The following is a 72,089-nucleotide window of genomic DNA, read 5'->3' as shown; positions in this document are numbered from 1 at the left end:
TTGGTAGTTACGGAGATTACCTGCCTCAAACTTACAAACCCACAAACGCTTACTTTCTCTTTATAATAATAGTATAGATATATAAATTTCTTGGTTGTTACCTATGGAATCTTAAACGAAATCGAAAAAATACAGTGTACAGTGTACACATTCAAACAAAAGTCATATTTTCTTTCAGTCCACATTTGTCTCGCACAAAACAAAAAACAGTGGTAGAGGGCAATATAAATAAAATATCCTAACAAAACATGTCTGCCGCAGGAAAAATCATAAATATTTTACGTAAACTTCCCTCTCAGGAGACAGTTTCGGAACATTCAGGTCATTAGAAAAGTTTTAGTGGCTATTACGGCCTGCTTTATAGGTATAACCCGTATAACTGGCGCGTTGTGGTGATTTAGGTAGCCACTCCATTGCTGCGTACTAGAACTGAAAATTGCACTAAATAATAAGGATTTATGACCAACGTCGTGGCTACTGGTGTACACTAGCGTTAAGTTTCAGGCTCCTAGCATTTCCACTGCAGTGAGGTTAATTAAAAAAATTGTTTATGAAAAATATAATAACTTCGAGAAAACCAGCGATGGAAACCAATTAAATAAAATAACAGACAACGCATATAAGATCTATTAACCATTGTGTTCCCGTGTCTTTTTTATGTTTTATTGATCAGTGCTATTGATAGGTATTTGAAAATCATAACAACATTTTTCAAAACGCTCATGCGCGTGATATTGCTAGTATTTCGGTATGTTTTTAGAAAAATCGACTAAATTACCTTCTCTTAGTAATAAAGATTTTTGTGAAGAAATTACTAAATTTTATTACTTACTAGATGTTGCTCAGGGCTTCGCTCCCGTGAGAATTTTAAGATAAAATATAGCCTATAGCAGTCTTGGATAATTTACCTTTCTAATAGTGAAAGAATTTTTGTAATCGTTTCGGTAGTTTCGGAGATTACCCGACTCAAACTTACAAACTTATATAGTAAAAATATATACTAATCTACACCAGATTAATGCAGTCAATATTGAAAGTAAATATTTCTCTCTCATTTTCACATGTTACATTTGGAGATGTGACGCCCCAAAGCCCAATGTTCGCGTGAAAAAAATATCTATTAAATTACGAAGATTTGCCCGCCCAATTAAGATAAACCCTCTTTGAGAATGCTATTGTTTCTTATCACCATTAATACTGTGTCTCTTAGTCGCCCAATACGACATCCATGAGAGGATGTCGCTGTGGTGTGTGGTCCACTCCATAGTGGACCACACACCACAGCGGTACCACACATGACTATAAGTACATGTCTATTTATTTATTTATTCAAGAACTTTATTGCACAAAATTACAGAAATAAATGTACAAAAGGTGTACTTAACCAACCATTAGACCATTAGACCAATAGATATAGCGAGGTGGTCACATAAAGTGCAACTAAACAAAGAAAAAAAAAATTGTTATACGTGATTTATACACAGCCTGTAAAGTGTAGATGCGGAATTATGGCTTTATCGGTATAACCCGGTATCCCGGATTTACGTGGGAACGAATGCCATGGGATTTTGCAGTTGTATCCTTTTCTTATTCGGCAATAAAATGGGAAAAGTTATTTTTGTGGCTTACCAGGAGCAAGGATACAAATTGTAATGTTACACACCGTCCGACAAATTGATACTGAATTGGGTAATTTTTTTATGTAACCTATATGTTAATTACTAGCTGCGCCCCGGGGCTTCGCTCCCGTGGGAATTCCGTGATAAAAAGTAACCTATGTGTTATACCAAATTTCATAACAATCGATCCAGTAGATTTTGCCTGAAAGAGTAATAAACATAAACACATCCTCACAAACTTTCGCATTACTGTGTCGCTCTGCTATAATTTATTGTTACTATTAATAAAACATGCAAAGCGAACGGGAAAAAGCTAGTCACGGAAAAACATGATAGAAATAAATAAATACATTTCGAAATACCAATATTCCTTATTTAAATGCTCATTCAAATTTTATTCAGTTTTTATTTTATTTGGAAATCCCAATATTCCTTATTTAAATACTCATTAAAATTTTATTCAGTTTTTATTTTTTATTGGAAATCTGAATATTCCTTATTTAAATACTCATTCAAATAGGGAACTCTCAAACAGCGCACAGAGGCGCCCTCTAGCCATCATATATCTGGCCTCCCAGACGATATCTGAGAGGTTGTTTGCAGTATATTCAGAGCATTAACCGCTTCCGGCGGAAATCGGAGATTTACATCGTTAATTTGACTTTTAAATTTCGAAACTTGAAACCGGATTGTAATTCCGGTTGAGTTATGGTAACTGAACTAGGCTTGTGAGATACTGCTCGCACTGGGTAAATATTGATATTGAATATTTAAAAAGTTATGTTTAAGGAAAAACACATAACTTTAAGGGTGAGTTGCACCGTCAAACTTGACATTATCCGCTGACGTTTAGACAAGATAGCGTACTGCGCACGTTAAAGTTAACGTCAACGTTGACGGGGCAATCAGACAGATCAGACATGTCTAAATGATGGTGGCGCTCAGGTTAAATTTTACGACAAAATCGACTCACTCTAAAAATATTTTCGTAACGATAAAATTTTCGATGACGAACTATAAAAGTTAGATTTTTCTTGCGACTAAGGAACACATAGCCTTAATAACTGATAGGTAACAATAGCATTTCCAATGAGGGTAGACGTTAGGCAATCATAGCCAAATCTTCAAAATTTTGTGCGTTACAACACCTTGGGCTTTCGGGCGTCACAGCTCCAAATCTAACCGGGAACACGCAAATATGAGAGCGAGAGAGAGACAGGCCGGACGCGAATGAGACAATTAAACCAAGGCATTTCGCTGTTTTATAACCAAAGAGGTTTAATATATTTAACGTTGTTTAAAACGGGTATAAATTCGTAATCCAGCAACACATTGGCTGGAGGCACCGCGAAGCCCTATTTTGCAATTACCCCCATTTAACGGCACATTTGCGAGGGTTCGAGCCAAAACGCATTTTTTCCCCGAATCGCACCCACTCGCAACTTGTAACTCATAAATTATGCTGTTTTTAAATAATCAAGGCGAGTTTCCTCTGTTGTCCGTGCAGTAAACCGTTGAGGAGTTCTCTAGAGGAGAGACGTTCCTGGGTCCAGCTTATGATAACTTCTCATAAATATTGCCATCTAAACTAATCGTGTATACTAAATTTCAGCTCAGAGGCAAGGATTTTACTACTGCGCCACCGAGGTCTTCAGTAGAAAATAAGAACCTCAAAGAAGCTCAAGTAAATAAAGAGACGACCCAGGATCGAGCTACCTGGGGACGCATGATACGGAGGTCCGCTCCCAAATAAAATAGGAAAGGGCCAGGCAAAGAATAAAGATGAAGAAATGTAAACTCGACTGTTAGTGTTTACATACAATACATATATATTAGTTATGAGATAAAAGAAAGTGAGTGGGTGCTAAATATTTTTTTCCAAACCCCAGCCAACGTATGTAAATTACAATGAATGTTTTTCGGTATTAACTGATTTGCTGGATTTATACCACGTTGCGACAGGGGAAGGCGTTGCAATTTTTTTAAAGTAAAACAAATTGATTTGTGTCCGCGGTTCGGTGCGTTTTTGAGAATTTTACAATACACAACTGTATTGTAAAATTCTCAATCTTATAATATAATATTATAGAGTGATTTCTTATACATTGGCAATATTTTATCTACATGCTCAGTCCATGGACTGAGTCCATGTACGGAAGCAACCTTGAAATTGATCGCGAAAAAAAATCAGCTGATCCGTACATTTTCCACAAGTTAGGTATTTAATTTTGTATAGAACAGCTGATTTTTTTCGCGATTTCGGAGTTATTCCCGTACTAAAAGTTGTTCAGAATCATGGACTGAGCATGTAGACAAAATATTATCAATGTATAAAACATGATTATGTGTCTGCTTTGTTGAAATGAAACTACAGGCTTAGGCTCTTGAAATTCAAATTTTAATGGATTTACAATTCAAATACAATATTCACCATTTTGGTACCCCCTGAAATGACTTCGTCGTTATTGTATTTTGTATCAAGAGTACCAATTATTGTTGAGTATTGTGATTTAATTAAATTGGATTTCGATTGTTCTTGGGTTTCAGTAGTAAGCCTTGAACATCGTATTTTTGAAAGGGAACCATTTTGATTGTATTGAGTAATTAACTATTTATATATTTTTTGCATTTAGTAATGGTAGATGGAATTGTACAACCAATATAATTTACTAGCTTTTGTCCGCGGCTTCGCCCGCATTAATTTTCCGGGATGAAAGGTACCTACTCTATGTCCTTCTCCATACTTCAAACTACCCATATGCAAAATTTCAAGAAGATTGGTTGAGTAATTGAGCGTGAATAGGTAACAAACAAATAAATAAATTTATTTTCGCATTTATTATATTAGTTTGGATTAGGATTTCTTCAAAGTCGAGCCATATTCATCCTTATCCTTACATATACATTAAAGTCCTCTACCGCGTGTCTGTCTATTCGCGATAAACTCAAAAACGACTGCACAGATTCTCGTGTGGTATTCACCAATAGATAGTGTGATTCCAGAGGAAGATTTAGGTATATACTTTATTATGTTTTTAAACGAGCGAAGCCGGGACGGGTAGGTAGTATTAAGTATTCTTAATTCTCGAGTCACATTTCTTCTCCGCTCTAGTGAAGCAACCCAAAAGACGTAAAATATATTCTACTTGCAAAATCAATTCAGTTCCAATAGCAAACAAATGTTCCTTCATACAGAATTCTAATCGAACGCTGCACAATCTCATATTTCCCACGCAAACGGCAATGGGAAACATTCCGGCCGAAACTGGATTTTACTGGAAATTTCCAGTTTTCGCCCGATAAATCTAAGTAAGACTGAAAGGAAAATGTCCAATTTCGGTCTAAAGCTATGCATATCTGTGTGCAAACTGTATCTAAAGTGCACAATAAACATCGGGAGCTACAATATAGCAATGGATTGCAACTGGTATCGGAACTCGCGCAGACTTTGATTGTAAAACGGGTAATGTATAAACAATTGAAGATTCGGCTATCACAATGCTGGTCTATTGTCCTTTGAATATGTAATAATGGGAATCTATGTGTATTGGCAATGTTCATGAAACGTTGGTGGCCGAGTGGACTAGTGATCCGACTTGAATCCGAAAGGATAGAAATTCAAATCTCACGCAGCTTTATATTAATCTTTATAGGTATTTTAATCTTTAGATCCATGAAACTCATAATTACTAGTTGTTCGCCGCAAAATTAGACATCGCGAACACAATATCTTTTTTTACAAAATTGTGAATATTTCAAAAACTACTGAACGTATTTTGTTGCCTCACGAACTGAAAATTTCTATTGACATATTCTATAAACCTTTTAAATTTCATCAAAATTAGACCAACGGTTCGAAAGGTATCACGTTGCAAACATATATATGTAGAATTTTTGCACCAAATCGATTAGCAATGCAAAACCAAATCGAAAAGCATTTAACAATGTGTTAATATATTTAATTTAAACATTAATGTAGCTGTCATATTCATACAATATGCATCAAAGCTAGCTAAGATTGTTTCAAAAGCAAACGATACATCAAAGTTTACATACATTTTCAACCATCAATGCAGGAATAAAATATGTAGCTTCCTCACAATCTTGACAAGAGCCGTTTACAAATGCCTTCGGGACAAACTCTCGCGCACTTGTGTACGCCTGATAGTTCTGGATCTAGCACTAACATATGTATGTGCTATATCTAATGTAATTTTGGTCGCACGGTAAATTTAATTTGTTTCTTTTTGAAGTGAAAACTTCTTTAGCGGCGTTGTGCACTTTTTGTTAAAATGTTAAATCGACCTCGCTCGCTTCGCTCGCTCGGCCACTTTATCATTTCTTTATTAACTTTTTTGCCCACTGCTGGTCACAGGTCCTTCTAGATCTGCTTCCTATTTAAAGCTACATGAAACATTTATTCCTGATTTAAAAAAAGAACCAGCGCACTATGACGTACATTATAGAGTGATCCGTGCCAGATTTATATTAGCAATTTCAATGCTTTAAAAACCATTGTGGTTTTAAAAAGTTTTTCAACATTAGCAAATCAGATTTTTCAATTTGAAAAGCGAACTCGCAAAATTGATTCCGATGTCGTCGACCCCGCGACCTAACTCAACTGTGACATGTTCGTGTTATTATGTAAGAATCCTGTGTACTTTTGTTACCCGGCTTAAAAGTTGGTATTGAAAAATTTTATTTATTCACGTTATTGGATCACTGTCAGGGTATAATGGGAAAGTCTGTGCTGTGGCTTCGTTCAGTTACAAGTTTAGGAATTTTCGTTTTGTTTTCTTTGTTTGCTTTTTATTTATTACTAGCAGCCCGTCCTGACTTCGCTCGAGTCAAACCATAACATCTAAATCTTCCTCAGGAACCATACTATCTTTTAAAAAAACCCATATCAAAATCCGTTGCGTAGTTTTAAAGATCTAAGCATACATAGGGACAGACAGCGAGAGGTGACTTTGTTTTATACTATGTAGTGATTCTACGAACGATTTTTACGAGAACGATTATTGCATTGAAAATGGTTAAATTATAAGTGGATCAATGATTTTTTTTTTAAAACTATATCGGAGCTGAGATATTATAGGTATTTAAATTTATTAGACTTATAGACTTCAACAAAATTTTCCAAAATTAAATCATAAATAATGAATAGGTATGTCAACTCCGGTGATATTTTGAATAATGTTTATCTCAACAATATGTATTTGAGTGTTACAAAATAGAATTAACATTTTGGTCACTAAAAATAATTACCCCAGAACATACAAATGTATGAATACAAACAAAATTACCCAAAACCCCATTACCAACCAAACAATTCTATCTGAAAAAGAGTTCCTGAATGACATAATGAACTTTAACTGGGTTTAATCGCAACCACGGGCACCTGTGAACGCTAAATCTCTTCATTCGTGCACACATTACAAGTTTAATAGCTGGCTGGCCACGCGAACCGTGTTTTGTTTTTACACGACTTGTGGTACAAGTGATAAGCGGTCGCGTGTTGCTTACCCCGCGTCCTCTATTGGACATAGAGAGTGAGGCGACGCAAAGCGAATATATCAAATGAAAACGTATATGGTTATGTCCTGAGTAGACTATCTTCCATTTCTTCCAGTTGTATTCTTCATGGCTGAGGGTCGTGGTCATTAAATGGAATGTAAAGCATACACTGAACAGTGAAGTAAAATTGTTTTAAGCATTGAACCTCCACCGCTACATATAGACTACTAGCTGCGCCCCGGGGCTTTGCTCCCGTGGGAATTTCGGGATAAAAACTACTATATTTGTTAATCCAGGTCATGTTCTAGCCGTGTACCCATATTTCATAGCGATTGTTCCAGTAGATTTTGCGTGAAAGAGTAACAAACATTGATAATATTAGTAGGATGTCGAACACTGCAATGTACATTCATACATTTGAGATTAAAAAGCGAACCTTGGGCTCGAATGCTGATGAGTGGCTGAAGAAGTAACCGGGAAAAGTGTCGAGAGATGAATTTACCTCAGGAAAACAGAAATTAGGAAGCAAATAAATTTATCCATACAGGCCAAAGTAGGAGGGCTTTAAAGGAGTATTACTTAACTCAATTTAGAAATAAACCTATTTCAATAAACATCCTAAAAACATGAAAACAACATTATTTATTGATGTAAATACTGATACGGTGCGTATAAAAAATATCGTATTTTTTTCTTACTTCACAACCTAGGTTTGGTTTTTTGCCGAGTAATACGATATTAAAAATGTCCCGACCAGAACATTGCCACGTCGCTTAGGGAAACACCGCAAAAAAACAAGAATTATAGTTTTTCATCACAACTCTCACGCTTTTCTTCGAGCTACTTTTTCACTATTAATAATTTTACAACAATTCAATCAAAATACCTTTTTGTAAATGCCACTGATTAATATTGGATCTTGTATGAAAGTGATGATGAAGTCACTTTTGTTCGCAATCAAAACCAAACCTTAAAAAGTAATGACAACAACATAAAAAAGTCATGTAATTAACAAAGGTGACAAACAATATTGAACAACATAAGTTAAAGTACAATTGTTTGTATCTAGAATTTCCGTGTGAGAATTAGACAAAATTACTCACAAAAACCGAAAAATAAATCCAAATTTCAAAGCATTTAACAATGTGTTAATATATTTAACTTAAACATTAATGTAGCTGTCATATTCATACAATATGCATCAAAGCTAGCTAAGATTGTTTCAAAAGCAAACAACACATTAAAGTTTACATACATTTTCAACCATCAATGCAGGAATAAAATATGTAGCTTCCTCACAATCTTGACAAGAGCCGTTTACAAATGCCTTCGGGACAAACTCTCGCGCACTTGTGTACGCCTAATGTAATTTTGGTCGCACGGTAAATTTAATTTGTTTCTTTTTGAAGTGAAAACTTCTTTAGCGGCGTTGTGCACATTTTGTGATGGGTAAAAAATGTTAAATTCGCGTCAGGGCACGTGTCAAAAATGCACAACGTTAATATTCAAGTTTTCACTTCTGCCGGAGTGACTCACTCCTGGAGTGCAACCCGTTTTTATATCTTATTTTATTAAATTGAGTATTAGTCTTATTTAATTTATCTCTTGACATCGACAATATTCAACTGAGTCTGATCAAAACAGGCAAAACAGGGCGTATTTTCTTTCTCATTTCTACTATGAACGACGACTGGAAAAATGCTCAAAACTTTTTTATTTTCTTACCCCCTTATTAATAAAAACGATATTCTCTGATTAGCCGCGGAATAGCTATTCTTAGTATTGTCTCGTTCTTTCAATGTCTAATACTGTAAAGAGTGAGAGGGACAAAGCAAAGACTAACTCCAAGCCTAATCAGAGAATTAAATGTTTATTAATAAAGCACCTCGTAAATTGTATACCTCGATGTAATAAAATCATTGCACATAATTTGAATTAAACCTGATACCATTGTAAGAAAAATTCTCAAAATGTTTATAAAAAAAACATTATGAACTTGTTTTGATATTTACTTTGCTATATCAATTACCCTCTCACTGCTTACAGCTTGGTATTAAATAAAATTGCTCAAATAGGAAAAACCCTCATAAACACCACAGTTTAGTGGGAAAACGCTGCAATAATAAAACGTGGCGGGGCGGGAACCGAACCCGCGCCCGGGGCAGCAGTAAACAACTTCGCTAATGGCCACTTAAACTTTTCAGAATCGCCACACTTTGAGCAAAGCCGACTTTTGGAAAAAAATGTCTTTAGTGCCAATGATATACAGAGATGAAGATGTGTTACGAGCAATTTTTATTGAAAAATACGAATAGGATATAAATAATACAGATGACAACACTAACTTACATAAAAATATGAAATATGACTATGTCCTGCAGTGGAATTGTGGCTAATATGATGATAATGATGACAACTTTAAAAACTCTAAAAAATGTATGTAGCTGCACTTGTATTTTATACAGTGTAAGACTGAGAGAGTTGTTTGAATGATTGAAACTATCTTATTAATATTAAAACGTAAATTTAATTGCAAACAGACCCAGCCGGTCCCTATGTTTTGAAAAATTAATTGATTTTCGTATTTATACGTAAACAAAACGAGTCTTAGTATTATCTATATACTATTATCATAAAGAGGTAAGCGTTTGTGAGTTTGTATGTTTGAGGCGGGTGATCTCCGAAACTATCGAAACGATTCCAAAAATTCTTTCACCATTAGAAAGATACATTATCCAAGATTTGTATAGGCTATATTTTATAGCAAAATTCCCACGGGAGCTTAACCACGGGCAACATCTAGTTATAAAAGTGTTACCTAGCACATCTTTACTAAATTGTAATCAAAGACCACGTGTTTTGAGGTGTAGAAAATTCTCCGGCCTCAAGCCACTTTTAATTAAGTTATGTCCTTAATGAACGCAAACTGTTTAATATTGCAGAGTTTCACTTCTTTCCAAGTTTTTGTTGCCTTTTAGAGTCTAGTTACTTATAAAAAGGAACGTCTAGTAAATAAACCGTCAGTAAAAACAAGATGACTGTCTGAAAAAAAAAAAAAACTTTTGATTCTGAAATTAGTACTTCATAGGCACTGTTTTACGTCAAATTTTGAATTATATAAAAGTTCCCAAAGCTACAAACATACAAAAATTTCGGAACGGCTGCAGTTGATAAGAAATATCGAATGAAACTCCATTTAAGTGTCTATCATAGAAGGACTTGTAATTTTTTGTAATCGAGCGCTAAGAAAAAGAAATAATATTAAATGTGACGAGGCAAATGAAATTCTACCCCCTGACAGCACCAATATAGTCTCTAGCATCGGTTAATATTATTTTTGGGTTTCGAATGAACCTATATTGAAAAATCTACAAGCATTTTTAACCCTTCATGGTAGAACATCTAGTACAAAATAAAATATAATTTACTTTGCAACGCTTTCATCGCCTCGACCGCCGAACTGTTTACTGTAGCGAAGTAACTATCATGCAATTTAGCGAGGCGTTCACCTGCACTGTGTCAACTAAGGCACTGCAAGCTCGTATTCTGGACAAAATTGTCCTAGGCGAGCGATAAAACTCTGTGTGAAGCGATACATCCTTACCATATTATAAAATAAAATCATGTTCCGCATCTGTATGTCTGTTTGCGATAAACACAAAAACCACTGCACGGATTTTCATGCGGTTTTCACCAATAGATAGTGTGATTTCTGAGGAAGGTTTAGCTGTATAATTTATTGTGTTTTTACCCGAGCGAAGTCGTGACGAGCCGCTAGTCGTATCAATAACTTAAGCTACAGCTTAAATTATGATTCTGTGTAAAAGGATCCTTTTCGATAATTACGTAGCTGTGAAACAGTGAAGGAAATGTATTTTTTCGAAGGTGATTACGAAAATCATTTGTGAATTAGGACAAAAATCATTTTGATGTGTTTATTTTTTATTAGTTATGGAACAGTGAATGAAATTTCGTTTTTTGTATCTTGTTATGAATGATAGTAATGAAAATGGACCAAAGGCATTGCACACGTCTGAATGACGTCAGTTTGGTCCGCTACAATATAGAAGAAGAATGAAAAATAGTACAGACCAATGTTTCCCGATTAAAATGGCCCAAAAATCTGACTCTTGTGTTAGCAAATAACACATTTGAAAAGAAAGTAAGAAACACTCTGCCCTGCTTCTGTCTGCTTTGGTCTCGATGGATGTGAAGACGTGTGTTCCTGAGCATACCTCAACATAATGTACTGTTCAAAATCAAAATGACTTTTCAAAATGACTTCGGCCAATGATTAAACAAGGTCCTATTGATCAAACAAATAATGATACATTGTATTCCAATGTCTGTGCTTAAACAATATCGTAACAAAATAATGACACTGAGTTTCAGTGGCACATCAAGCAAACATAATTTCAAAGCGCGCCTTTATAAATCGCTATTGAATAATTGAAGTGGTATTCCCAGAATATTCGCCCGTCATCGAAGTCATACCTCCGTCGTGTAAATTCACCCCTACCTTAATAGAAACAAGTCTGCAAACTTCAAAACGTCGGACGGACGTCATTTCGAGCGCTTTAACAATTTATACAGTGCACCGTACAACCGGTGTGCATTGATCTAAAATGCAATGGAGATGACATCTACTTCCAAGGTGATAACTAAAATATTATTAGGTATTTTCCTATGCTTATTGAGCAAGATAATTTTATTTGTGACTAGCTGTTGCCCCCGGGTTCGCCCGCGTAAATTTTTCACGGGAATAGTTATTTTTTCCGAGACTCAAACTACATATATGCAAAATTTCAAGAAGATTGATTGAGTACATAGACCGTGAAGAGGTGGTAACAAACAAACAAACTTACTTTCGCATTTATAATATTAGTAAGGATTTGATACAATACGGATAACGTCTACACTTTCGCATTAGGTATTGTTATTAGTATATAATAAAGAATTTTGTATAAGACACTCTGACTGGAGACTGACTGGAGGTATTCCTCGAAGCGCCACAGTTTTGAAGCGCTCCTAATGAAGCGCTCCTTTTCAAAACTGTGGCGCTTCGAGGAATACCTCAAAATTTGAACAAGACACAAACTTTTTTTGTCAGAGAGTTTTTTCATTTGACGCATTACGAAAATAGCATGTGGTAAACTGTTGAAGATTTCCCTTATTAGGAACCGATCGTAGGACTCCATCATCATCGCCTACGTATTACAGTAATGCTTTGCCACCATTGTACGTATTAAGTTATCCAAAATATGAGTTTGATGTGCACACAAATGGACTAATAACTAATTACCAAAAAAATCATTAACTTCTTGTTGTCTATTGACTAAGTTATCCTTTATTCAAGGATTTGTGACAGCACACTTAGCTCCGATTTTGTTATTGTGCACAATTTTGAGAGCACTTAAAAGAAATTAGGAAACTGCCTGTTAAACCGATACCGTCTGAAAAGTTATCTTTTTATTGAATTTTATACTTATTGTGCTAAATGGCTGGGGTGAAAGTTTTTAAACTAATTTTCGCCTTTACCTGAGACCAAATAAAAACATTTTCATTCATTCGTTTCAATAGGTACTTAATGCAAAAAAAAATATACTCTCTTTTAAAAAAATAAGTTTGTTTCCACTTGTGTAAATACAATTTAATAAATCATTAAGTCCTCAATGCATCATCGCTAATGGAAAAGCTCACACGTAAATCAAAATTACATTCATTTTTTAAAACCTGACATACAGACCCGAACGCAACCAGTAACAGAGAGAGAGACTACGACTACTACTAGATTGTCAAATTTCATCAAAATCGGTCTAGTGGATTTTAGTAACAAACATTCTCACATAATTTTGCTTGGAATAATATTAGAAGGATTTTTCAAACTCATATTCGACACACATACGGGCATTAAAAAGGGTACCCTTTTTATAAATATATGAGGTTTCACTAATCGGTGTCAATTATAAAGCCCATATCGGATTTTGCTTCGGAAATCTGACGCGTCGTAATTTCCGCAACATATGTCATAAACAACATATGTTTAAAATCACTACATGGCATTTTACTATGTGCTCGCACATGTTGATTAAGTTACATATTGTGAAATACTTCAAATAATTAGTAACAAAATCCAATTTATTGTTCGGCCACGCGAACGAAGTCGCAGGCATAAGCTAGTAAAAAAAAAAGTAACAAATAAAAATAAAAACTAAAATTTTGTACCCGGCTCAAAAGTGCCCATTATGCTTACAGCATTCCCTCTCTGAATAGCTATGGACAACCTTTGAACCAGGTACTGCCCACAACCTTTGAACCAGGTACTGCCCACAACCTTTGAACCAGGTGCTGCCCAGAGCGGTAGTCATAACCCCTGCGACGTCCCATCTCACTCACAAATTCCCTGGCTCCTTGGCACCAAGGACCAGCCGTCTCGACCGCCTCCGAAGCAAACAAATAATTATTGGTCATATATAAAATAATTAGTTGAAAAGTGATCTTTACTTAAACTTTGCTGAAAACTTTTCATGCTGGTACAGACAATAGCACATCAACTTGCCCCGCATGAAACTCTATGGCGCGGTAATAGCGGCGAGTTTGCAATGAATTTGGGTAGGTTGATGTGCTGTACGTACAGATATAAATAAATGAATAAAAATATTTATTTATATTAAAACATAGAACTTTTTTCAACAATTCTCGTGAGTGATGCGCGATCCAATCCGCGAAACAGAATCTCGGGTTTTTATTTTGCTATATTTTGTCTATTATTGAAAGCCATAGGAATTTTATATATAATCATAACAAACTTCATCAAAATTAGTCTAAAGATTTTGCATTGAAAGCCTAACAGACAGGTAGAAAGACGGGCAAATAGACTAAAAGATAGACAGATGTTTGAATAAAATTGCTATATATATATATTTGCCTTCGATCCTTGAACAATCTGAGCTCCTTGAATAATATACGAGTATATAACCAAGCATATATCTTGAATGTGCGTAAGGTCTGAAGGCTTGAATAATCTATAATTTATGAAACGTATAATGACAAGCACATCATCCTCACACAACAGCGTCTACAAAAGATCGTTCAACATCATCTATAGCCATTTAAACGTATCCACTGCTGGGGCACTGGCCTTACGGATGGATAAGGATTGGCAGGTTTTAATGATTGCAAATACAACAAGAACCAACGGCTTTACGTGCCATCGGAAGTACGGAAAGAATCGATGCTTAATTAAATTTGAAACCATAAAAATCACGAACTCAATATTCGTAGGTACACTTGCGTGCCATAAAACTGTTAAAACCTTTTATGTAAAGAAAACAAAGTATACAGTTCGCATGACTCTGAGCAATATTTAAAGGTTTTACATAATGATATTTACTCGTTAGTTCAAGGTAATGAAAATATATGTTTATAGCAAGATAGGACTAGGAAGATAGGGCAGGCAGTCTTGGAACTATATTTGCATTACACAGAAATAAGTATATTTTCTCATGAATATAAGTGCAAGTTATTGCTTGCTCGGTTTTGCATATGGTTTTTCCTATATTTTTATGGAAGTTTTTAAGACTTGGTATGTATTTTTATACGGTACGCAGCACGACTAGGTTCGTTGTCAAACCGTTTGCACGACATCAACCCATCATTATATCCTATCACTGCGCAAACGTATTCATAATCTCATTTTGTAAGATTCACTTTAGCACAATGTAACAATACTTTACTGCACAAATTAATTTCATAGTAGTATAGAATATATTAAATATTATCTTTAAATTATTTAAATTTTCGCAATAAGCGACCTTATCGCTAGTAAATCATTTGTTCCAGTCAACCTTTTGAATAGTAGGTTCAATCTGAAGATATTATCAAAATCTAAATTATTGAATCTGAATCTAAATAACTGAAAAATATAAAGAAATTATGTGAATAAAAGTTAGTGGTGTAATGAAAGTAAAATAAATCAACGATTTTCTCAAGGAATTCTATGCTCATTTTCTTGCGTCTATGCAGACCAGTGCCTAATGTGGAGAGGAACGACCGCAGCTATCCGGCGTCCTGGCTGAGTAACAAATGCTGACGAACTGAACTGACTGAAATGATGACAGCGCAAAGTGACCGTAACAAATGTAAATATTTACGTGTGGCCAGTGTTGTTACAAGCTTTCAATTAACTTGCCCTGTTAGTACCTGGTTGTCAACTTTAAATTAACTTGTTAGTACCTGGTTGTGCACGTGGATCGGCTCCCAACGAGGGAACTCTTCAATGGTTTACTGTACGGACTTGATTTTTTTTTGTCACGCGTTGACGCGACAAATACTAACTCTCTGATGACAAAAAAGGTTCGGGTCAAAAGTGAATTTGAAGAAAAAAATCTTTTTACAGTTTATTTGCAATTATCGCACTCGCATTGCGTCGTATTGTAGCGTAGTGATGCCGCAGCGCAGCTAGGACGCCTGGTTGTACGTATAATAATACAACATACCTTTTAACTGTAATGCCGTATTCAGTTCAATTACCGAGACGCCTGAAAGCTCTGCTTGTATTAATACAATGCTTTTGGTCAAAGTGTAGTTCTTATTTTCTAAACAATAAGGTTCAATATGCAATAATCTTTTGCAGGTGAAAGATATCCTCGTTACCTATAATATTGATTTTTTATTCGTTTAATGGAGTGAAGTGACCCGCTAGGTTTTTGGACCTTTTTTCATTCTACGATCCAGTTTTTGCCGGAATATGGAGATTGCATTCTGGAAAACTTTTCTGTGATTTATTTTTTGTTTTGCAATTCTTGGTTAGGTATTTCTAGACCGCGATGGATCTAGACGTAATACTGTATCTGTATATAAATTTGGTTTTATATACTATGTTTAAATTTATTTTTTGTTTTGCAATTCTTGGTTAGGTATGTCTAGCCCGCAATGGATCTAGACGTAATACTGTATCTGTATATAAATTTGGTTTTATATACTATGTTTAAATTTATTTTTTGTTTTGCAATTCTTGGTTAGGTATGTCTAGCCCGCAATGGATCTAGACGTAATACTGTATCTGTATATAAATTTTGATTTTATATACTATGTTTAAATGTTAAACAATGTTTCCATCCTAAAGGTAAATAATAAAACAATGGACAACACTCACACGCGCTCACTCATAACTACATCCTAAAGGTAAATAATACGGACAACACTTACACGCGCTCACTCATAACTATATCGTATTGATGGACAAACACAAAACCGAACTGGGAATCGAACCCTGAACCGCCAAGTGGCAGACGTGTGTTGTGAGCTCACAAAAAAATTACATAATAGTAAAATCAGAAAAATTATAAAAGTGAGAAGCGATAAAGAAAGACAAATATACGTACATACTGTTCATTACGCAGGAGTTAAAAACACATTTTGTGTGTAATATTTCGGTACAAGATAATATCTGTGTGTCACATATCAAATTGAGGATTGACATGACATGACATGACATGACCTACTTCAGATTTTCACCATGGCGCTTTTATAATGCATAAGTATTTATTTTTAACCCCCCGACGCAAAAAGAGTGGTGTTATAAGTTTAACCGCTAAGTGTGTCTATGTCTTTCTATCTCTATACGTTACGTTACGCACGACACCGTAGCTCATCAACGGGTGAACCGATTCGGATGCGTTTTTCTATATGACAGCTAGTTTTATCCCGAAATTCCGACGGGAGCGAAACCCCGGGGCGTAGTTACTATTGTTGTATGGAATGTGTTGTATTGTAAAATACCACACAGGTTTAAGTATTTTTATACTGAAATTTCAACATTTGCCTGTCTCATTATCAGATATTTTAATGTTTACTGTTACTGCAGATACGCTGGCCTTCCTCATGAATGAATAAAGAGTATGGGCCATGATCCATCACTAAGGCCCAATATTTATTAGTGAGAGTTTTAAGAACTTCAAATGTCGCGACGTGTTTTCTAAAGTACGTAGAAGCTCGAGATAATACATTTTTGGTCACCCATCCAACGACCGACAATTGAAAATGTGGCTTCTACCTATACGTCTATTATTTATTCTATATTCGATTGCAATATACCATTTCCATTAATCTTCTACAAATACTCATTATTCTGATAGACTCATCACCATACATTATACCTAATAGAATATGTATGTCTGTTTGAACGAGATGATCAACGTTATACCAGACGATACAGATCTAGCTCAGGGGTCATAATTACATTACAATGTAGTATAATAGTAGTATAGATATCTATCTATACTGCTATTATAAAGAGGTAAGCGTTTGTGAGTTTGTATGTTTGAGGCTTGATCTCCGAAACTACCGAACCGATTTAAAAAATTATTTCACTATTAGCAAGGTTCATTATCCAATATTGCTATAGACTATATTTTATCTCAAAATTCCCACGGGAGCGAAGCCCCGTGCAACATCTAGTAATATTAAACACGTGAAAGTGTGTCTGTTTGTCATATTTCACATAAAAACTGTAGGTTCCAGGTTCGATCCTCGGTCCGTTCAAGATGGAAAATGATCTATTTCAGATTGACCTGGGTCTTGGATGTCGTTGAGTTAGTATCTCATAACACAAGCCTCGAATTTACTTTGGGGCTAGCTGAATCTGTGTGATTTGTCCCAATTTATTTATTTATTTTATTTTCTATATAAACACTACCGTTCCATGTTTTGTGAAAGGTGGAAAATTGAACTGTGTTTTAAATGCTCAATCTGATGTAACGTTCCGGTCAATTGCATCTGATAGGAGCTCGATATCGATATCGATAATGGCTTAGTCACCGTGGGTGCAATATGCAGTTAAGGATATAAATGTTGGTCTGATTTTATTGAAGTTTTGAGAGTATATGTTGACATTTCTGGCGTGTTTAACCCAGGCTTTGCTCAGATTTGTAATCATTTTATGTGAATGTCCAAACAAGGTGTGTAATATTTTATAATGAAAGAAAAGTTTTGTCAGTTTTGGTTTTCCATTACTTTGAAGACGTGATAATTGATATCGTAATCCTAAACTATATTATGTTGCAATAATTTGGATAGTTGTCTATCCTCTTTACAGAGTATAAAATACTGGCACGTTACAGGAATAATAATTTATTTTTATACATATTTCCGAATTTTTAGACGAAAAATAAAATATCGCAAATGTGCATAGATCAACAAAAAAAAAAACAATATCTAGTTTCTTTTTTTGTTTAAAATAAAATATTATTCATAATGTAAACAGACTGTCGTTTGTTTTCAAATAACAAAAATAGAATACATTTGAATTGAGTTACTGGCATGAATAAGCAACGCCGACTCATCCCTGCTCCACAGTATTGACACTCGAAAGAGAAAAACAAAAAATCTGTCAACCCGTGCTCCTGTGATAACGTAAACATTCCTAAAACTGTTACATGTTCCGATTCTCTTTGTGCTGTAGTTTAAGGTAGAGGAATTATGTCAAATGAGTATTTTTGTGATAAATTAAGAATTTGATTTCTATAGCAAATGTTTAACTAAGAAATTAGCTCCTGGGATAAAATTAAACATTTTTTGGAATGAGTTTTTAGTATGATTCAAACTATCGCCGAAATTGTCTGTAAACCTAAAAGAGCACTATTTTTATGATCCCTTTGCACAGCACTTATGAATTGCTTCACGACAGTTTTTTATAAGATATTTTTAGCAAAAACAGAATTCAAGCATTTATCCTAATCCAATATTGCATTCATCCTACCAAAAATATTCTACATACGAGTACAATCCGAATATAGCGTTATGTTTTCCGCCGATCTGTACCAAGTCTGGAGAATGGAACAACGACTCGTGAAATCAACTGTACAGTGTACAGTCAGATGCATATCAAGCTTTGCGTGGATCTTCATGTAGCGAAAATAGCGGCGAAAATGCAATGGATTCAACTAGTCTGATATGCTGTCGACTATACCCGCCATTTATAGCGCTCCGATAAAATTCCACGGATTTCTACTTTTCATCACGTAACACTTGTTTTGTAAGTTCGATTGTGAGTGACATTATAAATCGGTTCCGGAATGCGTTTCGACTGCGCTTTTCTTCGGTTGAGTGTATTTTTGTGAATTTGTGCTGACAGGGCGGCAAAAATGAGAATTATTTAGGTTTTTTGGTGTTTTTTTTTTACACGCCAAAGCCTTTTTTCTACTTTGGTCTACTTAAAACCTTGAAATGTTTAAGATTCGGCTGTGATTTTACAACCGGCCGCCTGCCTGACGCCAACCCTCGTTGGGAATGCTATTGTTGACTATCAGCTGTCTAGGCTGATTTTGGCTGCTTTAGTCGTCTCGTACGGCATCCATGGGAGGATATGGAGTGGTCCTATCCTAGGGTGGAACCACATGCCACAATTATATCCTCTCCAACTGTCACTGGATAAGTCCGCCATTATTGTATATTTACCTTCTTGATGTATTCTTGATGTATACTTTGATTATTATGAATTATTATTATTATTCAAATCAACTTTACTCTAACCTGTGTTCTTTTTACGATAAAGTCGATAATATGTTGATGAACAAACAAACAAACTTTCTGTCCCCAAAAACCCCAAAAAAAAAGAATATTCAAAACTTTAAAAAAAGTTTGATTTGAAACGGCTTAACTTTTTAAACAGTCGGATATTTTACAATGCACATTTTAATGTTCCCTCCCTCTATTTCAAGTCCCATTATTGCATTTTGTGAGTTATTTTATAAACTTCCGCGTGTGATTATCTCCACAGTGTAATAAAACGGGAGTCCAACGCTAAATAATTAGGTGCACAAGGTGATTAAATGCCCCTTTATGTTCCCGGCTCGTAATAGACTTGTTTCATTCATTGTTTTGTTATGAGATATACTCGGGAAAGGAATATGCTATCATAAAAACAATGCTGTAAAAAACCCAAGTCTCGCAGCTCAGTTTTTCCACCGTAAAAAGTTGTGAGATCTATGTAATACCAAGTCGATTAATTTATTTAGTCCCTACTTAAGAGACCTTCTGTCTTAAGTTATTACGTAAGTTATTATCATATCAATATTAAAAATATTTTAGGTTTTGAATAAATAGATCGACTATTCGTGATTATCTCTTTCTAATTTGAGTGTTTTTCTGGTTGCTTCCTCAGCCCAGTTCCTGAGTGTGGTTTTCTACTTTTTCTTCTCCGTTTCGCATGGCCTCCGCCATCTTTAGTTGTTTTTTTACAGAAGTCAACCGATTGAGCTAAAATTTTGTACACACGTTTAGTTTAAATAACAATGTATTATTATGATAAGCATGACCTGATGGTGCACCCAGAAACGGCTCCATACGTGTGATCTTCTCAACGGTTTACTGCACTGAAATGATTTTTTTGTTACACATCGAAAAATATTGTGGAAATATAACTGGATGATTTTTTGAAATATATAAATAGGATTGTAGGTAAATGGAGTGTGCATTACAAAATGTTGTATAATCAGCCGCGCGTTAAGTTAACCTGTATGGATCTTTACATGGCGGCAATAACGACGAATTTAGAGTGTATTTAGGTAGACTGTCTCAACCGTTATTCCAATGTGGTAAAGTCGAAAATCGAATGTATTTTACATATATATATATATCAATGAACGTGACTATATATACCACAGAAACAGGTTTTTAAAAAGGTAGCGTAACTAAACGATCCCGAAATCCTACCCGAATTCATTGTCCAAAAAGTAGAACCAAGCCTTTATAGATTCACAAAACAAAAAGTTGCATAGAAAAAGTCATAGTTAGGCAAAGGCACTGACTGCTTTGTGCTCGGTACACTGGCGAGCATGGACAATTACACAGTAGAGAATAAAAAAATACATAGTACCTACTTATAAATGTTTATATATTTTTTTAACTCTATAGAGATATTTCTCTATAGAGTAAAAAAACAACTCTAATCAAATAAAATTGCTTTAGTTTTGTTATTCTTTACCATTGACGGAACGAATAAAATCTATTGCAGATATGTACAAATCAAACAAGAAAAAAGTGGATATGTAAATATTGGAGATTTTAATCATCATTAAATTTAATAACTAGATTCTTGTCGCAGCAAAAATTAATAATTTACATCAAACACAAACGCACATTAACTAACAACATCCCCAGCGTAAGAACGTAAAAACATGTTGTAAAATTGGCAAAATTATGACATGTGTTCTATGCACTGTTTATATATTTCAATAAATACAGTAGTAAACTTCTGTATATTATTAACATTAATAATTAAGTATAACATTCACAAAATTTCAGTTTCACAAAACATATTAAGGTTTCGTCGAACACGTAAAATTTTCTAAAATACATTTAACAAGGTAGGAACGAATAAATTATGGTAATTATGACACGACCCTTAGCTAAGTTCTAAATAGACAAGCTAAAGTTAGACAGCAGCTGTGCAAGAACCAAACTTAATTCGACTCTCGTTAACCTCCAAGTTCGGGAGATTACGAGCTATTTCGAGAACAGAAGTGTTTCCCTGACACTCTTATGTTAGCAGCTTAATAAAACGGGTAACTTGTTGAAAATATTGCAAAAAAAAATATTGTATTTATCTGTATTAAACCTCGAGTTGTTTTTTTTTTTTAAATGAAGTTTAAAATAATTTTGAAAAGATTGCACAGCAAGCCGAGGATCAATGAACTGTCGGCTTACGATAAGAGATGGTAACAACTGGTAAACAATAGATAGTGGTTGAAAACAGAAAGGGGAGGCTTTTGCCCAGCACTGCGACTTGATAGGTAGAGAAAAAAATGGTTGCCTGTAAAGTCGGTTTTACGGGCGAAGATTTTACGTGACAACGTCTTTTTACGCGCGCGGCAGACCGATCATAGTTGAGTGGGAGAGAGACGCAAGGCATTCGGCGGGCCTCTCTCTCGTTCGGTGACTCATCGTAACGTTACCGGGCGTTACACTTTTTCATAAGTGACTCCCAGCCGCAACCTAATTTAAGACGTTGTCACGTCAAAAAGAAATTGTTACCATCTACTGTTATAAAAGTTTTGAGACAAAACCTAGCTTCATAAATCTTAAAACTTTAATCATTAAATATTTAATTGAAACGCATTTAAGCCTATCGTCTTAAAAGTTGTTCAAAGTCACTTGGAAGGTAAATTGAGATTTACAAATTCTAATTTCAGTGATGTGATACAAACAGTATACACCTATAATAATAAAGACTCATTTATTTTATTATAATTAAAGAAGGCAGTATAATTTAATATAATATGTATTACTTAATTGTTGAAATGTCATTGTAACAAATAAAAAAGGTTGAAAAATAATGAGAAATTAATTTATAAAATAATAAAAAAAATGTACCAATAAAGCAATTTTTTATTACTGCATTATAAGATTGCGCACTACTTTATCTGGCTTCCAGTGTAAATATGACTATACTACAACCGCCTATAAGACGCATAGAAAGCGTAACAAAACGAGTTTCAATTAGTTCAAGTAAACGTGTACATGCTTGTTTTAGTTCGTTGATTACAAGGATAGTACGTCCATTTATCTAGTTGAAATTAATCCCAATTTTTATACCACCAAGCAGGCAACAGGCATACGGCCAACCTGATGGAATTTAATATTATGATATATCATAATATTGAAATAATATTTGCACAAAAAAGTAGATTAGTATTTTAATTTTAATTTCTGTATTTTAATTTTTATTTGTTTTTACATTTATTTATACATACTTTTTAAAGTATAAAATACATAGTGGATCTTGGGCTACGACGAGGAAGAGGAAGTTTTAAAAATAATATAAACAAGACAGTTTTTAAATATACCTAATTATTTGATATTATTCAGATTATTATTTCTTATCTATTACTAATATTACTCATCTGCCAGCGTGTGCAGGTCAATTGACCTGCACACGCTGGTATACGAGTATCAAAACAAAAACGAATGTCTCCTCTAGACCTCTACAGGTCAATGACTGTCCTTACAATAATAAATGTGAGGACACTCAATTAATATTTATGGATCTGTTTCCGTTCCAGTACTATTCGTGATTTAGTCACTGGACACATCGTGGTATATTATTAGTAGAATTATATCCATGGTTTCAACCAGGGCTTGATATACCGTTAAAAATGTCGTAACGTTACCGTTGTCAAATGTAGTTAACGTTACCGGCTAAGGTCGATATGCTAGGTAACGATACTTTTTTAAAAAAATACCGGTAAACTCAAATATTGTTACCAATGTTAATAAGTATGGGTCGCTCTCTACGCTTTGTGTTTCTTTTCGAAGATCTCGCTCTCAGAATAGTACACAGGCAGAGTATAGCGAATTATTACAAAGCAAAATCGGTTAATCGATGTAAAATGGTAAGTACATTTTGATTATGTATGTATATAAAATATATTAAACTTTCAATGTACTTGTATAGGTTTGTTGGGGTAGAATCTTGAACTCAATAAAACTAATACGAAATAAGTAACGATACTTTTAACGTTAATTGGTAATCTTATTGAATTTTAACGTTTTATTTAACATTTTTGTATTGTAGTATCCCCGTCTTACCGTTACCAGTTTTAACTTTATGGAAATAACATTAATTAACGATACTTTTAGTATGAATTTGGTAACGTTAACAAGCCCTGATTTCAACCAGCGAGCGCCAATCTTTTGGCAGTAAATGATCACAATGTGATAAAATAAAGTAAAGCCGTGCCGCATTTGTCATATTATGCCAAGAAATCCAATCTTACATGCGTACAATTTGTCTTATCATATAGATAATTTAAAATCCATCTAATTTAGTTTATAAAAGGAGCTCTGTCATCAAAGAGAACTTGAGTCTCATTATTTTAATACTTGGGGACTTTACACTAACATTAAATTAACGAAAAAATGCCTACAAATGCTTACCATTTTAAATTCTACAACTTTTTATTTATTTTCACATATCTGTAATCAAATCTTGCACGCGACTTTTCCCCTATGTCTGCCTGTCCTACAGAGTAACTAATTTCACATGTAACGCTTGTCTTATAGAGTAACTAATATTTACACAGCTTCAGTGTTAATGTCATACATATAACTTTTAAATACCTTGAAACCATAAATCCGTTGTAAATTGATCTTCAAACATTTGCCGCCGTATTGTCGGGTGTCCCGCGACCCTTACAAAAAAGCTGCGCGCTCACGATCCGAGACGAAACGGAAACGGGCGCCGGACATCCGACGGCCGGACCGTGTAAACGCATTCCTACGGACATTGTGCTTTTGTGATATGCTTGTTTTGACTTTGAAGTTATATTGAGCAGTGATTTTTAGGGTTCTGTAGGTGTTAATAGATTTTGGTGGCGTGTGGTATGTTTGATGTAAGAAAGATCATTCGTACATTCTGTGCTGTGGTACTAATACGAAATAAGTAACGATACTTTTAACGTTAATTCACATTCTGTGCTGTGGTAATAAAGTCGAATTTGCAATGAACTAAAAAAATTAAAATTCAGTTGACCGTACTCAACAAAAATAAACTCCAGGATGCATTCGTAAGCGTATTAATAATTTTGAAGTTGTTCTAACAAATTAATAATTATCTCAAGATCTTTAAAACAGAGTTCTACTCGAAAACGGAACGGAGGTGAAGTTTCCAGCGGTAGTTATAATTAATCGGCACCTTGCGAAATGATTTGTGCAACTTTCAACCAGAGTGTTTCGTTCTACATTAAGTAAAATGCTTCTATACTAATGGCTTAGAAGGAACTCTTGTAAGTTGTGATTTTGCCCATAAATATGTTGATTCTGTAAACACATGTAACTGGAATACAATCTAGTGCGTAACTTCACTTTATGCCTATACTTAAGACCTGTTTTGATTGTAATCTGTTTGTGTAACTAAATAAATAAATAAACTGAGCTGGATGGGTTAAAATCTCGTCTATTTGTGTTTTCATTGGACCTACGATCTGTAAATTGATGAAAAGTGACTTTGCCAAGTTTTTAAGTGAATGATATCAAATTACGCCATACAAAAAATGGTGTAGCTGAAAGAGAAGGCTCAATAGCATTAAAAAGACAAATAAAAATATTCTTTATTTCTGTAAGATATTTTCGATCACAATAATTTAGAGATATTTAGCTTTTTTTTTAATTTGGGCTAAAAATAAATGAAATTAGATTAAAGACGACATAGTTGTATGCGGCCAGAGATGTGGGTTAAACTGTCTACCTTCTGGATACAAGATGGCCGCAGAGGAAGAGGCAGACCCAGAACAATATGGCGGGATGACATCGACAAATTTCTACCTGGATGGTCAGAACTTATTATGGAGAGAGATGAGTGGAAAAATAAGGGGGCGGCCTTTGCCCAGCAGTGGGACACAACACCTACAGGCTAGATAAATTTAAAAAAAAAAGACGACCGTAATATATGTTTTATTAAAGATGGTGCATATTATGGCTAAAATGTAATTTTGTTTCGAGGGACGAAACCAGGTGACAAAGTGGAATAAACCTGCGAAACTTTATGAGGTAACTCTTACCGCTATAGTAATAGGTTCTCACGTTAATTAATTTATTGTTATTAATTTACCAATAAATGTAGGTTAGATTTGATTGTACATTGATTTCGGGGAATTATATTTTAGTTCTTTGTTACGCAATCGACTGTATAATAAGGGAATGAGATTTTTTTATATAGCTATTCAGGGCAGGCAACGCTCGTATGATACCCTTGGTATTGTAGGCGTTCATAGGCTGCGGTGACCACTTTCCATCAGGTGGCCTGTTTGCTTGATCAGTAGTATGAAAAAAAGGTAATAGGTATAAAAATAATTATTAGATCCGAAAGATCCCAGGTTTGTGTCACATGAATTTGTATATGTTATGGACCAAGTGATTAATAATAACATTATTAATAATGCCCGGGTATTTTGAATATGGCAAGCCATTTAAGACAAAGTGATAAATTGTCGATCGAGCTGAATTCTTTATCATATTGCCCTTGTAGGTAAAATATTACTTGAAGGTACTTATTTGTTAGGTATCGTATGTGCTTTAAAAAGTATCTCAGCACTTATATTCTAAAGTGATGACCAGAGAAAAGCAATTTACCATCAATTTGGCTACTATCATCAATTGACAGCAATAGTGACATTTTATTTAAATAAATATATTAATAAATATATTAGGACAAACCACACAGATTGAGCTAGCCCCAAGGTAAGTTCGAGACTTGTGTTATGGGATACTAACTCAACGATACTATATTTTATAACAAATACATATATAGATAAACATCCAAGACCCGGGCCAATCAGAAAAAGATCGTTTTCCATTATGACCCGACCGGGGATCGAACCCGGGACCTCTCGGTTCAGTGGCAAGAACTTTACCACTGCGCCACCGAGGTCGTCAAATATCATCATTTAATACATTGTTGACTAAACTAAATAAATAAATAAATAAATATATTAAGACAAATCACACAGATTGAGCTAGCCCCAAAGTAAGTTCGAGACTTGTGTTATGGGATACTAACTCAACGATACTATATTTTATAACATATACATATAATATATAGATAAACATCCAAGACCCGGGCCAATCAGAAAAAGATCATTTTCCATCATGACCCGACCGGGGATCGAACCCGGGACCTCTCGGTTCAGAGGCAAGCACTTTACCACTTCGCCACAGAGGCCGTTATAACTACTGTGTATATATACGAATATTTGCCACAAGATGGTGGTGGGTACTTGTAAAAATCATGTCAGAAGTCTTTAGTCATATAAAAAATCTGACACTAGTGATAATAATAAACACACTTATTATAAAAGAAGAATACTAAAATACTTATTAATCTGGAGTTTAGACAGTAAGATATTTAAGTAATATACAACATTTTAACTTACTTAAATACATAGTAAAGCTATATTACCCCAGCATAGACACGCATGCAGGGTAACGTTATATGCTGTTGACTGTACCGTCAGCTGCAAATGTCTATATATACTTTTAAATCTTATAATAATAAGGTTACAATTGTAAGGTTATAATTATAAGGTTATAATTCTAAGATTATAATTATAATTAACTAGCGGTCAGTCCCGGCTTCGCAAGTGTAAAACATAATAAATTATACACTAACCCTTCCTCTGGAATCACACTGTTATTTGGTTAAAACCACATGAAAATCCATTCATTCGTTTTTGAGTTTACCGCGATGCGGAAGACGCGGCAGTGGACTTTGTTTTATAATGTGTAAGGATAAGGTTACCTTATTCCTACGGAATAAGGTTTAAAAGTATTTATGACACTCTGCAGTCGTGTACACAATTGGAATACAACTTGGTGATAAAACGCTTGCATACACAAGTAGTAGGTATGCAAATCATGATGTTCAAATATGGGTAATTGACGCTCGGTGTTACCTCCGGAAGACAGGGCTAATTCCGGAGGACATACTGCAATGAAGAAATTTATTGTTTATTTATTTCTTTAACAGTTATATATAAAACACGACAAAAACAAGACAGTATATAGTAGAATATGTATATACTTATGTAGAGTGTATATATAATTTGAAATGTATATTTCAAATTAAATCTTCCAGCAGGCTTATTATTTTTGTTTTTGTAAATTATTTTTCCTATAACTTTGAAATTACAAAATATTTTTAAAAGTTATAGGAAAATTAATTTACGTCACGTCACGATAAAATTAATAAGTTTAGTATAATCTAAACTATTAATGATGTTTTGTTCTGTCTTTATTTAATTTAGGTACATGAAAATAAAACTAATATAACTAAATTAATACTAATTAAACATAACTTACTACTTTATTTATAAATCCTAAATAATAATACAAATAATGCGAAATTAAGTTTTTTTGTTGTCGCTCTATACACAAGATCTTCCCGAAAGTTAGTATATTTATTTATAGTAAGATTATAAGTTTATATAAGAGATAGGGTAGGTGGAAAATTAGCATGTGTGGCTAGGCTATATAGTACGCTCCTAGCATATAAAATCTAGATATACGAAACTTACTTGTACTTCAGATAATAAATGACTAGTGTACTTCTTATCATCTGAAGTAAATACCTATTGTGTTGTTATTAATACAATCAAACAGTTTTGCTAGAAGATCGTCATTACAATGTTGTGCAAGACAAACCAACTGTCCATTCAGTCTACTGTTTATTGAATTTAAGTAAATCGATTTTAAATGATATCACAGGTCGCTAGGAAAGTTGATATGAAATAAGATATATATGTCTCAATCATCAAATCTACTCTGGATTATGATAACCTTATCATGAACAAACATCACATTTTATAAATATAGTTTTTGAAAATACTATCACTACTAACGAACGTTCCGTGTGTATCGTTAACAATGAAGTATTAGAATAAATTACCACAATAACATCACAATACCGACTTGCTTCCGATATGGTCTAGTGGCCCGGACGCCAGTTGCTCGCCGGTTAGTTCCTTGCCCGGGTTCGAACCCCACACACGTTGTATAGTGACTGTGCAGTGAAGTGTCGTTTTGTGGATATGTGGTGGATTTTAAAACTGACCATTTTGATGCAATGTAAGTTGAAAATTGTATACCCTTGATCTATTTACGACTGTAACTGTACTAAAGTAGAGATTTACTTACCAATAGAAGTAGCTATTACAACTAAGACAAAAACTTAAATAAAAGAACAAAACTAAAGCAACAACTCACGAAGTTCCCAACGAGGCGCTTCTTATTACTAACTACTGAATAAATAATGGTAATAAAGTATCTCCAGAAGTATGGAAGTTTGCGCGCGGTTCTGCTAAGATTGGTCGGGGATTCAACTACAAAAAGGCAATAAACAAATATTACTGATCCTGTTTTTTCTGAAATGCAATATTTTTTTTCTGGGCGCTAAATTTAGGTTTAGCCGAAGATAAGCAGGCTGGTCCTAGATATACACCCATTAGAGACCGGATGTATCTAGGTCCAGCCGGAATGATAACGCGGCTAAACCTAATTCTAGCCAATGTGTAGGCTTCTAGTTGTAACCATCTGAGAGCGACTGCTCCCAGGTTTATCCGGAGATAGGCCATAACTGGGTAAGCATTTGCGACCGGCTATACCTAGGTCTATCCGATGATAAGCAGATGATCGCATCATCTGCGACCAATTGCACTTCGGTTTAACCGGAATGATAACGGCTAAACACGAGTCAAACCTAAAATAAGTAGTATACACCTATATGTACACATCTGAGACTCTAACGGGCTTAATCGAAGTCTAGCTAAAGATAAGCAAGATTCTCCTAAGTGATCCACCGTCTAGTCATCACATTTACCGGACAGACCAAGAGGTCTATCCGAAAATGCGGGCTACATCTAGATCTAGCCAGAAAGGTAGCGAATAAAATAAGTAGGATGAACCTATGTGTATGCAGGTCTAGCCGGCTAAATCTAGTTCTAACCGCACTTCGGGGTAACATAATAAACTATGAATTAAAGGAGACAATCTTCAGGGATACAGACCGAGCGGTGCGTTAATGCACAGTGAAGTTAAATAATAATTAAGTCTTTGTTCTCGTTACGCTCTGAATCATCTTATAGACGTGGTGCGGAGAATCTTTGTGTTACTGTACTCCACATGTGAGATATGGTCTCGACCCAATTTCGGTTGAAAAAGAGAGAAATACAAAATTTACTATAAAGTAGGGTCTTTCCCAAAAACTCCCTAGTGTATGAAGTTGTTTTGATATATCTTTTCCTTTCTCTCGACTAACCGATAATCATCATATCGAGTGTGTTATTGCTAACACTCGTGTCAGATTTTAGACAAGACACCTAAAGGCATGACTTTTACGACTACTTACCGCCATCTAGTGGCAAGTAGTCGCGTACATAGTGGTGAACTAAACTGTCAACCAATGTGCAGGTTTCCTCACGATGTTTTCCTTCATCGGACGCAAGTGGTGGTCTATGAAAACCACTATATAGGTAATGACTAACCGATTATCCGTTATTTCGTTCCTACTGTTTCTTCTCTACTTTTTATAGCAGTGGGCAAATAAGCATACGGGTTGCTATGGTAAGCGAATGACATTTCTTCTCAGCATTAGTTGTTCCGAAATGCTAGTAGTTTGTAGCTTTGGTAAATATAATTTAATTTAGAATATGAAGTGCCTCTGAAGGTCTAATTTCTGAATAAATGTTTTTGACTACCGAAGCCCATGGGTATATTTTTGCATTGTCTGTGGCATTCATACTTTTCAGATAATTAATACACATTATCCTTCATATTTATTACGATAATATTGTTATATAATTATCATTTAATGTTTAGCGAAAATTTAAAACATCGACATAAATTAATTAGGGTCTGATTATTCCAAGTTCAGAAATAATAAATAAATATATTAGAACAAATCACACAGATTAAGCAAGCCCCAAAGTAAGTTAGAGACTTGTGTTATGGGATACTAACTCAACGATGCCATATTTTAGTACAAATACAAATATAGATAAACATCCAAAACCCGGGGCAATCAGAAAAAGATTATTTTCCATCATGACCCGACCGGGAATCGAACCCGGGATCTCTCGGTTCAGAGGTAAGCGCTTTACCACTTGCGCTACCGAGGTCGTCAACCATATTCCTTTCTTTAATTTATACATTAGAAGCCAATTTATATTCTAACAACACTCCGATTCAATTCTTTCTCTCATTAAATAGTAATTTTGGGGAGGAATTACCTCTTTGAATTATTTAAACTCATGTTTCAAAGTGCATTTTTATAGGTTGAAAGTTACGGCCGCTGCATAAAGTATTACTGCATTTACAGGTCAGGAAGAAGAGAAAGACATTAAGAATATATTTTTTATTACCTAGGAAATAATTCAGCACAGTTTGCATAGCATTTTATTTCCCATTTAGAAGAGAAAAGTTTTAAGTATTTTTTTACGCCTTCCTTAATTTGAACGATGTTTCTCTTGAATTAGACTTATTGTGACAAAGTTATTAATTCAAAACGAATACGAACAAAAAACATATTTTAAGGGATATTTTGTATGAATATATAGCTAGTTGATAGCTAATATGTAGTTGGACCCTGGGCTCCGGCGCACAATGGCTGAGGAAGAAACCGGGATAACGCTCAGATGAGAGAGAGAGATATCGCTAGTTGAATAGCAAAAAAGGTCTGTCCGTTTGTTGGCCGTTAAATTATGTACAATAAAGATCATATTTTAGTTGATTTTATTTAACAAAAATAATATACTTAGCAATTTACATTTAAAAGTCATTTTGACTGCATGAGTAGTTCCGAGTACTGTGTCCAATACGGTTCAGTACGCACAGTTACGATGTCCGGTAAAAATTATGCATTTTATTTCACAATTCAAAAATATTATTACATTTTTTTTGTATACATTGTAAATACAATTTCCTTGTTGAAGATATTTTTATTCAAAAATCAATTCGGTCGAAATCTTATTACTTTGGAGTTGACACGATATTGTAATGTCGTCCACAAATAAAATTAAAATTAGAACATCGTTCATTTAACTACTTTCAAACTTTCACGTCGCATAATTATATATTAAACGACAACGGTATTAAACGCGCATATATGTTTTTTATTTCCAAGACGTTTCGGACCTTGTTACAAAGTGAAAAATAAAAAAAGGTATGTGGGCATTTAATACCTGTCGTTTCATATATAATTATTCATTTAGTTATTAAAGTTTTATAGCACGGCAAATATACAAAAGCCGAAGTTTTTCGTTTTTTGGCACTTTATACCAACACAAATACTCAAAACGCGAGCAATCTTCATTCCTTTATTGACCTTCTTACCGTGTGAGTTCCAGCATTACCATAACCCGCAAAGAAGCTCACAACTTCCAAGGAATAATTTGAAGTCACGAAGGAAAGTGCCTTGGTTAATGTTAATAAGCCACCACACTCCAGTGTCACTTTTCCTTCTGAATTTTTAAAGTCGCTGAGTTAAAACTTTGCCATACATTAGGGTGACCATGAATAAGAAAGTTCGCGGCGTCTTTAAAAATTAACGCCCGGAGAACCTAAAAACCTAACAGCTATTGACATCTCGTCGTGTCAAATAATGTTAAGACTTTAGAAGTTTCCTAAGGTTCGGAGTGGATGGACTTTTTTATGTATTTTTGTTCGAATTGAGCTCGGGAAGTCCTCGAGTTAGTGGTTACTGTGAGATGGTTTTTATTTTGTTTTTGTTAGCGTAATTATATTTGTTTTTGTTAGCGTAATTATGTTTTTTTACATGATTAAAATTAGGTATTGATTTTGACTACTTATTAAAGTAATTTCTGGCATTTATATTTCTTAATAAACGCAATAGTTAATTAGGAATTAATAGGAATAATAGTTAATAGGAAATTATTATCGAAATTTAGAATATGACGTGAAAAAGTGCCTGTGAAGGCCTAATTTCTGTATAAGTGATACGATTTTGATTATAAAAAATATTTCTTAAAAAATAACAGTGACAATGCTTGAAGAGGTAAAAAAGGGTGTGAAATAGTTTTTATTTATTAGCTTGGATATTGTTTTCTACAGAATTATAAAAATCCCATCTACAAGTTTTCATTTTTTATTTACTAGTAACGTAATTTACATCTTTCATATAAAAAGTAAAAGAAATATCATTCAAAACGGATATTTCAATTCAAATATATATCCACCCTACAGCATCACGCCAAACGAAGACGCGCCAAACTTGCCAAAAGTTGTCTCCTGATTTGAATTCCACGTGGCTCCAATATCACTTCTGTAATACATACTGGAATAAAAAAAACTTCGGTATGTCTTTGTTTTTAATACGCGGGGCCGATGTGTGAATGTTGGATGTGGTTATACATTTGAGAATTTTGTTCGAATGTCGTCATAAGCTTTTTAAATAATGAGTTCAAAAAAATCAGGATTCGAGCTGTAATTGAATTTCAATAACCACTGAGCTTTAAGAAATGCTATGTCGGATATAGGGCGTCGATTCATTTTCCGTTTGAGTCCAGAATTTTTTCATCTCATTATTTTTTAGATTTTTTTTAGATTAATAATGTAAAATTTGTAGTATCTTATTATTGCATTACGTACTTAGTGGACATAAATAAATAATATATTACAACATTACAAAAAAAAACTTCATAGCCAACCATAGGAATTTCAGTTGATATTTCAAAGAAGATTCAAAGCGACTACATTTCCATATTAATATGTTAACGATGCTTATAAATTTGTATCTCGATTTAATATTTGTAAATCTGCCAAGTCTTAAGGTTGTGGTCAGCTGTCTAGATTTTTTTTGGAGTAATTTTTTTCTTTATGCATTACGACAATAGGTTAGATGACAAATAATATTGATGACTGATCGATATTATTAGAAATACCAACGAAGATAACCACAGTGATAACGACAATGCTTTCTAAATCACACATCTTTGCATTCGGCCAAACGCTCCATACTAAATGACACTAAAACGTGACGTCACGTTAGAGTAGAAAACTATATTTGTTCGGCAGTTACCTTAAATATTGTTCTTTACGATGGTTGAAATTATTTCCATTAAATGTTTTGTTTATGGCGATGATTTCTTAATAAAAGTTTTTTACTATAGTTGAAATTATTTTTATATTAAAAAAAAGTATTTCCAACTTTAAATCTTGGTATATATATATTTTTTTCAACTGAATTGTTATAGTTTGTGAACTATCACAATAATCTTAGATATTGATATATAATATAGATATATTATCTAGAGAGATATTTCTGACCTTGTCATCTATCTTTGAGCCACGACACGTTACTTAGTAATTGTGTGTAAAAAGTTGGCTAAATGTTGACCATTATGGTCAACAGACTAGCGGAAAAACTGAAGTTTATCATTAGAGTTAATTAAGGAACTTCTAATGTCTAGCGGCGTCAGATCCCAGGGGAGACCCTCGTAATGTGAGAAAAAGTCTTTCACTAGATGTGCACTAATATGTGACTTGGCTCTGTGAAATGTTGTGTGCATTACAACGAAACTTGACAATTTCAATACATTTTTTTTACAGGTATTGAAATGTTTGTTTAGCTAAGAGAGACCCTCGTAGTGTGAGAAAAACTCTTTCACTAGATGTGCACTATTTGTGATTTGGCTCTGTGTAATGTTGTGTGCATTACAACGAAACTTGGCATTTTCGATACTATTTTTTTGACAGAGGTGTTGTTTGTGGAATGTTTGTTTATCTAAATAAAATAGCTAAACTATTTGCTAGATATTATTATTAATTGATTAGTTAAACTATAAATTTTGGTGTAAATAAAACTTTTGATACACGGCTTACATAACATAGCCATAAACATACGATGACCTTTCTAGCATCAGGCTGTTACCAAATTTAATAATATAGTTACGAACTAGTAAACTACGGTACCTTAGGGACATCTTTTAAGCAAAGGTACACAAGCACTTCTAAAAACAAATCGCGTCTTGTAGAGTGCATACAAAAACATCCTTAAAAGCAGCCTTTTTAGAAGTGTCATTGTATGTAGGATCTATTCATGTTATCGTATCTTACCACTTCGTATGTATCAATGTAAGTATTTTGTAATATAACACACACTACACAAACATATTTTAGAACAAATTTGTTCATAATGATAAAAATATTAATTGAATGTCCCATCTCCACATTACTACATGTTAAAGCACCGTAAACACACGTCTCGGGCGCGTGCCACAAAAAATGGCATGTGCTGTGCGCAAGAGAGCGAGATTCCTGCTTTTTTATGTGTGGCACCTTTTGTGCCCCTTTCTTGTCTTGGCTCGCGCTCAGCCGAGCGTGTGTGCTTGCTCGCGTGCTAAGAAGCATATTGTAGTTTTTTTTTTAGGTTCTTGGGTCAGTATCTCTGGTCATACATTTATTAGGAATACTCTGAAGTTAATATATAAATTCGTAATCGATAATCTAAACTTATGTTCACCATGTTAACCGAGGTAGGTTAAAATATTAGTAAGAATAAGAATAATATTTATTTGTGAGACATAGGTAGGTACATTAAAAATACAGTTGAAATAAATTAATAGGTAGTATCACTATGCTCTGTCATTAAAGACTTACAAATATTGTTATTTATCATTTAACGTGCATCAGTCAAATTTATTTTAAACATTTGTCATTTATAAAATCATAAATGGTGTAGTAACATTTTCGTACTAGGAGAGATGTCAATTTCTTGAAGGTTTTCAAATTTTAATTTTTAAAATCCCGCGGCAATTTATTTGCCATACAGATAAAACTATTTCTTTTCATTGCTACTCTACAAGTAGGTGCACAAAGTCTGTAGCCCCGTCTTTGGGTATTTTTCCTAGTATTTATAGATGCTATTGTCGGAAATAGGGACTCATTTGATTTTACAAAAATTTTAGTACACGTCATATCTTATTTGTAGCATGTTTAATATAAACGGAATTGAGATGTATAGATCCGATTCCGATTCATATTTCTATCTATTAGAAAAAATGATAGTATTTTTTTTTTAGGTAAATATATATAAAACAATATTTACATGTCTTTTGTGACAATCGACAACACAAGACTGTTGCTACGACGATGATACTAAAATGTTATGTTATTTTTTTTTTTTAGCCCTGAATATTTTTTAAGCATAGATTTACATAATCACCCTCATTTCCCGATGACAAGATGGTAAATAAACCCACTCTTTGTACACGGAATGACGAAAAATAATTTAAATTTTTTCGATAATGCCCTCGAATTTTCGATAAAAACCTTAATTAATTTAATTTCGGTAAGTCACTTCCGGGCGCGTGCCGCTTCGCTCTTTTTGTATTTTAATAAAGAAAAGAGATGACACGAAGCACGTGTGTATCTTTTTCTTGTAAGCACCTGGCGAGTGAGGGAGATAGCAAGACGATGCCAGGTGTGACGATGAGTCGTTCCAGTTACTTAGCTGGTGTACCGTTGATAATAGCTTGGCGCCTTGGCTTTTGTTTACCTTATGACAAAGTTTTGACGTATATGCACTTTTTATGTATATACATAGAGTGGGTTGCACCAGTCAACTTTGATGTTAACTTATAGCCTGCGCAGAAGAACGCAAAGTATGCCATTTTGTCTAAACGTCGGTGGCGCGCAGGTTGAAGTCGACGTTCAATTTTTACTTTTAAGTAAACTTTAATTATCTATACAATTAAAATAATATTCATTCTTTAAATTCAAAAGCAATTATGGCACAGAAAATATACAGAAAAAAAAGGCGTAATATGTTGATTTCGTTATGGAATTCCAATCCTTATCAAAACTAGGTCTCACCTGCTATGCTAGTCCCGCTTCAATGCGCACCCCAGTAATCGACCATCGACCATCGACCATATGGTATATGTTCAAATTCCCTAGTTCCTGTAGTTATTAGGAATAACATCCTGTTGCCAGCATGCTATTTGAAACCCGTGTGAAGAGGACTTAATTAGGTTAAATGATTTGATATTTTCGTGAACTTTACGTGACCTTCCGTTCGACGTTTCACTATCGAATATTTTCGCCGCAATGGAATACGAATGACAAATCAAATTGCGGTATGACCTCGGTTGACCTCGCCTCACAATGTCGTTATTTGGCTGCATCTTACTTCTAAAATAAATGAAAGATCAACTATTTTTTTATTTTATTTATTTATTCACCACCCTTACAGCTATTTTTACAGCATTAGCCTATAATAGCGTAACTAACTTAATTACATTAATTAAATAGGTACTTAAAAATCATTTGAGTCCTAAGTATAACTAATAACAAAAAGTGCAATTCTAGTGAATTCACCCAGTGAACAGGAAAATAAATCTATTCGGTCAGCTACTTGGTTAAGTGTGAGCAGTGCTTGTGCAAGCGGCCCCTTGTTGAACAAGTTAGTGCGCCCGCGCGGCACGGCCAGCAGACGCGGGCGACGGCGACGCCACACGTACCTGTTTGGGACAAAAAAGCAAACGCACTCTAAGACCTGGCTATTTGTTAGCCTACCTCTCAGCAGCTTAAAAATATAGGATACCAGGTGCAACTCTCTACGAACTCGCAACTCGTTATATCCTACCATACCCAGTATAAATAATGTAGGGTACATTAGCGGATAGAAGGGATACACCGCATATTTCTTGAAATATAGGTATCTAACAAATTTATTTTGAATGCGCTCCAGCATTAGGCTATATTTTGCTTCATGCGGTGCCCATATAACTGCATTGCATTCGAGGTTACTCCTGACCAACGCATTATACAAAGCGATGATTGCTTTTATGTTATTGAACCCGTAGGACCTACGAAGTATAAATCCAAGATTTCTGTAAGCTTTCTTACAGACGCTAACAATGTGATCCCGAAACTGTAAATCTGCCGTGAATTTAACTCCCAAATCTTTTACTTCTGTGACCCTCTTTAAACTCATGTCACCAATTTTATAGTCGTGATAAATTGGTTGACGAACTCGAGTAAAAGTGATGGTAACGCATTTGGATAAATTAAAGTTCAGCTTGTTGGCTTCGCTCCATGAAAGCACATTATCTATATCATCCTGGAAACGCTCACAATCGTTAACATCCGTGATGGATCGATACATTTTCAGATCGTCTGCGAAGAGCAGGCAAGACGAGTCCCCCAGCACTTCCGGCAGGTCGTTGACCATTATGATAAATTCCAAGGGCCCAAGATTGCTGCCTTGGCTTACTCCTGATCTGACATAATACGAGTCCGACCTGAATCCAGCGCACTCCACATATTGCTGCCTGTCGCTCAAATAACTGGCTAGAAATTTCAGCAGATGTGGAGTACAGCCGACACCAGCCAGCTTCTTTAGGAGAACGTCGTTATCAACCGTGTCGAACGCCTTCCGAAAATCAAAGTAAGCCACGTCCACCTGCCCCCCACCATCTACTACCAGCGTAAGTTGCCTCATGTAGCAAAGCAAGTTACTGGTAGTACTGCGACCCGGCCGGAAACCATGCTGTGCGTCCGTCAGCTGCGCCTTTACCTGATCATATATGGCTGTTTGCAATGCGCTATCAAATGCTTTAGCTGGTGTTGAAAGCACTGCTACTGGTCTGAACCCATCCACGCTATGAGCAGCACCACCTTTTGGTACTGGAACCACTCGAGTTGTCTTCCATATATCTGGAAATGCCTCTTCCGCCAAGCACAGGTTGTAAATGTGTAGCAATGGTTCAGCCAATACCATGCGACAATCGCGAAAGACAAAAGCTGGAATACCATCAGGGCCAGCAGAACGCTTTGGCTTCAGCTTTGTGAGGGCCAGGAGCACATCGCTCAGTTGAAGCTGGTCGATATGCACCCGCGCAGCTCCATTTCTAGCACCCGCTTCCATTATTGCTGCGTCCACGTCAAGCTTCGGCCTAGCAGCACTGTACACCGATTGGAAAAACTCAGCGAATTCCGCAGCACACTGATGTCCCTCTACTTCTACCCCGTCTTTGTAAATTTTGGACCCACTTGAATTTTTATTTAATGATTTTAAATATTTCCAAAAAGACTTTGGATCTTCTATTAGGTGGTTTTGGACGCGGTCCTGATGGTCTTTATGAGCTTTCCTTATCATTGTTTTTAGACGCGCCCTACACTTAGCAAAAGAGTCGTAATCCTCCCGCGATTTAGTTAGCTTATAACGCCTGTGATACTTAGATTTTAATTTTATTTCTCGTATAATTTCACTATCGTACCATTCAGGGTAATTTAACCTTGAAAAATAATGGTGTCTTTTTTTTAATGGGACGCATTCACTAAAAACCATATTCAAAATATTATAAAAGTACGACACACTCGCTTCCACGCTATCCAAATCCCAGAGAGGTGACCAGTCTATGCATGTTAACTTACCGTACAGCAGGGGATAATCAGCCTTGGCGAAATTCCACTGAGGGTTTTCTGCACTCACATTGGCATCATTCCTATCGCGGTCCCAGTGCAGTCGCTGGTCCGCCGCCGCCGTCGCGCAAGCCGACAAAGTCACTGATATCTCAAGCGGGGGATGTAGCCGGTCAATGCGAACAAACGGCTCGGGAGCAGCACGCACGCCCACCAACTCTTCTCCCGCTGGAGTTAACACTAAATCTAACCGACGATTCATGCTATTATCTATTTTGTTTATCTGGGTGAATTCACAATATGTTAGAAAATACTCAAAGTAATTATTAGTATTCACAGAAGCAGAGTACAAGTTAAAGTCACCTATGACTAATAATCGCCTATTATATTTATCATAAAGTTTTTCTATTATATTAAATAATATTAAATAATCGGTGTCATTACTACCCGGCGGAATGTAAATAACACAACACAACAATAAAAACTTATCACCTATAAACACCTTGGCACAAACCAGTTCGAAAACCTGATTATCTATTTTGACGTCATCCGGTATCGGTACACTACGCAAGTCGATATGCGGTGTGGCCACTAAAAACGCTCCGCCCTGCTTACGCCCGTCCGTTCGATCACAGCGGATGATTTTATAACCCGGAGGAATTAGTTCAGCATCTCTGATAGAATGGTTACAGCTTGTTTCAGTAATTGCTATTAAATCTGCACTTGAAGATGCTACCGCTGCACTAAACTCCTCTAACTTTGTCCTGAGTCCGCAGACATTTTGGTAATAGACTTCTATCAATTTATGGGGAGATTTTTTTCGCATCCTGCGTTTTGCGAAACCAAATCCATTCGCAGAATTCGACGTTGACAGGCCATACGTCCGATTGACACAATTTATCATAGTGGCTTTCAGGCACTCCTATTCTAAATGAAGCATAATCTCTTTCAGTCTTATGATTTATTTTCTCGACTTTTAGTGGGCATTCTTTACCACATATTTTTTTAACATATGCTTCTAAATTTTCTGTCGCTGTTTCCTTTTTTAATCGCCACACATGTAAATACTTTTTCCGTTCTGTTCCTTCTATATCTGTTGAGATCACACTCCCTCCTCTTTTAATTTCGCTATTAGAAAAACGATTTTTTCTTCTTACTTCCGTCCAGCTATTTTCCTCTTTCTTGTTTTCGGCGACTTCTACATCCTTCAACGTGCAGTCCAAACGTATAACTTCATTTTCTTGTTGGAGGGGCTTCGCCATCGCCGGTACGGTTGCTTGTTTCATGGCCCCACACGATGGTGCGACTACCTCCTGCACTTTTGTTTTTGTCACCGAAGCAAAAGATAATGGTTCTGATTTTTTATTCGATATTCCAATCTTCCCTTTGTTGCTATTCATACTACTAAAGCACGATTCCAGGTATTCATTTCTACTTTTTAGAACTTTTATTTCATCTTCCAACACTGTTACTTTCTTAGCTTCTTGAAACGCAATCGCAAAACTCCTACGTAACTCCTGCAATTCTGACTGATTTTTAACTAACTCATCCAATAGCTGCTTGTAAGCTGCTTCCTGATTGTCGAATCGAGTCATTATTTCTGCACGAAATTCCCGCAATTCATCTGATATCTTGTTGTCGGTTTCCATGAGAGAAATATCGGCTTGAAGACGGTTTCCCCGCGCGGTGTTGACATTACAGCCGGGAGTGAAGGTCTGGTTCATGATGGTGTTTCGAACTGGAGTATTAGTATTGTCTTTCCTCGGGTTTAGACTCACACATTCCGGACACATCCACTGTTTCTTGTATTCCTCCGTTAGCGATTCAAATGTTGCAACTGACATCGCTAAGCATTTAAGATGAAATAATTTTCGGCATTTTTCCTTCGAGCACTCCATATACGATATGTCGTATAACACGGCGTCACAACCGCTGCATTTCGTCCCCATTTCATTGGATTCAACGTAACAGGTGCACTTGACAAATATTTTTAAGAATAAATATTGCACTGAGACAACATAAACACGTCCGTCTGTTACCGCGCGCGCGTAATTTTTCTATTATTTCTATTTCAATCTTTTCTATTTCTATTATTAATTATTATTATTATTAATATTAAAGTTGAAAAATTTGGCTATGTTTTTACAATCGGCTGCCTGATTGACGTTAACCCTCTTTCGGGATTCGGCTTGTCTTAAATAATTGTCTATACTTGCGTGTATTATGGTAGCTTCTTGAGAATTTATAATAAAAAATACCTTTTTAAAACCATTTCAAATTCCTAAGTACTCTTATCAGTGATTCACCAGCATATGGTGCAAACCTGGGGTGTGCGGCGGAGCGTGGTGCGCGGGCGCATTGCACCGTGCAATACCGTCGTCTGCGATGCAATGTCTAGAGTTTTTCCATTATCATACGACGTCATGATTTCATGATATTTAACTTGTATGTACGGTAAAGAAAAGCATGTAGGAACATGTTTGTTTTCGTTCAAATTGAAATTCAAAATTCTTTATTCCATTTAGGATGATATACATCACTTATTGACGTCAAAAAATTAAGCGCAGGTGAACAAACTTCACCGCAGCCTTTTCTCCAAGGACGTCAATTAACAAATATAAGTCTTATACATATATTAAAAATTAGGAGGACGAATTTACATCATTGTCAAAATTTGATTGAATAAATAAAATAGAATAAAAAGTTGTATTTCCAATAAAATTATTGAAAATTGTCAAACAAAAAAATATATTTAAAAAAAGCTAAATGTACAAAACGTACGCAATAATGTCATAAATCAATTATATTTACATTTGATGCTGATTGTGTAATAGACTTGAAATAAGCGATACTCATTCCATGAAAATCGTCCGACGACCTTTGCACCTAGCGCGATCGGTAGATTAGAGAGATGAGATGAGATCGGACTGAGTCTTTAATATTAGAATTATATTATTTTTCCCCCATGTAAATATATTGTAAATATTGAAAATAAGCGGTATGTTCTGCGAATAAAACCTCGACCATTTGTTTTCGCTGCGGCACACATTATTAAATGTTATCTTTTTGTTTTTACTAATAAAAACAACACTATTTACTGTGAAATATGAAAGTTGAAATGTACCTTATGTCCTTTTCCGTACTTCAAACTACATGTATGCAAAATTTCAAGAAGATTTTGTAGGTTATTTGGGTTGAGTAGATAGAGCTTGAAGAGGTAACAAACAAACTTACTTTCGCATTTATCATATTAGGATGTATAATGTAATTAAATGTATCTATCTGCCTATTCGTTAAATGTATATATCATGGATCGGGTCGAGAGGTTCCCTCTATTGTGGTTGAGCTTCGCGATGGCTGACTCACGCGTCAACTCGTGAACGGGTGCTGCCGGGGGGAATTGGTCAGCTCGATCTTTTATTAAAAGTTTTTTTTTCTTTTTTTTTATAACAAAATATGTATTCCTTTCATCAGCACTTGATCACAATCATAATATGTTTCAGTATACCTTTTGACCATGTACTTTATTGTGTACTTACATGTTATATTACTGATAAAAAATTATACATAAATTTATATTTAAAAAATGGTAAGCCCTTCTGCTAGCATAATAGGGACCAACACTGTTTGAAAGAGTTTCTTTCGGCATTTCTTCTCAGCAGTGTTCGTTCCGAAATGCTAGTATTTTGTAGCTTTGTTAAACATCATTTAATTTAGAGTATGACGTGAAAAAGTGCCTGTGAAGGCCTAATTTCTGAATAAATGATTTGATTGATTTTGATTTTATTTATGTCTAGCAGTGGACATCTGGCAATGATCACGATGTTGATCGACACAAGCACAACTCTATCGGCCTTCATTTCATTTATTACATTCTTGAGATGATCGATAGTTGAGTGAACTAAACGTTGTACACGGAATATGTTAAAGAGTTTTTTTTTGAGGTGATTGGCAATATGTACTTCGTTGAGGGTTCAGTGCAATACAATATTTTATTTTATTTGTTTGTTTGGAAGATTATCGGCTGAATGGATAACATCTACACATACAATGCAGCAACTCGTTTCCTTTAGATGGGCTAGTTATGCTGTTGTATAACAAACTAACTAGGAATTCGTTTCGGTCTGTAATTACAATAATAGTGTGTTATTGCAGTTTTTAAGGATGTTCTGGCGATTTGCAGGTACATACATGTAGTTTAAATTAAATACAAAAATCCGTGTTACTATATAAAATCATTTGTTGTATTATATTCTCAATATGCAATCCAAAAATCAGTATATAGGTACTCAAGTATCGATTGCCTTGTGGGTTACTATTCTATTCTTTGCTCAAATATATTCTAACTAATGAATATTCTGCCTTATATAAAAATAAAAAAGAATACTCGTCAGTCGAACATTCGTCGAAAAATAATAGGAACTTAATCGAGAGCTCATTTTAAAATGTTAAAAGCAGGAATTTTTCTCATTATCTCCCGCCGAATATTTAGGCCTATCCGGGAATTGATAGAACCGCGAAACAATATTCCCTGGAATCCTCCGATAATATGACGTTTCCGACTGATCGACTAATGCGCCCGGGATCTCTGGGATTACGTCGGCAACTTAGGATAACATGTGCAAGGAGATATGGCATGAGATTTAACCTGTATCATTTCGTGCGTCTGTTCATAAGTTATTATTATCGACATATATAGATCTTAGCAATGTATCGCTATGAAATCTTTATTAGATTTTTACGTAAGGCATTTCGCTATGCATCTGTAAAAATCGCATCAAGTTCCATAGAGTAGTTATTGCGTGATGCGCGAACAAATACACAGACAGACAGGCAAAAAAAAATGTTTTGGCTTCTATTAGTCCCATAATGACCCCCATAATATTTTTTCTTTAATATCTCTTAAGTACAGACCTAGCCCATTTACAGTTTTTAGAAGATAAAGATATTTGGTTTTCGGTCATTTTCGAGGTCTTGTGCTAATGTTCCAAAAATTTCGTTATAGGTAGATATAATATCGTCACACAAAACTATCTTACATATAGACGAAGCATTTTACTGGTAAAATTGATAAATTGAAACGTTTTGTTGAGCACCGTATTTATTTTAAAACACAGCTGAGCGGCCATAGTTTATTTTTATTGTATGAGACATTTTAGAAAATACATTATTTTAAATTTAGATATTTTGCATAGTTGAACATTTCTGCTTTATTATAAATAGACAAACTTAAATAGGTACATGGAAATAAACCAAATTTATCTACTTTTTCCTATGACCCTAAGGAAAAAATCTGGAAATATTAACCCATTGTATCGAAACGTCTCCCAAAGATTGATAGGTATTAATAAAGGGGATTGAGCTCCCATCATTATATTTTTCGGGTACCAAATATTATCTAAATAGATTTTCAAATTGCTTATCAGATATTTTTTCTTTGGACTGGCATTTTGTAGTCGATAATTTGACGTTGATAGAGGATATTTTTTGTTTAAAACATCTTTCCTACTGATATTATAAAGGCGTTTGTGAGAAATATATATATATGTTTGTTTCTGGATTGTTATGAAATTTGCCACACAGGATATAATCTGGGATATGAGTACTTTTTATCCCGACGATTCCCACGGGTGCGAAACTTCGGTACGCAGCTAGTATTCTAATATAAATGAATATAGCTTTTTGAGTTTCATTATTGGGTTTAAGCTTCTAAGCCTCAGTTACTCCAGTTAACTTTGACGTTAACTTTAACCTGCGCGCTATCGCCCGCTGCTGTTAAGATAAAATTGCGTACTTGGCGTTGTTCTGCGCAGGTTAAAATGATCGTCTTAGTTGACCAGTGCACCACCCTAATTCAATAAATTATATTATAATCTATCAAAATAGTACAATACTTTTAAATTACTTAATCTTTGATGTGGATTATTCAATACGACAGGGCAAAGCTTAAGAATTATTTTCAGTCATTGACGAGTTACCCAGCACTTAGCCGAACATCGACTGATCATCATTCGTAAAAGTTCTTGTAGCTAAACAAACAACGTCCAATCCCAAATGAGAATGGAAGCAATTTTCGAATCTGTTTTTTTTTTAATTTAAAAACAGTCAGTAAACGTTAACGATTGACCATTAAGTTTATCCGAATACACCTGAAACGTTGCGAATCAAAGCGAACAAACCTCGTTTCCTGAAAGTCATGGGTCGTACTCGTATTTCAGGCTTATCATTTCCGTTGGACCCCGAAACCGATATAGAACATAGAGTCAAGAGTTCACAGAGTGGACATTTAGAGTTTACATTGAAGAAAAACGGGCAATATAGGCAAATGTTTTTATTTTCATTTATCATAGAGGGCGTTGTGGTCACATTTTTTAATGATTCTTTTATGTTTAATCTTTAATTTATTATCGTGGGGTTTTGTCTAGGTCAAGATAGAAACGCAAAGAGTAGGTACAAACATATTTAAGATAAGTTTATGTCTGTGTATACTTTCCAAATCAATAGTATATATGTACATATGTATTTACAATATGTACATATGTTAATAGATCTATTTTTACGTACCTTGTAAAAAGTCTACTACCAATTAATAAGTTTCGGGATGGGTCTTTCTTTTGAAGTTTTCTATTAGCCCCATACACACCAGTGAAGTTAAACTGCCAACCAGGCAGGTATTCACACGACTTTTTCCTTCACCGGTAACAAGTGGTGGTCAATGTAAACTACTATACAAGAGTCATTGGTATGGGCACTCATGTGGCACGAGTAGGATTCGATCCTTTTGATCTCAAGCGGATGATATTAACCACTGAACCACGACCGCTTCACGAGGTGGTTTTAAGTATGTCACCTTTTTGATAAGCTTTCATGCGTCTATGTCTGCTACATAATAACAATTCCGACATTTATAAAATAACGGAGCGAGCCAACGACAAGCAGTCCCCAAAGCCTAATGCCTGGTCCCAACATTATTGATTCGTCGATTCGTAGAATGTTTTTAATTTTTTTTTTCGGCGTCCCTCATCTGGGATGCCAACGATAATGATGGGTCGGAAATATTAACCGGTATTATGCATACCGATAGCGTTTTATTTTTCTGTCAATTGCCATGCCTTTCGTCCCTTAATTTCGCTCGGGAATTTAGGTTATCGATTGTGGCATTGATGGACGCTTCAACTCTTCACGAAATAAATTAGCTACAACGTTTCTCTTAAGACACTGATGGATATGGGCTCACGAAGGACCTACATGTTGTAGTAGAAGTTATTTTTGAAAACAAAATGAACATTGAAACTAAATGTCTTAATTTGCTGTTATCACTAGGTTTTTTTCGCGGGTCTACCGGAAGAAATGTGTATATCTACTATAGTTACAGTGTTATGTAATTTACACATTTTAATAAATGAATAAATCTACCAATTTCAATCAAAAATTCTGTGTAGCTTGTAATTGGTACTATGTATTTTATAGATTTTTTAATGTAGATATTTGATCGACACGTTTATATCCATAACGCTGTCTAGGTTTTAATTCTTGCTATGCATATGTACTAAAATTTTAAAAAAAGTAGGTCACCAGTTAATTGTGCAGTATCTGGTTCAAAAATTCACAAATCCCTTTGTTACAGGCGTGGTTTCAATCAGGATAACTAACATGCGGGTCCCCGAAGTGATACAATATGGAACACTGGACCATGTCACTCTGGACTGCGACTTCGAGACGGATAATGTCACTGGGCTCGTGGTAAAATGGTTCTTCAACGACAAGTCTCATCCTGTGTACCAGTGGATTCCACCGCAGAAGCCTCAAGCCTTAGGAATGCTCAGAAATAAGGTGAATATTCTTTGTTATTTTAAAAAAGTAATTTTGCGATTGATTGATGTCATTTTTGTTTCGCATGTAAACCCGCTGTCATTTTTATTTTGACGTTTCGCTCCTCGAAGATATAGATTAACAAAAAAGAAAAAAAAACAATTATAATAGAAAAACGGATAACCACTTTAGTAGACGTGTTCTCGAGTGGAGACCGCACCTGGACAAGCGAAGTATGAGACACCCCGTTAGATGGCACGATGATCTGCCAAAGATTCCAGGGTATATGACTGAGAAATTGAGAAGAAAAAGTAGGAAAGGGGCTCCGATGGCTCTGACACTTTGCGGGTAAGAAAGAAACCAGGAATATGCTCAGATCAAAGCTAGGTTATATTTTTACATATAAGCAAATAATCTATATCTAAGAAAAAAATTCGGAAAAAAATGGTTTGTTATAAAAACCATCCTGAAATCCAATCGGCCATTATTTGAATTTAACCACATAATATTTTGCCTGACATTGATGAATAACGTAGCTTAAAATTTTGTTATTGTGTTACATATTTTTGTTATTTTTGAACGAAATTGAAATTCGACGAATTTTCTAGAAAGGCATGCATAAACAAAATTTTTTTGCGTTGGATGGTATTCCGTGAAAGAGGTCTGTGTTTTTAGCGTCCATTTTTAGACTGCGTGAGCGTAGGTTAACACTTTTTCTTATCCCTAATGGTAAAACTATACTATTAGCGGTAACGTTCGAAAATGTATGGTTCTTATTATAACTATTGCGATCATCTTCCTTACCATTTTCCATCGGCGAATATGTTTCATATAGTTGCCCTCGACATGTATCGGTACTGTTTTGTTACAGTTAGACCTAACATACAGGGTGTCACACAACCCATATACCCAGCACAGAGCGTTGCGAATAAATAACCCTGGATTGGACCTGACTGGCAATTACACCTGTGTGGTCTCCACATTCTTGGCGGAAGACCAGCGCACGAGGCCAGTGACGATATTTGGTGAGCTATATATTATTTTTTTATTATTATCTCATGATTTTACATAACTTGCAATGCGTGGACTATTGCTTTTGGCATACAAATATCTCTTCTTCATAGTCGTATTCCTCATGGCTGATGGTCGTGATCATTACGTGTAATGAAACACACACAACAACTTTCTTGGCACTATTAATGGAGTGGTTTGCTATTGCCTTCTCCATTTCACACACAAGTTAATAATCAACCAGTGTGCAGGTTTCCTCACGACGTTTTCGCCGGAACCAAGTGTTGGCCGATGAAAATTATTATACCTATACATAAGTTAGATTGGTATACAAAGTCTTCTAACTATCACTAAAAACACAGCTCTGATGATATTTTTTGAAATTCTGAACTATAATAATCTATCAACGATACAGCATTGAATTGTTTTCCAAAGGCTAGTTGTTAAACTCTAAAACCCAGTTCGATATAGATGTCATACAATCCCACATTCACGTTGAGCCATGGAACGGGGCGCAGGCACGCAAGCGGTAATGGATACTGAGCTAAATTCACAACGATATAAAGTTACTGGAACATTCTTTTATGTTTATTTAAAAAAAATATTGCACAAAACTACAAAAAATATGTACTTACAAAACTGGTGGACTTAACGTTTTTTTATTATTATTTTTTATATGTAACAGTTTTAATCGCAGCTATGTCTGTGGTGGCCTATGCCTAACGGTTGTGGAAGCAACCGAAAAAACGCTGAAAGACAGAGAGAGATAATAGTAATTCTCTCGGAGGATATGCGTACAAATAGTGTAACAACTAAGGACTCCAGAGAATGTTTGAAGTTGAGAAGAAAAAAAACACGAAAACGCTTATAATGAGAGAGAAAAAGGGAGAGAGGGAGAGAGTTTTTGAGATTTAAAAAAGAGTTCTCTATGCACATTCGTCAAAAAAATATATAAACGGATTTTTTTAACGAAACTGGCCATTTGGTCAGATTTCTTTGTAGAAACATTCTTCTTTTCAGAAAAAAATTTCGTAGTTAACGTAAACTTCACAGCATCCTTCCAGTAAATCCCGATCCGCGGCGCGATCGCTTGAAATATTGATGGATTTTATCGTATTATAACAGAAATAGCCATTTGTATTCCATTAGCCTGCTATCCTTTCCTTTGTTTTACTGGCTGCGTAGCGCTATTATTATGCTGTGAGATATTATATTGTTCCAGTCTTGCGGTATAGTTTGTTAGTAACTTCTGTTTCAACTTTGCTTGTATGAAAAGTGTTGTTGAAAACGCTTTGAATAAGCTATGTACTTTTGTGGTATGTGTAGAAAACTATTTTTATATTTGAACAAAAGAGAGCGTATTTTATTTCAGATACCATGAAATTTTATACCTGAGTATTTTAACTTTATTCGAAGAAAAGTGCACGCGTTTGATTTTTGTAGTTTGTAAGTGTTTTATAGTTTTTTTTTATTATTTCAACTATTTTTCTTACATGTAAAAATTTTCCTTAATATAGGTACGATTTTTTCAGCATGTGTTATTTAAAATTCCAATTGACACTTTAAAATTCGTGATTTATTATAATTAATATTTAAAATATTTTCATTATCCTTTCGTTGTATGACGAATAATAAAGCCACAACTCACGCCGCCGTCGACAGCGAATTAAATATTAATTTTTGTTTGTGAAATGCGCCATGCTTCCTGTGAGGTCAATGACATATAATTGATAGCATAATATACAAGTGCATTAATTGCAGTACATCAAACTCGACATTAACATCGGTAATTTAAATGGTTAATTCAGAAATGGTTTATACCTAGACAAAAAAGTTTGTGGTTTATACCAGTTTAAGCAGGTGTAAACTTTTATAATATACTAGTTTTGCCTACAAATTCGTATGTGAGTAAAAATCCGTTTGGGTATTTCAGGAAATCCCTTCTTAGTGATCCCCTACACTGTCCTAGGAACCTACACACCAAATTTCAGCGCCCAGTAGTTTCGGCTGTGCGTTTTTTGTCTGTCAGTCAGTCACTCGTATAGTTATATATATATATATAGGTACATGGGTTAACCCCAGAAAATTCCGTAACATTTTTTCTTTTTTTTTCAAAAAATGAACAGAGGCTTGTTGAAAAATCATAGCCTAAAATTTATGCAAATGCGGAGATGAAAAAGACAGAGATTTTTTTAATGTTATTTATTAACGGTATTAATCGTAAAAATTAAACCAGGAAAATGGCTTTAACGATGATTTTACTCAGATTGTGTTATTTTCATTTATTTGAAATAGGTTAAATTATATTGAAGATCTATGTCTACTTTAAAATGACTTGATTTGTGAGAAAGACATAATTTTCCAAAAATCTAATTTTTGTTATTTCAGAGATGTAATTTCTAGGCTATGTATAACTCACTCCACAGGAAGATATGGTGTGGATCTATTGTAGAAAGTGTCGAATTATGTTGTATCAGCAGCCCGTCCCAGCTTCGCTCGGGTAAAACCATAACAAAACTTTCACAGAAATCAACATATAGTTAATCAAATTTAATTCAAAATAATTGAAGTTCAGGATTCGAACCATCAACAGTAACAACGTGAATTCAATGGTGTTTACCGCTGAGCTGTCTACTCATATCACTAGTTGATGAAATGTTAAATAGGATTATTGAATAACGAATAATCCCTCCTAATTTTCACCCTCATTTAGCTACCCTAAAGGTAGAATATTAAGAAATCCTGAAACACGGGATTCATAATTTTGTTGCATACCATTTATGCCAAGTTTCAAGTAGATCAGTAAAGATTTTCGTTATTTTTCATGCAAACTTTACTCCCAATTTTTACCCCTTTAGGGGTAGAATTTTGAAAATTCCTTTCTTATCTCATCACTACGTAATACCCTAAAGATACTGCCCAAATTTCGAGTTTATAGCTTCTATGGTTTTAGGCTGGGCGTTGATTAGTAATAAAAAAAGATAAAAAAAAAATTAAAACTCTTGTTCTTTTATATATATAAATTATAAAATATCCCTGATGCAGACAGCTGCAATAGTCGCGCCACCAACGTGTAGGCAAAGTTGCTCCACGTAATTTCCGTTTCGACTCAGCTCACAAAGCATATTGTTACTACTTGAACGGTTCTACGAGAATGCTCGTTGGTTGATTAAAACGCGTTACTTTACGTACGTACGTACGTAAAGTCCAAGTGTCATTTTGATTTAAATGTTTACACGCTTTAATATTCCATTCAATTCATTCACTTATTAAGATAACCAAGATATATTCTTTTTTTTAGATAAAAATGTATATTTCTTTAACAAAACTTTTGAAAAAACATGATATTATGAGGGCTGCCTATAGCTATATTCTGTGGTAGTGAATACATTATTTAATTAAGCTCTTCAAGCTTGTATTCTAATGTAATCGTAAGTGAAATATTGCAAGAAATGATAAATCTTTAATCTCTGAAAATATACTATCCCCGTTGGAAATTGATGCGGGCGAAGCCGCGGGAAAAATCTAGTATGTAACTAAAGCTGAAGCTAATTTTATGAAGCGGCCCTTTATAGCATATCCCATATCTATAGCAATGACCTTCATAAGGCTATTATAATGAAGGAATGTCGAAAAGGAAAATTAAATAGGTTTATTTTTGTAGAAAATTAAATTCCAATGTCTTTTTCATAATCGACTTTATTTATTAATGTGCACAAGACAACAGAGTAAATAAAACTTAGAAATAGGGAACTAAGTACAAAGGTAATACTTATTTCTATAAAATATTCTTCCGCGAAAGAAAAATGGAAAAAAGATGCTTTGGCGTGTACTAAGAATAACTATATATTATAAAACAAAGTTTCCCGCTCTCTGTCTGACCGTATGTATGAATAGATCTTTAAAACTACGCAAAGGGTTTTGATGCGGGTTTATTAAATAGATAGTAGTGTGATGAGGAAGGTAGAGGAAGGTGTATAATTTAATGTAGGTTTAGCCGAGACGGGCCGCTAGCAATAGATAAATATCAGTCAATCAATATATATAAAACTCTTCCGTTACTGAGTGACTGACTGACAAACAACGTAGAGCCGAAACTACTAGTCGTAGAAAGCTGAAATTTGGTGTGTAGGTTACTGTACTAGGGTACAGTGCTCCCCACTAAGAAGGGATATCCTGAAATTCCCACGGAAACGTACTTTGACTCACATGTGAAGTTGTAGGCAAAAACTAGTGATATATAAACCTAATGTTTTAAAATATTTTTGTTTCAGTACCCGAGAAGAGGTTCGACATGATACAAGACAGAGTGAACGATGGATTCCTTAATATCATCTGTTCCGTTGAGGGTGTTTTCCCGAAGCCCGAACTTGTGATACTGGCTGGTAATAGGTATGTACTTGAAGAACTGTATTTTATTAATTCACTAGCCGCTCATCTCGGCTATGGTATACTCGTGCGAAGCCATTATATATAAGATAATATATAAGCGAAGATTATATTTTAATATTATATACGTAAATCTTCTTCAGAAATCACACTATATATTGGCAAAAACCGCGTCAAAATCTGTTGTGTAGTTTTAAAGATCCAAGCATACATAAAGACAGAAAGACAGTGGAAAGCGACTTTGTTTTATAGGTACTATAAATAGTGATAGGCAATGGTAATTTTCACGATAATATTCGTATAATACTTTTCAACTCCTTGCTTGTTACGCATCAAATCAACCTGTCTATTGCTAATAACTCATCATTATATAATTTTGAAGTTGTCATTTGAATACATAATCTTGAGCATACGTTCTAATTTTACTTGTTTAGTAAGTCACATAATTATAGCACAGCATGGGAACAAATATTGACACATGACAGCTGCTTGTTAAAAACAATCTTTCAGATTATTTCTAACTCGTATTGATTTTGGACTTTTAGGCGGTATTAGTAAATAATAAATTTATATATTTACTTTTTTACGTCTACAAATCGACTTGGAGCAAAAATACATTTTTTGTATGTATGTAGAGAACAGTTATCGCGTTACAAACAAATAAACAATTGTTTGTTCGTAACGCGATAACTTTCGAACCGTTGGTCTAATTTTGACGAAATTGAAAAGGTATGTAGGATCTGTCAATAGAATTTTTAAGTTCGTGGGGTATCAAAATCGGTTAAGTCGTTTTTGAAATATTCACCATTTTGTAAAAAAATATTGTGTTCGCGGCCAACAACTAGTGTATTTGAAATACAAAAGTTTTGGCATTTTTATCACTATGAGGTTGTTTACAAAAAATTTGGACGCACGAATCGCTACTAGACCATTCCCATTTTAAAGAATAGAATTATATTTAAAAACCAGAGGTCATTAACAGATCTTTTGTATTTTTGAAACAAACAAAGTGCATACAACAATTAAGGTACATACTATTTGCCATAGATCATGCCGAGTGAAATAAAAAAATAAAAAGTATCATATATACATACTTCCATACTAATACTTGCTAACACATTTTTAATGAAGAATGCCAGAAATTTGGTTCTATTAAAAGAAATACGAAAAAGTGTTAATGTGAATATTTGACGGACTATCTTGTAAATAAGCATCATTAGAAATTGTATTACAATTTTTATTTGAAAATCTTAGGTAGGGGTCGTATAAAGCATTTATTATTTATCATTTGAAAGAAAGTACGATTCAAAACTCGTGTGTCTGCGACCCTCGACTAACGTCTTGGGTCTCAATATACACCCTAAATAATGTACTATTTCTTCTCAATATAAGATATATTTAGACTCAAAAATTTAATAAATTCATTCTCTGGTCTCCATACGGCTGAACACAGAATTGGCAAACATACAAAAAAGACTACATCCAAATCGGTTCAGTCATTTGGCTGCTACGGTGCCACGGACAGATATACAGACACGTCAAACTTATAACTCCCCTCTTAACGTCGGGGTTAAAAAACCAAAAATAAACACAACTTCATACGATTTCCATCACAAATTCACTTTACAAATGTTTATTATTGATTTCGTCACAGCTGCCCGAACCGCTGTCAAATCACAAGGGAACCAAACACAACACATATCAGAATACCGATGTGACAAGCTGTATTTGATCACAAGTGTTATTTTTAACCTTTTGTGGACGGTGAACTAGACACGAGATATTTTAATCGAAACTATTATTATAAAGAGGAAAGCGTTTGTGACTTTGTGAGTTTGTATAGTAATCTCCGAAACTACCGAACCGATTTCAAAAATTCTTTCATTATTAGAAAGGTACATTATCCAAGATTGCTATGGGCTATATTTTATCTCAAAATTCCCACGGGAGCGAAGCCCCGGGCAATATCTAGTCACAGATAAATAAGTCTAAGTCACATCCATACTGATATTGTAAATAAGAAAGTCTGTCTGCTTTCATGGCAAAACCGTTGATACGATTTTGATGAAATTTGGTTTGGCATGTAGTTAAAGACACAACAAGGATACCTTTTTTTTTCCAAACATCAACATCCTAATGACTATAATTGGGGGTGAAATTTTGTATGAAAATCGTGTTCGTTTCAAATTCGGGGGATAAAGGTAGTAAATTAAATGTAAGCTACATCGGAGTGGTGACGTGCTACGAAATGCTACGTCTTTGCTACAACTGTAACATAAAGCGCTAGTGCTACACACTACTTTTTTTCCAAAAAGCAACCCCTTATTTACAACAATGGCGGTTGAAAGTTTATATGAAAATCGTATCAATAATTATAATATATTTTTGCAACGCTGGGAATATTTTAAGATTTGGAACCAGGACTTTCGTTGAAAAGAAGATAATTAAACAAACAAAACAGCAAAATGGCCATTCTCCAACTAGTCAAATTAGATAATTTTTTCTAATTGTCACAAACAAAAATATATACGGGCCTTGTATGACAGTACCGTATTGTGACGTCACGGATTTTGCAGTCAAAAAACATTTCTAGTCCTGTTTTATCCACAACGAAGTTATAGGGGTTCGAAATTAGCCTGAATTGCTTCGAGAAAAGGATGCTACGGCCGGGCCTTTTTTTTTGCTCGACTTGCGGGGGCACTGCTGTGCCCCCAGATATAGTTTAAGAGACCATAAAATAGTAAATCTAATAACAATAGTAAATCTCGTAATTAGTAAAACTGATCAATTACACTGATATTTAATTAACGTGTTTTATTTTTTAAATACATATATAAGTAATTTATTTTTTAGCCAGTCGAATAGCCAAATTCAAATTGGCATGTAACGTTATTATCAAGAGTCTCCGTTAACCAAATACACTGGATTCTGTATGCACTACCAATGCGACAAACTTAATCTAAATTCCAATGTTCGTGCATCAGTGTTCGGGTATGTCCGGGTCGTTAGCCGAACTTTCACGAGGCAGCCGAATTATTTAGTCCGAAACTGTAAGGTGCGTGGAAATATACAGGGCTGAATTACGTCGCTGGTCGCTTGGAAGTCTTACTTCTTACAATCATTGTACGGAAACTTGCAAACTATCATAATACGGCTGCTAATAATGATCATATAAGAGAAGTGTGACAAAATCTGATCTTAATTTGTATAAGTTCAAATTATTGCTAAGTATCTGTCTTGATTGAGATTACGAGAGAGAAGTCAAAAAGTACTTTTATGATACGTTATGACATATTGATATTATAGAAAAGAAGGTGCAGTGATGTTACAAACATCTTATTTTCCTCAGCTATATAAACAGAAGTTGTTATAATAGCAGCAGCTATTACATCACGAATCACCGATAAGATCACAAAATATAAATTGAAGACACAGTGAGCTCCCCTGTATTCCACATTTCTGGAACGCCAAAGCTAGTGATATTATTCACAACCGGAATTCAGAAGTTTGTAGTGCTCCATCTCGCTATTAAGATTAATGCAATTGTGATTCACTGAGGAATTCATCATGTATCGACGATCGATAGATTTGTTTAAACTCTTCTATGTTTAATTGGTCTTCTTTTAAGTATTTTAATGTTACCAACATTGTGTGTGTGGTATGTGTTTTACACCCAGTATACTCTCACTTATCTTCCGTGGATGTCGTATAAGGTGGCTAAGGGATTCATCTTACCATAACGTGGATGGGGGATAAGAAGAGTCTTGACTCTTAGCTCTACAAATTGATAACAATATTTTCTAAAAAGTGGTTGGCAGACAGGCACTTTGCGTTCAATAAAATCACAGCCGAATATTAAAATTTAAAGTACGTTCTTCCGGGCGTTGCAGTCGAAATTAGTACTAAGAACACATGATGCAAGATGGAAAAATGTATCAACTCGATGTGTATTCCTCTACTGGAATTTCGTGGTGAATGCTGACTTCACCATACAATTTAAGTAGTGTACACCTTCACACTCAAAATGTGAATAAAATAATATAAGGGAAATTTATTTAGCTACCATGTGAAGGCTCAGTTTGAAGGAAGGTCAATCGTGTCACATTTATCTTTGACGATTAAATATTTGCTAGTTATTATAATGTTTTAAGTAATGACTCAATATTCTGATATCCAATATAGCTGGAATTTATATGTTAATTGAGTAACGATATAAATTATGATAGGATCGTTAAAACTCGACATAAAATAAGCTATAGTTTTTTAGTTTTACATAAATGTAAGAATCATTTACCTGTATCAGGTATAATCATAAGTAAATAATAATGTTTATCCCGAAATTTCCACGGGAGCGAGGCCCCGGCGCGCAGCTAGTTAGACCACAAATTAATTTAAGAGATAAAATGATTTTAAGAACATTATACATTTTCTTACTTCTGAATTTACTTTTTGCCGAGCGCTTGTGATTCTGTTATGACACAGCTAGATTATTAATACTGTTATTTGACCATAAAAACGTTAGTGACGTTACTAAATTTGATGCACTACCCGTAAATTCTTCATTACGTGTTTTATGGAAAAGTGTTCGTGTTGCATCGCAATTGGGAATACGGCTGGATATTTTCAAAATGCCCAGTTCGACTCTTATCAGTATACCGGAGTCTTTGGATTGCGTATATCCATATATGTTTACTATCTGGCATTTCGCATATGTTATAAAATCCAGGGCATTGGATTTAAAATTTTCAATCCAATAATTTACAAACACATTTTCGTAGTATTAGACTTAAATTAAGCCTTTAAGACTTAAATTCATAGACGTTGTTTAAAAGTATTGTATAGCGGACTATATAGATTAGACTGGTTAAATAAAAAACCAAGAGCTACGGAGAAACTCGGTCGTTTATTGCACTGACCAAGACAGCTAAATGTTGCCCTATCCAAAAAAAGAAAAAATATACATACATTTTAATTTTGGTGCTCCAAAAGACAATAAAATGTATTTTTTTTTATTATTACAAACTTTAGTGATCAAATAAAGTGCATCTTCTGATTTAGGTTTTACCTACGCACTCGACCTTTCAGAGGGACACCGAGCATGTAGCATCTTTCCGATACCCGTTGCGCCACGCTCAGATTGCTCAATCAAGGTGTGTGATTACACGCTTTGATTATCGGATAATTAACAGTCTAAGTCTGGAGTAGGACTAGTATATGGAGTATCCCCTCGTGGATAGCGTTCGATGCGACGATTAAGGGATAAATTATTGTTTGTATATATGTATGATATTCAACCAATAGAATTCTCAAGACACATTGAGATCAAGCAGATGCCAGAATGTCAAATCAAATCGAAATCTTGAAAATTTTATGATATTTTTACGCTGTCGTCTGGTTCGTGACGTTGTAGCCCTGATGTCCAGAACCACGCAATGTAAGGAAAAAATACTCTGATATGAGTAAGAGACAATTTACGTTGAGATAAAACGCGGACCATTTCGAAAAAGACTTTAGTCCTCTGTGTATCGCAGATTAAATTGCGTTCGATCTCACGGGAATGGCGCTTTATAAAGCTCGCAAAAAGCACATGCAATATACGCGGCGTAAATTTGTATGAGCTTTGGTTGAGCACAAAGGTTTGATAGGTCACAAGCAAGTCCATTTTACAAATACACTGCGTGGATTTTTGAAGTGAAAACTTCTTTAGCGGCGTTGTGCACTTTTTGTGATGGGTAAAAAATGTTAAACTCGCGTCGAGACACGTGACCTGATCGAAAATTCGTAAGACATAAAAAATGCACAACGTTAATATTCAAGTTTTCACTTCTGCTGGCACTCCCGGAGTGCAATCCGTTTTTTTTTTATGTGTTTAAAATTGGGTTGTCACTCGATTACACTTCTAACGTATGATACTGGTTTTGTCCTATTTTGGTTTCCAGGCTGAAAATAAATCATCTGACATTACTTTTACGACTATCTACCGACATCTAATGTATCATCTAATCTAACATTTCCCGTACATGTATGTACATATGTGTTCAAAGCGCAAGTGTAAAAACACTAAAATTAAACGTGATACTTATCTCCCAGGTTGCTGAGCGCCAAAGCATCCACCACCCTGATCAACGACCGCTACACAGCGGTGACCAGCACGTTTGTAAAGATCAACGCCCTGCCTCCCACTGTGGAGATCCTGTGTGACATGCAAGTCCCGCTGGCCAACTACTTCAGTAGGAAGAGGGAGATATTTTATAGAGGTAGGTACTTCATTGTGAAATACAGATATGTTAGCACGTCTTTATCTCTTACGGGAGTTGCGAAACTCGAAGTAGTCTTTAGGAGCATGGTAATAGCTGGAATACCAGGTTACTATGAGAAGAATTTTGATTTTTTGAGTTTACCCTTGATGGGGACATCAAAAAATTAAAATTCAATTGAAAAAGCATCTGCTTTTGCGCTGCTATGGTGCAAAACCCATTAGACATTTTTTTCTCCTTTATAGTATTCTGTTTTGTGTAGTGTTAAAAATCAAGTTAAAGTTAAGAAACTGAAATATTCGATAAAAAAAAATGCGAAATACAGCTGCTTACTAAATAATCCTGAATTTAAGAAAATAAAGAAATTTGAATTTGAATATTAGCTGTCACTCTAATAGATTTTTTTTTTTACAAAAAATATTTTTTTATTGTTGTCAGAGAGATCCTGAGTGCACCATCAGTGTCAAGCTTATCGTAATAATATATTGTCATCCAAATTAAACGTGTGTAGAAAATTTTAGCTCAATTGGTTGAAGATATCTGTTTCTAAATTGAGTTGCAAGATTCCACCAGACATATGGACAGGATAGACATAGGGACATAGGGACAGTGACAAAGTTACATTGCAAGTTAAATAAAAGGTTCGAACAAAAAATAATACGTTAATAAATATACTCTTATAGTTTATATTTGAAGCGATAACGCCACCACCACTTCAAAAATAAAAAATAAGGAAATGGTTATGACGCCCGCCTATGGATCGAAAGGTATGGGCCTATGGATCCACAGGTTCGAATCCTACTCGTGTCAAATGAGTTTGTATACCAATCTGAGTCATGTATAGTAGTTTTCATCGACCACCACTTGCTTCCGGTGAAAGAAAACATCATGAGGAAACCGACGCACTGGTTGATCATCAACTTGTGCATGAAATGTAGAAGGCAATGGCAAACCACTCCATTACTAATGCGAAGAAAGTTGTTGTTTGTGTTGTGCTTCAGCCATGAGGAATACGAATATGAAGATATTTATTTTCCGGGTACTAGGAACTGACTACCGCGATTCTATGTGCTCAAGAAATTGATAATGTTTTAATAGATTTCATACCTTTCAAAATAAACAACGGTAAAATTTATTCGGGTTTTACGAGTTCCTAGCAAAAGGCTAACAGCGAAATAAATTTATTCATTGATATACTAAATATTCCCATGGTTAATTTATGCCAAGATGGCAAATTTCTCCAGGGATCGGAACGTAATGTGGTCGATTTTCATATTCCGACCGAAACCATTTTCATTGCCCAGAGGTATTTCATCGAGTCGATTAGTTTGGATGTAAATTTTCTTGATGCCTCACGCATTAACGTCCAAATGTTCCATTTGAAAATAATTTTTTTTTAAATAAAATTTGTTAACATTGAATCTGAAATAAAAATTCTTGTAACAAGGCGAATTGTGAACATAAATTTGTAAATAAAACATATGATAACTTAATGAGATTAACAGTATAAAAATCATGCCTGTACATGACACGTTTTTATATTCACTGACAATAAAGTTTGCTTCAAAAATAGATTTTCGTAAAAAAAAAAAAACTTTTTTTGTAAAATAACTGGTTTTTTGCATTGATTTGGTTATTAATTTATTTTCTCAGATCCACTACCGACTACAACAGAAGAACCAAGTTCAAGATATACACAATTAGAAAAAGATACAGGTATGGATTTATAACTTTTTTTAAATTTACGAGTAAATAAGCGTTTTGTTCTACTATATTTGTTTATGTAATAAATTGAGATCAAATACATACTGATTATTTATATTATAGTGTGCGGGTTTTTAGAAGACCATATGCTTACACGTTGCTTCAAACACGTTATCCAAAAGTCGATAATTTAGAGAATAAATAAATTTTATTTACAAATTACATTTACGGATACAGAATACGAATACATTGATGAGCTTAGGGCATTCGACAGACATTGGATGGTAAGACCAATGAAAGGGACGCGTGGAAAGAGAGAGAGAGGCTATTGCCCAGCATTGGGACATGTTATAGCTATTAAAAAAAAACATTATAAAATGTTATTTCCAAAAAAAAATACAATTTTGTCACGCCTTTATGGTACGTAAAGTCTAAGGATTTTATGGTAGGCAAAGACTAGAGATTTTATAAACAAAAAAAAAATCTCTTACTCATATAGTACAGACCAATTAATTCAATTTAAAGACGTCAAAAACTATATGAAAACAAAATAGTAAAATTTACCGAAAAGTGTTAACTGTATAGCTACTATATAATATATATACCTACTTAGTACATAACTTATTTTGCAGGTCACTTCATGAAGTCAACGCCAATACTCATCTCTATTGCCCAATTATTATGTCTGTTACGACAAAGGATTAGTTGAGAAAATAAGTTGGTTGATATTCTTGTAAAACTTACTTTTAAATAACTCATACTGGTTGTTTCCATAGGTGTGATCAGTTGTAAATATTAATAAGTTTACATATAATAATATGAAAATAATTGTAAATTTAAACACACCTTATATGGAGTTACACAAATATTTTTATGTTCAGGTATATTTATTTTGTAAATTTTCATATATTTTTAGTGGTTATTTTGTAAATTTTTATATAATATTATTTTGATCGTCGACTACCTACTTATTGACTCTAATTTATAGTTTACAGAAAACGTACGTCATTCATAATTTCCGTTTCGTTTCTAAAACATTATAAGCCAAATAAATAGCTATTTGTATTTTTTTTTATATTTACAGTATCGTTATTTGTAAAGTATAAATTAAAGTCATATACGTAAAATCATGACCTGATGTTTGTAATGAAAAAATATAGAATACGTTATCCAAGATGTCTCAGGTCTAGATAATAACATTGTTAACAGGAAACGTGGAACCCCAAAACATCAACAATCACAAGAAAACATGGAAATTTTAATTATGTCTCCATTATTTGTTTGATATTTACCCGGCGAAGCTATTGTTCTCTGGAGAAAACATCGTTAATTTTTTTTACAGGAAAAATCATTATGGAAATAAATTACATTTTACATGTTAATTAAATTGAAATACTTGTTTTTTTCCAGTGTAATTCCAAAGATTTGTTCAATTTCTTTCTCTAGTCGTAATTGGAAATGTAAATAATAAAAGGTATTTGAAAAAACTTAATTGTTTTAATTTCAAGATTATCAACGATTTTTAGTAGACATTTTGAGTACATACTAGTATATTATAAAACATTTATGCAGTACAAAATTAGTTGTGGCGTGTGGTTCCGCCCTAGAATTGGGCTACTCTAGACTAGACTAGATATCGTATGAAGTGACAAAGGTACACATTACCTAGGTACCTTATAGGCAACAATAGTATTTCCAAGGAGCGTAACCGTCAGACAGGCGGATGTGAAATCACAGGCGAAATTTTATAAGTGTTTACTTTCCTCTTTTTTCCAATTTTTTAATTTAAATTAATTTAGTATTTAAAATTTAGTTTTAATTTTAACTTATTATTGTCTCCTAGTACACTTTTAGTTGTACTTAAATACTTTTATTCTTATCTGAATAAATTCTCATAATAAGATGGTCCTAATTTCGCGATATACTAAAACGTGTACCTACTCACCTTACTGATACGTACATGTAAGCAATAATAAATTGAAAAGTACAAGATCCAGTAACAAAACAAAAAGTTGCCAGAGTATATACAATAATTTCGAAATAACATTAATACAAAAATGTTGGAATTGTTTAAAACATAAGCACAACAAAGAGGACAATCATTTAAAGCGACGTGGAAAATCGTAGGTTGCGTTAAAACTCAGCCATAACGTGATTACTTACTTTTGTCAACTGACATGTAATGTCACAATATCCTAGACTGGATGATATGCGTGCCAATGGTCTGACAACTAGGGATGCCGATAACCTTGCAAAATGGAGTTGAAAATGTAAGAAAGCGGATCTTGAGCTCCGACGCTTAAAGGTTGAGGAAGAAACCTTTAAGGAAGAGAGAAATAGTTGAAAATTTTGATTGCCAGTCTGGAATTGAAATATCTTCCTCCTTATACCATGTTCCCGAGGAAAGAAAAAAGAATATTGAGAAGTTAGGCATAAACGGATAATTTTTATACATGTTGCACTCTAAAAATATTATTTTATTAGCAACATACATTTCATGACATGACATAAAACGAAATTTGAAGTGTGTTTGGCAACAAATTTGTGAAAGTTTCGTCACTAATTTTGTCTTTAATGTGTGAAACATGAAAAACAAAATGCCTTTGCTCAGCACTGATACATATGAAAAAAAAAAATACAAATAAATAAAGAATATTTCGTTTCTATTGTATGCTATATGGAAACGTGCAAGAATGTCTGTACAATAATTGATTTTAAAGTATTATTTTTTTACTATTATAGGAGATGTGTACTAACATAGTAAAGAGGCTAGGTCACCTGAATAAAGAATTTTCATTCATCAAATACCGATAACGTTTAGTTCAGTATGTAAGTATAATTGACGTCGTTGCATTGAATGCATACGAGAAAGTTCCCCAGCGTTATTTCCCACGCGCTCCCAATGACTGCCATTTTTTCATAGTACAGTCCCACGAATATGTTTGTTATCCTTTTTCACCGAAGCTGCGTTATATTGCTGGAAATTCCAACTGAAATTCATAACTACCAATTTGTACAGTCGAAACAAAGGCTTCCAAATGTTGAGTTTTTATGTGCTATTTCTATTTATTTATTTATTTATAACTTTTGGTATAGAAGAGGTAGATGACTAATTTTTATTTTGGTAACTGTTCGAAGGCCCTTGCATTATTAGAAACTTCAGTGAAAAAATTCTGTGATAAAATAATAATTACTCATAATCACAGTAATTTTATGACGACATGACAAAAATAAAATCACACAGTCCAAACTCGTCGAAATGCTTCATACTTAACTATACTCTAACGTGACGTCACGATAGAGTAGTATCTTAGCTACCTTAATTATTGCGATTATGATGAAGACTTCCTTTATAAAGAAGAAGAAAGAAGAAGATAAAAGTTGTAGTTATTTATGATAACTGAGTTTTTTTTTATTATTTGTTTAAATTGATTTTCCAACCAACTTCAAAATTGTATAATGATCTGGCGCCATTGTTACAGTCTGTGAATTATCACAATGATCTTTAATATATCTATTTTATTTAGAGAATATATATTTTTTACAATTTTCTGACCTTATCATCTACCCAATTACCCACCAACTCAAAATGGCCTGTACCTCTTAACCGTCCAATATGTTAATTAAAAAAATCTAAAGAAAAAACATTTAGTACAAAGTTAATACTTTCAAGCATTGTAAAAACTATAATGAGTTTTCTCTTTATACAATGTGGTCGCATTTGATTAAACGGATCTTGGTGGCACCATTTTCGATTCAGACTATACGAGCGACCCGTCCCGGATTCGCTCGGGTAAAAACATAGTAAATTATACACCTAAACCAGGAATCACTCTATTTATTGGTGAAAATCGCATGAAAATAGGGGCTTTAGTGTTTACCGCGAACAGACAGACATGTAACGATTGTGTAATGGAAAATTGTAATAAATCCGTATTGTAATAAATTGTAAAAAATTGTAATAAATCCGTAAATCAAATCACCAAGATTGTTTTTAACAACATCCTGACGTAAATTGGCATTATCTGATTTCTCTCTTCGCTTGTCTATCTGGAAGTGGAGTTGATGATCTGCTCTTAATGCTACTTGCATATTCTTCTAATAAATATTCATAAATTGCAACAGTTATATTGATAAAAAAAAAAAAACAAACACTAGCTTTAGTATTAGTCACGCTTCACTTGTTGATTTGCAAGTGAACTTGCTGACTGGATTCTGAGGCCAAATATATCTAAACAAAATATATCCAAATATAATCTATCTATCTATCCTAATACAGTAGTTAATTTAAATCACAAAAAGTTTATTAGTAGGTATTCATATAATTACTTTAATTAGTAGTTATTGACAGAATCTGACCACTCATCTTTGAATGTAAACATAACCACTTCATCTTTCATTGTTTATATCACTGAAATAGCCTTAACTTATTCTACTTATCATAAAAAAAAAAATCTTTGTTTTAACCCAGCCTTCAAAAACGTAGTTATCTGATTAAACTAAAATATTCAATTCGATTTCAGCTAAAATGGCACAGACCCGCAAAGCAACTGAACTCGACGCTAAGCTCCAAGCCACACTCCTCGAATTAAAAAAATGTCAGGCAGAATGTATTATGCTTAGGCAGGAGAACGATGAATCAGCTGATCAGTTCCAACACCTGCTCCAGAGGAACTCGGTGCTGAAGAACCAAGTTTCAGCAATGGAAAGTCGCATTGAAGAGGTCTATGCAGAGCGCACACACCTTCAGAATATCATTGCTTCTTCAAACCATTGTCGGGAGACATATGAAGTCAACCTGGAGCGAACTTCGTTCCTAGAAAAACAACTGGCTGAAGCGAAAGAAGATATTAAGTCACTCCAGGCCGAGAAACAGCTGGCCGCTTTCGTCAACACCTCAGCTTTGTACGAGGAGATGGGAAGCGATCGTGTTCAGTCCGGGAATAATCAAACTGTAGATTCCAATTTAGATCTCTTAGCTGATAATAGTATTGTCCCCACAATAGATCTTACTGCCACACCCACATCTAGCAACAAACGTGCTTCTCTTTCAGGCTCCAACAAAATTAAAAAGTATGTTAAGTTAAGTAAATTTATTAAGAAATCTGAAAACATTGTTAAAAAACAAAAAAACATTGTTAAAGATATACCTATTAGGCAGCAAAAACTAGACTTAAAAGTACAATTAATGTCTTGTCAAGATATTATCAAATGTAATAAGAAAGTTATAAAAGAATTACAAGATAAAATATGTTCTTTGCAATCCGAGTTACAGTCAATATCTAGCAGATATGAGCTTTCAAAGAATACCATCAAGGAATATAATCAGGCTGTACACAAGTTAATAGAAGAAAAAAATTTGTGTAAATGTAGTTGGGCCACTGAAAAGCAGGCTGTGGAAGCGTCCTTAACTGACAATACTGCTAGTGCAGCAGCCTCAATCATGACAGAGTCTGAGTTGCTTCCAGAGACTTCGCCCCCTATACAGGCGTCCCTGGAAGCTTCTCAGATAGACTCGACCATCATTACTAATTCTAGTTCTTCGGTTAGGTCAGATCCTATTGACTGTAAGACCCCAAGAACGATTATTTACTCAGATGAATTGGGCATTAACTTAGGTCCGTTGGTGTCAAATTACACTACACAAAGTGTTAGCAATATATGTATGCCAGGAGCTCATATTTCTCAAATTATGTCTAGAATAAAATGTGAAAAAATAGACAGTAATACCACATTAATATTAACTATAGGTAATGCCTCAAATGTCTCCCGTTTAGACATTACAAATTGCATTGATATTTTATCTGAAATAGAGAACTCGGGTGTTGGTCAGATAATATTTAGTCTATTTCCTTTTACTAAAAATATCTCTAATAATAAGTATATACACTCCATAAATACATGTATATACAACTTGACTTGGAAATTTAAAAAATTATACATTTTGGACCTGAATAAATATATAAATAATTGCATATATAACAATGGTACTGTGTACCTATCTTATAGATTTAAGCTGACCATTGCTAAACTCTTAGCATTTAATATTTATAGACCCGTTATAGCCGATATAACGAAATTACCAAATATTAGTACAAGTACTAATAATTTAGTTTTAAACTAGATAATAAGACAGCGGTGAAGCCCTCCTATTTAAATCTTATACATCAAAATATCCAGGGCTTCACCAGCAAATTCAATGAAGTTTGTTTATATTTAGAAAATAATAGTATTGATATTTTCTGTGTAACTGAACACTTTTTTAGAAATGAAATTAAATTAAATTTTCCCGATAAGTATATATTAGCAAGTGCATTTGTAAGACAAAATGCCGAACACGGAGGATCATTAATACTATTAAATAAGAGTTATAAGTATAAAGAAAGGAAAGACATAGTAAGTCTATCAGTTGAATGTACTATAGAACTTTCTTGTGTGGAGTTGGATAAATATATTATTATTTCTGCTTATAGACCTCCATCAGCTTGTTGCGAAACTCTTTTAGACGTTTTGGAGGAAGCACTCAGGCGAGTTACATCTAACAATAAGCATATAATTTTATGCGGTGATTTTAATATAGACATTTTAGTTTCATGTTCGGAAACCAATGGATTTAAAAATCTACTAGACTCATTTAACTTAAAGCACACATTCTTTGAACCCACTAGAATAACCTCGACCTCAGCCAGATGTATAGATAACGTTTTCTGCGATTGCGCTGTTTATAATCAAAAACTGTTCGCCTGTCTGGGGTCTGACCACCTGGGTCAACAGGTATCACTTATACGTGACGGAGAGTCTGACCTAAGCACCGCTCCTGTAACTTGTAGGCCTCTAACTAAGCAACGTAAAATACGTTTTCGCGAATCCGTTTATAACAAATTGCCAGATGTAGACCTCACAAAAAACCCGAATGACCAATACAATGAGGTGTTCAATATAGTAGAAAAAGAATTCAAAAAATCTTTTCCTATCAAAACTTTCATCAAGAAAGATAAACTTAACTTTTGTGATTGGGCCTCAAACGGTATCTATATTAGTAGAAACAGACTTTATGAACTTTATGGCCAAAAACAGTACAATCTTAATGCGGAATTCATAACATATGTTAAACGCTATTCTAAAACTTTTAAAAAAGTATGTTCTGTCGCGAAATCTTTGTATTTAACTAATAAAATAAAAAATTCGAGTGATAAGATAAAGACCGCCTGGTCCATCATAAATAAGGAGACTGGTAAAATTAACACGCGCGACGTAAATTTTGTATTAAAACTTGACGGTAAAACCATAAGTGCAGATGACGAAGTTTCCAACGAATTTAATAATTTCTTTTCCAACATTTCTAAGAATATCACAGGATCCCTTTTCTCTTGCTCCTATGCGGCAGATGATCTATTAAAAAGAAATGCTCCGGACCCTAAGTCCACTTTTACATTCAGACATATTACACCAGATGAAATTATATCTGCTTTTAAAGCCCTAAATGTTAAAAACACTGAGGACCTGTGGGGGTTTTCCGTCTCAGTATTGAGCAGCATTATTGACCTGATTGCTCCTCACCTAACCATAATATTCAATAAATGTATATCTGAAGGCGTGTTCCCAGACTTAATGAAAATAAGTAAAGTAATTCCTCTATTTAAACAAGGCGTTAAACATGATCCCACAAACTATAGACCTATTTCTATATTACCCACTCTAAGTAAAATATTTGAAAAAATTATTTTCAGTCAACTTGTGTCGTATTTTAATATAAATAAAATTTTACATAATCGTCAATACGGTTTCACCAAAGGTCGTTCAACTACTGATGCAGCAGCCACTTTAGTCGAAATAATTAATGAAGCTTGGGAATCCAAGCAAGATGTCGTAGGTATTTTCTGTGACTTATCGAAAGCTTTTGACTGTGTAGATCATAATATACTCAAAAATAAACTTCAACATTATGGTGTCACTGGCGCGGCTCTTAGTGTTCTTTCGTCTTACCTAGATAATAGAACACAGAGAGTAGAAATTAACAAAACAATTTCCGATAGTGCACCTGTTCACATAGGCGTACCTCAAGGCTCCATTATCGGTCCCTTTTTATTTTTGATTTATATTAACGACCTCCCATGCCTTGCCCAACATTTATGCGAAGTAGTTCTATTTGCAGACGATACATCCTTATTATTTAAAGTCGATAGAAAAAGTGAAAACTATAACTTTATAAGTAATAGCATGTCGGTAGTGCTTAACTGGTTTACAACCAACAACTTAGCTCTAAATACAGAGAAGACAAAATGTATTAAATTTTCTCTCTTAAATAACTCGCACAATGTTATACCTTTAACAGTAAATGGTAAAGCTCTGGAATGGGTACATAGTACTAAATTCCTGGGCATTACTGTGGACGACAAATTAAAGTGGGATAAACATATTGAAATCACGGCCAAAAAACTTAGTACGGCAGCTTTTGCAGTGAGAAGGATCAGACAGTGTACGAACATAGATACAGCTAGACTTGTGTATTTCAGCTACTTTCATAGCATTATGTCCTACGGACTATTAGTTTGGGGTAATGCAGCTGACATAGGAAAAATTTTTGTATTACAGAAAAGAGCTATCCGTTTTATTTATGGGTTAAAACCTCGAGATTCTCTTCAAGAACTCTTCAAATCAATTAACATCCTCACTGTGGTATGTCAGTATATCTTTGATGTGCTTATTTTTGTCAAATCAAATTTACATTTATATAAAAAATTAAACGAAGTAAATAGTGTAAACGCTAGAAATAAGCACAAACTTTGTATGAATAGATTCAGGCTTAAAAAGGTTCGGCGGTCTTTCGTGGGTCAAAGTGTAAAATTATTCAATAAACTCCCTGCAGAGGCTATTAATCTGCCAATGAAAAATTTTAAAATTTATGTTAAGAAAAATTTAATGGATAAAGCGTATTACACAATTAACGCCTATTTGACTGATAAAAACGCTTGGATCCTCCCGACAACTTTGCCACTCCACACATGATCTCCTAATTTTTATTTTACTGTTTTTTATTATTTTATTCACAATTTTGAATTTTGTTATAATAATTCGTATGGCATTTAAATTTTATTTGTAAAACATGTACGTGATTTGTGATCTTCAAGTGTCTGAATTATACTTCTATTTCGACGAATAAGAATTGTAATTATGAAGTCATGGGAATCGAGTGTGTCATGCTCACTCAAATGGTCAATCTGGTGGTGGCGTCGTGGGCCGGGTCGTGAGGTTCCCTCTATTATGGTTGAGCTACGCGATGGCTGTCCCATGCGTCAACTCGTGAACGGGTGCTGCCAGAGGGAACTGGTCATCTCGTTTCTCATATATTTTCATGTAAGTTAATTGTGTTTCACATCGATATATATATATATATATATATATATATATATATATATATATATATATATATATATACATATATATATATATATATATATATATATATATATATATATATATACATATATATATATATTATAATCAGCACTCGGATCACAATCATAACCTGTTTTGATATACCTTTTGACTATGTACATTATGTACTTTTATATATTATTAGAAAGAAAAGAAAAAAAAAAATTTTTTGTAAGAAACAATAATGGTAAGCCGATCTGGCATGATAGGGACCAACACTGTTCAAATGAGTTTCTTTCGGCATTTCTTCTCAGCAGTGGTCGTTCCGAAATGCCAGTAGTTTCTAGCTTGTGAGAAATAACTATAAATTTAAAGATTGACGAGAAAAAGTGCCTGTGAAGGTCTAATTTCTGAATAAATGATTTGAATTTTGAATTTGAATTTGAATTTTGAATTTAATACTTTCTAATTTGTACATACATTGCACAAATTATAAAAATGTAATTTACATTTTGCTCTTAATAAATGGGAGAATAAGGTCTACTGGCACAAATATTTAATATATCAACCTTAAATAAATATTTTAATCTTTGGACCACCAGATCACTTTATATATACTGCCATGACATCATATCATACCGGGACTAAAAAATAGATGAATCAACAAAATTATGTCATTGTTAATGTACCTATCTAATTCGCAAACAATATTTTTAGATTTTTTTTTTATTGTCACAACATTTTACGCTTAGTGTACGCTTTGTGTCATAATGGTGTTGATTTTTTTTCTCCGACTGTACCGCTGGAATATTTACGCGGGCACAGGGACAGTACATCCAATCCAATCCTCCTGGTCATCGGATTGAGAGCACCTGCGGCAGATACCAGATCGATACCACACTCTCTGTAAATAAATATTCAGCTAGATAATTGATGTTGATTCCAAAAATTTTTGGATTTACGCTCCCACTTTTAGCATTGAATGCGCAATGTTGCATTGAAGAATCTTCACAGTCGTATTCCTCGTGTCTGAGAGTCGTTGTCATTATGCGGAATGAAACACACATATCGATTTTCTTGGCAATATGAATGGAGTGGTTTTACATTACCTGTAAACCGAAAGGTGCCAGATTGTTTGTGTACCAATCTGATCCATGCGTAGTGGTTTTCATCGAAGTTTTGAGGAAAACATCGTGAGTAAACCTGAAGTGTAGTTGATTTATCATCATACGTATAAGGAGGAAGGCATGCAAACCCTATCATTAATATTGCATGATTTTCATATTTAAAAAAAGTATCGATTTCGTCAAAATCGGTCCAGCGGTTTAGTAGTGAAAGCGGAATATACAGACTTTCGCAGTTTTTATTCGTTTTCTATATTGTCCATTTTTCAATTAGTTTCCATTTTGAACAGTGCATTGAATTTTGTTATAACTTTTTATACAATTCAATACCTCTCAATATAAATTTACGTCCAAAACTCATCTAGTGCTAACAAAACTTCCAATATGCAGTTAGAATTGATCTGCTACAGAGAGTAGACGATTCCAGAGACTACCATTGTTAGAACACATATAGTCGAGATGTATATTTAAAGCCAGCTTAAAACATGGACTTAGCTTGACGACTGTCATCTAGCCACAAGAGATTTAAGACTCAAACGGCCAAACTCTAGAATACTCTTGATGATTTTTGTTTGTTTATATTCTTAGAATTTAGGAATATTTTGTAACTGTGTAATTTTCCAGTGTCATATTCTCGGAAAAAATATTAAATTTTTAATTTCCATAAAAATGCCATGAAAATCAAGAACTGGGTGTAAATTTCTCAACGATTATTTGAATAGAAACTACTTAAACTTTAAACAAATATTCTTATTAATGCAGTCTATTTATTAACGACATATGACATCACTTGAAGGTAATTTTGTTGATATTAAAAACTATATCGGTTTATCCCCGACGATCAAAGTTTGTTGTCCAAATTTCCTTATCTACCTGCAACCGGCAACATCGAATACAATTATTTTGGACATGGAATAAAAGCTGAATTGTTCATTAATAATTCATTAAATCAATGAATCAGTAAATATTGAATAGTGAACGCAATCATTATCTATTTTACAACTTGCAACACAATTGTCATATAAGGGCCTTTACGTGTTGCCGCCTATTCCATCTGTCATTAAAGCGTCTCTGCCATTTTCACTACAAATCTTTTCTTTTTTTTTAAGTAATCACATCATACAGGAAACATAGTATAAAGCTATACCTCTATACATTTGCCTCCTCTACCAGCCCAGCTAGCAGCTGCAACATCGCATGCAATTCACACGGGGGTAGTTCCAGGTTATTATTGTGACAGTAGATTGCCCCATTGGGCAAGCAGATTGTGTTTTGTGTTGAGTCTATAGGTGATGAAATAATAGTAAAATTACATTCATTTGTTTTTGTTGGGAGATGTATAT

General features: G+C 34.3%; 1 protein-coding gene across 1 annotated transcript; it reads left to right on the top strand.

Moving 5' to 3' along the window:
* Positions 1-28,630: 28,630 nt before the first annotated feature.
* On the top strand, positions 28,631-62,001 carry LOC128669402 (uncharacterized). The gene is made up of 7 exons (XM_053744214.2): positions 28,631-28,757; positions 46,699-46,904; positions 47,755-47,908; positions 52,169-52,286; positions 58,374-58,540; positions 60,194-60,256; positions 60,877-62,001. Exons 1-7 carry the CDS (start codon positions 28,721-28,723, stop codon positions 60,951-60,953), a joined length of 822 nt encoding a protein of 273 aa, XP_053600189.1. The 5' UTR covers positions 28,631-28,720; the 3' UTR covers positions 60,954-62,001.
* The last annotated feature ends 10,088 nt before the right edge of the window (positions 62,002-72,089 follow it).

Source organism: Plodia interpunctella, chromosome 4 (assembly GCF_027563975.2).
Source record: "Plodia interpunctella isolate USDA-ARS_2022_Savannah chromosome 4, ilPloInte3.2, whole genome shotgun sequence".
NCBI classification, from domain to species: domain Eukaryota; kingdom Metazoa; phylum Arthropoda; class Insecta; order Lepidoptera; family Pyralidae; genus Plodia; species Plodia interpunctella.
The sequence above is the reverse complement of the archived record's forward strand: the minus strand, read 5'-3'. Positions and strand labels throughout refer to the sequence as shown.

Coding starts and splice junctions, on each gene's coding strand:
- LOC128669402 (XM_053744214.2), top strand. CDS start 28,721: ATGTGGTGGATTTTAAAACTGACCATTTTGATGCAAT. Junction 46,905..47,754: donor TAGGAATGCTCAGAAATAAG/GTGAATATTCTT, acceptor GTTTTGTTACAG/TTAGACCTAACATACAGGGT. Junction 58,541..60,193: donor GAGGGAGATATTTTATAGAG/GTAGGTACTTCA, acceptor TTATTTTCTCAG/ATCCACTACCGACTACAACA.